The sequence below is a fragment of the Trichomycterus rosablanca genome, chromosome 15 (assembly GCF_030014385.1).
Source record: "Trichomycterus rosablanca isolate fTriRos1 chromosome 15, fTriRos1.hap1, whole genome shotgun sequence".
In the NCBI taxonomy this organism is placed as follows: domain Eukaryota; kingdom Metazoa; phylum Chordata; class Actinopteri; order Siluriformes; family Trichomycteridae; genus Trichomycterus; species Trichomycterus rosablanca.
The window spans coordinates 27,691,276-27,756,773 of record NC_086002.1 but is presented as its reverse complement, the minus strand read 5'-3'; the positions used below and the strand labels follow the sequence as shown (position 1 = coordinate 27,756,773).

General features: G+C 39.3%; 1 protein-coding gene, 7 non-coding genes and 1 pseudogene across 8 annotated transcripts; 8 read left to right on the top strand and 1 right to left on the bottom strand.

Moving 5' to 3' along the window:
* Positions 1-11,588: 11,588 nt before the first annotated feature.
* Positions 11,589-11,752, top strand: LOC134329681 (U1 spliceosomal RNA). The gene has a single exon (XR_010014905.1). It is a non-coding gene; the product is annotated as a U1 spliceosomal RNA (small nuclear RNA).
* A 3,235-nt stretch (positions 11,753-14,987) lies between these two features.
* LOC134329682 (U1 spliceosomal RNA) lies at positions 14,988-15,151 on the top strand. The gene has a single exon (XR_010014906.1). It is a non-coding gene; the product is annotated as a U1 spliceosomal RNA (small nuclear RNA).
* A 1,505-nt stretch (positions 15,152-16,656) lies between these two features.
* On the top strand, positions 16,657-16,820 carry LOC134329688 (U1 spliceosomal RNA). Its single transcript, XR_010014912.1, has one exon. It is a non-coding gene; the product is annotated as a U1 spliceosomal RNA (small nuclear RNA).
* Positions 16,821-19,590: 2,770 nt separating this feature from the next.
* On the top strand, positions 19,591-19,753 carry LOC134329696 (U1 spliceosomal RNA). The gene has a single exon (XR_010014920.1). It is a non-coding gene; the product is annotated as a U1 spliceosomal RNA (small nuclear RNA).
* A 5,619-nt stretch (positions 19,754-25,372) lies between these two features.
* On the top strand, positions 25,373-25,445 carry trnam-cau (transfer RNA methionine (anticodon CAU)). Its single transcript has one exon. It is a non-coding gene; the product is annotated as a tRNA-Met (tRNA).
* A 579-nt stretch (positions 25,446-26,024) lies between these two features.
* Positions 26,025-26,097, top strand: trnar-ccu (transfer RNA arginine (anticodon CCU)). Its single transcript has one exon. It is a non-coding gene; the product is annotated as a tRNA-Arg (tRNA).
* A 752-nt stretch (positions 26,098-26,849) lies between these two features.
* On the top strand, positions 26,850-26,968 carry LOC134329701 (5S ribosomal RNA). The gene has a single exon (XR_010014925.1). It is a non-coding gene; the product is annotated as a 5S ribosomal RNA (ribosomal RNA).
* An 11,934-nt stretch (positions 26,969-38,902) lies between these two features.
* On the bottom strand, positions 38,903-55,005 carry LOC134328454 (NLR family CARD domain-containing protein 3-like). Its single transcript, XM_063009548.1, has 11 exons — positions 54,971-55,005; positions 54,089-54,236; positions 48,502-48,590; positions 47,850-47,907; positions 46,788-46,992; positions 44,740-46,516; positions 42,602-42,775; positions 41,953-42,126; positions 40,498-40,671; positions 40,064-40,240; positions 38,903-39,796 (listed from the first exon to the last, which is right to left on the bottom strand). The coding sequence occupies exons 1-11, from the start codon at positions 55,003-55,005 to the stop codon at positions 39,790-39,792; spliced, it is 3,018 nt and encodes a 1,005-aa protein (XP_062865618.1). The 3' UTR covers positions 38,903-39,789.
* A 2,588-nt stretch (positions 55,006-57,593) lies between these two features.
* Positions 57,594-59,331, top strand: LOC134328453 (piggyBac transposable element-derived protein 4-like; annotated as a pseudogene).
* The last annotated feature ends 6,167 nt before the right edge of the window (positions 59,332-65,498 follow it).

Here is a 65,498-nt window from a genome sequence, read left to right as displayed (position 1 = left end):
AACATTTGTACTCAATTTACCTATTTAGCAGGACATTATATCATTTTCATGTAATAATTTTGTAGGAGTATAGAAGAATTGTGTAAAATGTCTACAAATTATATAAATTTAATGTATTTTTTACAATAATATAATGAAACTTGTATTTGTTTTTCGATTGAGTGTCATGACATTTATTTGTGGTCATAGAGTTCCAAGTGGTCAGCAAGATGTACTGCAAAGAAATATTTAAAAAATGTGTAATTTTTCTATATTTATAGCAAAATTATGTAATCAGTTAGGCACCGGACAAATGGTTAGGATTTGGACCATAATTAGGGTTAGGGTCCTAGATGGGAGGGGTAAGTTAGGATTAGGGCCCTGGATTAGAGGGATCGGTTAGGGTTAGCTTAGCCCTAGATGGAAGGGTTAGGTTAGGCTTAGGGCCCTAGATTAGGGGGATCGGTTAGGTTTAGGGCCCTATAGATGGAAGGGATAGGTTGGGGTTAGGGCCCTAGATTAGAGAGATCAGTTAGGGTTAGAGCCCTAGATGGAAGGGATGGGTTAGGATTTGGGCCCTAAATGGGAATGATAGGTTAGGGTTAGGGCCCTAAATAGAGGGGATGAGTTAGGGTTAGTGGAATATGTTGGGGTTAGGGCCCTACACAAACTTTATTTTTGAAACTATAAAATAAAATACAATTCTCAAAAGTCCAATTATGAAATTAACCAAAAGGATTTTTGGGGGGATCAAAAAGCGATAGAGGACTATAACACTACACACTATAAGTGCTTTAAGAAGTCCCCATATGGTCCCAGATCCCCAAATTACTCCCAAAAGAAAGGGCCCTGTAAATATAAATATTTACATTTTATTATTCATACCATTAGGATAAACTGTAAGGTTTTAATCCAGAAAAACTAGTTTCTTTTTCTTTGCTGAGTAGACCATGTTTTGTTTGTTTCCAATCCCATTATTTTCAAATTAGACGTCCCCACTTCCCCAAAATGTCTCACCAAATGAGTATGAAGATTTTTATTTTGAATATTCTACAAATGTTGTTTTAATCTTATTTGCATTGAATATTTAGTTTCCCCAACATCTTTTTTTCACAATGCATGCACACAATGACATATACTACATTTTGGGAATTTAAATTAATCTCCTGGGTAATTGGATAGCCCCACTCTTCCACCTTCAAAAACGTGGCCTGTAGGTAATGATTTACTCAACCAGATGGTGAACCTAGATCTGACCAAGAGATCTTTTAGATTTTTATTCTTCCTATAGGCAGACATCAGACGGTAGTTTTGCAATGGTAAGTGAATTGATCGGATAAACTTGAAATTTTTGTTTTAAATGTCTTGAGTTTTTGACTGTTCAGAATAGGTAGTGATAAGTAGGATCATATTTTGCATATCTAAATTTTTAATGACCGATGTTCCTGACCTTAATCCTCTAAGTGTCTCAAATTTAATGTTTTTAAGAAAGCATCTAGAATAACCACGAGTTCTTAGAGCTTCAGAAATGGGTTCCAGATGCCTCGTCGAAGTGCTCCCGCATAGAACAGACTCGATGAAAGCGAATCAACTGAGATTTGATAAGGCTTCTAAAGGTATGTTTTGGGTGATAGCTAGATTTGTGTAGGAGACAATGAGTATCAGTTGGTTTCAAAAATACTTCAGTCTGCAACTTTTTTGTCCCTCCTTTGTTTCTGTAAAAAGAACCGTTGTATCTAGAAATCAATAGTATTAGAATTTTAGTGCCTTAATTTTAATATGTTGGTGATGTAAATTAAGTCTAAAAATTGCTCAAACAGACTCATGTCATGAGACCAAATGCCAAAATGTCATCCAGATAGCGATAATAAAGTGTTGGTGAATATTTGCATTTTTCAAAAAGTGTTTCTTCCCATTCTGCCATATAGATATTCACATAAGCTGAAGCAATTTTTTTTACCCATTGCTGTACCTTGTATTTGTAAATAGAGTTTAGAATCAAACTCAAAATCATTTCTAATTTGATTAATTTCTAATAATTGTAAGATGGATTCACTTGGACGGGATGGGTCAGGATACTTTTCAAAACGTCTCACTGCCTGTAAGCCAATCTCAGTATTGATATTAGTGTATAAACTCTCACTATCTATAGTGAATAAGAACACTGTTGATGGAAAAATTTTATCTTTAATTTTTTCAGTAAAATTAGAAGTATCCTTAAGATAACTCAGATGAAGTTGCGATATGTGATTAAAAAAATAATCAATATATTGTGCAATGTTATAAGTTTCGCTGCCACAATCCGAAACAATCGGGCAGCGCTGAGGAACCTCAGAGGGAATCGTCCATTTACTTGGATCCTTATGAATTTTTGGAAGTAAGTAAAACTGTTTTAATCTAGGAGTATCTGGACCTATTAAATAATTCTTCTGTTGTTGATTAATGAAACCTTTCTCTCTGAACTCCTGAAGTATACCTACCAGCATAGAAATTGTACCCTGCAGTAATAATTGTTCTAAGGGCTTATAATGGTTAGTGTTATCTAATTGTCTTTTAGCTTCCAAAACATACTGCTGTTTATCCATAATTACTATATTAGAGCCTTTATCCGCTGGTTTAATAATGATGTCCCTCTTCTTTTGCAGTTCCTTAAGAGCCTTGCGTTCAAACAGGGTCAGATTGTCAGATCCGTCCTTATTATCAGAAGAGTTAAAAAATACATTTATGTTATCCTTAATTACATTACGAATCAATGAGCTGATTACATTTATTGAAGGGTCCCAATTTGATGCATTTGTAAATGGTATATGTACTTTATTTGGCTCATACTGAAAATAATCTAATATTTTCAATTTTCTATTATAAGTGTGGACGTCCCTCTGAAGCTCCCCAGGGTCACCTCTGTCCGGCACTGGAGCAAAAGTAAGGCCTTTATTTAAAAGCTGTACTTGTGCCTCAGTAAGATGGAATGTTTTTGACAGATTAATAATATTATTGATATTTTTCTGTACAGGTGCTAAGCACTTCACCGAGTTTAAAAGTTTAACTGGTCCAGCCAGAAGTCAAAAATCTGTACAGCTGTCTCTCTCATCCAATGGTCCGGATCCCTGGGGTTGACCCTGAACCTGAGAGGACTGAGGTCCTGCAGTGGATTGCCATGTCTCCAGATGTAGGCGTTTAGCACTTTTTTTTTGTTGAGAATCTGGTAACAAATCAGAAAAATGAATCAGGGGAGTATAAATAACTGCATTTGGAAATATTACTTCTGCTACCCTCCATAATTCCTGCAGCTGTTTTTTTTAGCTGTTTTGTCCACTTGTTGATCCTTGTTATTAATACCCAGTGATAGAATTACCTTTTGAGTCTGAGGGTTAGGGGTCAACTTCTGTAGGACTGTAGAGATGTGCAGAAAGTTTGCTCCCGGAAGGCTATCTACTTGAACCTCACTGTGGTCAAAATACGGAATACGAGCCAAATTGGGATCTCCTATAAAAAACTATAGGTTTGACTATTTCAATGTGCCATTCTGAAAAAATTGTATTTGTTCTAGGGTGTTTAGTTGGTGGGTAGAAAATGACATTTGGATTTTTAAAATCGCTCGTCATGCATTGAATTTCGTGTTGAATTTTTATTTCCTGATTCCACTTGATTCAATGGAGTCAACCGTGGCCAAGAGCGATTGAGGGAGGATTCAGAGTGGGCTTTCACAAGCTTTGTTTTGTTCTTTGCCCCTTTACTCTGTTCCAAAGGATGTTTTTGGACAGTCCCATCGGATGACTCCTGGAAAAACCTAGAAATACTGTCCTCCATATCTAATATACTTACATTACTTCGTACTGGTTTTATTAATTTTTCGTTGATGTATTTCTGCACACACCATTTTTGTCCCACAGAAGTTGGCCTCATTCTGTTCTACTGGATTATCCCTTGGTATTTTTGAAGAGGACTGCAAGACCTGTGGAAATACTGGAGATAATGGCAAATCATCAGTACGTTCCTGTGGAATCGATGAACCTGTGTCCTCTCTATGAGAGTCAACAGATTCAAGAGACTCTAACAATTGTTGCTTTGCTTTTTCTACTGTTCCCTCCCTTAGTTTATGTTTAAATCTATTGGTTATCCATCTCACTGCAATATCCCACTCTACCTGTTCAAAACTAGTGATCCCCTTCAAGAAATCCTCCATCACCACAGCATAATGTTCCTTTAAAATACACATATTGGTCATCATCCATTTACTAGTGCTATCCTTCACTTTTTGCTTAACAGTCGGGTTTGGACATGCAGGTTTAATAAACTGAGTAAATTTGTCCACCTGGGGGTTTGGATCAGTTTGAAATAACATTTGGACATTTGTTTGACTACGTTTGTTCTAGCTAAAATCTCTCTATGTGTAAATTTCTGCTCCTCCTGCTCCACCCCATTCAGCTCAAAATGTTCCAAAACAGTGAATCTATTTTTAAGAAAAACCAGGACTGCCTTTAATGTTTAAGCAGGAAAGAAAGCACATGAAACAAACAGCTTTCTTACCTTCCCAAACTCATATGACCACTTTCACTAGGCCTCATTCGAGAATCTGTATGGAGACCAGATGGAGACTCTAATCAAGCAGCTTGACTTTAGTTCTTTTTATCAAGGAAGGAAGATCTTCTGTGAGTACTCACTCTTTAAAAACAATCCCAGATGCAGTCTCTTAAAAGCCTTTACAGCAGAGATGATCAGTAAAAAGAGAAAAGAAAAGCAGTCCATTGTCATGTGCCAGCCATGAAAAAAAGTTATCCTTGTTCCCAACCGGTTGGAAGCAGCAACCCTTTATTAAAGATTCGCTCTAAAAAATATCTATAAAAACTTCACCATTTGTGGTTTATTATATCCTCTGTATCCTGACGTTTTGCAAAAGTTATTGCTTTATCAGAGGACTGTTGGCTTGTGATTCTGTGGTGCTCCTTTCTACTTTGAAGAGCATTTGGGGTGGAGCACTCTCACAAATGAAGGGCGGAGCAGATCCCTTTCATCCTATAAGGGCTTCCTATCACTTAGAGATCATCAATACATTATTGTCCAATTGTATAGTGAGAGAAAGGCAAAGGAAAAGAAAAGAAAAAAATAATAATGATAAAAAAGACTAAAAGAAAAACAACCAATAAACCAACAATATTTAACTCTAGGCAGAGCTGGACTGGGAACAAAATTATGCCCTGGACTTTTTTCTTGACCAGCCCACTACAAGCACATCGCACCACACATATAACCCCCCCCCCCCCCCCCCATCCTACTTCCTGTTCCCCATATGCACATTTCATGTCACAACAACTTCCCACACATATACCTTCTTAGAGGAGTAGTTTTCTGAGCAGACCACTTCTCTCTGCAAACCCATCAATGACAGTATCTGTGTCCAGTGACATCAAAATGTCTCTCTCTGTGGCCATAAGCATTAAAGACCCTGTGACAGCCTGCTCCTGAGCCTGTTCTTGATGAATTTCAGTGAATGTGCGTTCACATGCCACCTGAGTGATGGAAAGTGTGAGCAGAAACTTGTATGCCAGACCAAGAATATGGTAGGCATCTGTCAGCAAGTTAAATCTTCTCAGAACCTGGTAACAGCACAGTGGACAATTTTTGCAGGACGAACAGCTCTTGCTAACAATTTCAGCATTCACTCCTTCAACTCCTTCTTCAACTTCCTCTACTGTTCTGGACTTCATCCAAAGAGGACAATTTCAACCTATCCCACTGAGCAGCCAAAGATTTCAGTTCACTTTGTAAGTTCTCAACAGTGGCTTGGTTGTTAAAAGTAAGTAAACACTTGCTGAGTCTCTGTAGTGCAAATTCAGGAAGAGGAGCAGAAGTGACCTGTGAAAAGTTCCTGGGGTATAGAAGGGATAGGTCAGCATAAAGAGTTCCATGAGTGAGAAATCTTCTCTGGATTGTTTCAACTACTGTGTCCACCATTATGCAGAGTAACCTCATACTCTTTGTGTGGATCTCTCACTCTCTCATCACCAGCCATTTCTCCAGACATTTTCGTTCTCTTTCTTTCTCTCTTCTGTGGCAGTCCAGTCTCTGCTACCACTTCAGTCTCTTTGTCCTGCTCTTGTACTTTATCATTTGCCCACTAAACAAATCTGTCTGCAGCTGCTTTGACAGGCACAAAGTCTCTGGCCATACTCTGCAGGTTTTTCCTGTGTAGCCACAACAGTTCTGTGAGCTGACAAAATGTCTATCCCTTCTGTTTGCAGGTATTTTGACAATGGTGAGGTCTGCTCAAAAATCTGAGGTAAATTTAAGCAGTTAATGTTGTTTCATACCTTAGCAAGGCCTCAGTAAATGCGCTTGCTTTTACTCGAACAATAGTCTTCATACTGGCCTGATCTTAAATGGCAGACAATGTAAGAAGAATGTCAACATACAGACCCTTGTCAGGGTGTCCAAATGATCCATAGACCTTCTTAAGAGCATTGTGTTTAGCCCACCGCCGGGTCTCTCCAATTGGAAAAAGGTGCTTATGTCTCTTATCCTGGCTTTCTTTTTCCCACACATTCATTCTTAGGAATGATTCACGAAAAAAACACAGCAATGTCATCAAGAAGGGAAAACAGTGATCCTCCTGCAATGACTACTTGAGTGCTGTCAGCAAGAACCAAATTTAGTACATGAGCATAGCACCATACATGCACTTGTTTAGGAGACACAGAACACATTAAGGCAGAAAAACCTTTATATTGGCCTTGCATATTAGATGCACCATCGGTGGCATGTCCAATACACTTGCTCATGTCCAACTTCAGCTTTTCAAGTACTTCATGAAGCAGACTGACAAAATACTGTCCAATAGCTTCTTGGCACTTAACAACAGTTTCATTTACTGTGTCTGTGACATATCTCAGAATGACAGAACATTGGTCTTGAGAGGTGATGTTCTGTGTTGTGTCAATCTGAACAGAAAACATTCCAGCCTTCTGAACATCATTTGAAATGGATTCCTGAATAAGTTGCTGAACTGTTTCAATGACTTTATTGACAGTTGTTTTAGAAAGAAATGTAACCAGAGAACCTCTTCCCCTTCCTGACTTCCTGACTTCTTGCTTTTTTCAATACTGGCACTTAAATGTTCATTCAGGCAAATATCGTACTTTCCCAGGAGACAATATATATATATATATATATATATATATATATATATATATATATATATATACATATATATATATATATATATATATATATATATATATATATATATATATATATATATATATATATATCTGTTTAAAGTAGGAACTACTGCATTTACAGTGTAGAGATGTTTTTGTATAATTGTATATGTTATAAGTATAAGTATATGCTAAAGACAATAAAGTAAAACATAGTCTGTCATGCTGGTTTGCTCAGTTTGTTTCTTATTATCTCATATTTTATGTAGCAAAAAAAGGTTTGGAAATTGTGCATTTTAGTAGATGGACTTCAAAATATATGCAACTTATTAGCAGGCATTTCATTAATGTGTAAGTTACTCATACTTAATTAATGATTTATTAATATATACATATGTCATGACTTTACTTGGTGGGGCACATCATCATGAATTCATGCTGAATGTAGACAAATTTCATGATGCATAGATACATTAACTAATGATGTGTAAATGTGTAGTTAATTAATAAATGGATAGTTAATTTAAAAATTAAAATTTGAATCATGAAACAGTGCACCAAACCAAAATATCCAGTCAACAATGGATGGGCTATAGTCTCTAACTGTAGCATAACAGCAAGGTGGAGGTGCAAGGTACAGTAGATGTGGCTAATAAAAGGGCAGGTAAGTGTACACTACAACATCTCAGCAGTGCTGTTTTGTCAGAAACATTCATGTTGTTGCAACACACATTAACATGTTACTACCAGGATAGGCCACAGGTGTGCTCGGAATGGTCCACCATCCAAAAAATAGTTGGTCAGTGATGGGTTATGTATAACAGAAATGTCAATATTTTTTTACATGCATTTTCTAGCGTTATTCAGTGTTGTGTGTGAAACATAAAGGACAAGAAAACTGTGGAATACTGATTCCATTTACCTTCTCAAAAACAACAACTACAACTGTTGTTCAAGACTTGATAACTACAGGTATATAATTTGACCTATTTACATGTATATATAAAGGTGATATACATATAAACAGTGTCTCAGCGTATACAATTTATTGTGCATTACTGAAAGAATGTTAATTAATACAGTAAGTAATTATTTAGTTAACAGTATTAGTTAATAATATGTTAATAGTTAACAGATGGCTTTATTAATGGCTATTCATATGTCACTCATTAATTTGTTAATGTATACATGTCATTAATTCATCATTAATTCATGATGCACTAATGATTAGTTGATGTATTAACTAATTGTTAATAAACTGGTAGTTAATTGTTAGTATATGCTTAGTTACGGACACGTATTGTAAAGTGTTACCGAAAATCATGTGTCTCTATTAACGTTTTTATTTTTTGCACATATTTGAACAAAGCATAAATGAATAAACAGACTACTAGAAATGCTCCAAAAGTACTTGGAATGATTTTCTCCATGAATTTCCATTCGAATTGAAGACTTTTTTTGCCTTTTCCTGTAGAATTGCATTTTTTTAAAATCAGGTTGCATATCAGCGTTATGCATGGTGTGTGGAGAGACTCGACCAGCAGTCAACAGTGAAAACAAAGGTTGACATATTGTGCATGGCAGCCAATTGATTAATTTCTGACAATGAGGGACCGCATTCGCTTTCCCGTGATTTCTGTGGTAGCAAAGAAAGAGTTTATGACTGCAAGATGATTGGTTGCCGTTGGTTTGTTATTTTTTAGTGAAGTGTATCAAATGCTTTCCAAAGAAAATCATGTGTCTCTATTAACGTTTTTATTTTTTGCACATATTTGAACAAAGCATAAAAGAATAAACAGACTACTAGAAATGCTCCAAAAGTACTTGGAATGATTTTCTCCATGAATTTCCATTCGAATTGAAGACTTTTTTTGCCTTTTCCTGTAGAATTGCATTTTTGGAAATCACTTTGCATATCAGCGTTATGCATGGTGTGTTGAGAGACTCGACCAGCAGTCAACAGTGAAAACAAAGGTTGACATATTGTGCATGGCAGCCAATTGATTAATTTCTGACAATGAGGGACCGCATTCGCTTTCCCGTGATTTCTGTGGTAGCAAAGAAAGAGTTTATGACTGCAAGATGATTGGTTGCCGTTGGTTTGTTATTTTTTAGTGAAGTGTATCAAATGCTTTCCAAAGAAAATCATGTGTCTCTATTAACGTTTTTATTTTTTGCATATATTTGAACAAAGCATAGCAAAATAAACAGACTACTAGAAATGCTCCAAAAGTACTTGGAATGATTTTCTCTATGAATTTCCATTCAAATTGAAGACTTTTTTTTGCCTTTTCCTGTAGAATTGCCATTTTGGACATCACTTTGCACATCAGCGTTATGCATGGTGTGGTGAGAGACTCGACCAGCGGTCAACAGTGAGAGCAAAGGTTGACATATTGTGCATGGCAGCCAATTGATTAATTTCTGACAATGAGGGACCGCATTCGCTTTCCCGTGATTTCTGTGGTAGCAAAGAAAGAGTTTATGACTGCAAGATGATTGGTTGCCGTTGGTTTGTTATTTTTTAGTGAAGTGCGTCAAATGCTTTCCAAAGAAAATCATGTGTCTCTATTAACGTTTTTATTTTTTGCACACATTTGAACAAAGCATAAAAGAATAAACAGACTACTAGAAATGCTCCAAAAGTACTTGGAATGATTTTCTCCATGAATTTCCATTCGAATTGAAGACTTTTTTTGCCTTTTCCTGTAGAATTGCATTTTTGGAAATCACTTTGCATATCAGCGTTATGCATGGTGTGTTGAGAGACTCGACCAGCAGTCAACAGTGAAAACAAAGGTTGACATATTGTGCATGGCAGCCAATTGATAAATTTCTGACAATGAGGGACCGCATTCGCTTTCCCGTGATTTCTGTGGTAGCAAAGAAAGAGTTTATGACTGCAAGATGATTGGTTGCCGTTGGTTTGTTATTTTTTAGTGAAGTGTATCAAATGCTTTCCAAAGAAAATCATGTGTCTCTATTAACGTTTTTATTTTTTGCATATATTTGAACAAAGCATAGCAACATAAACAGACTACTAGAAATGCTCCAAAAGTACTTGGAATGATTTTCTCTATGAATTTCCATTCAAATTGAAGACTTTTTTTTGCCTTTTCCTGTAGAATTGCCATTTTGGACATCACTTTGCACATCAGCGTTATGCATGGTGTGGTGAGAGACTCGACTAGCGGTCAACAGTGAGAGCAAAGTTTGACATATTGTGCATGGCAGCCAATTGATTAACTTCTGACAATGAGGGACCGCATTCGCTTTCCCGTGATTTCTGTGGTAGCAAAGAAAGAGTTTATGACTGCAAGATGATTGGTTGCCGTTGGTTTGTTATTTTTTAGTGAAGTGTATCAAATGCTTTCCAAAGAAAATCATGTGTCTCTATTAACGTTTTTATTTTTTGCACATATTTGAACAAAGCATAAAAGAATAAACAGACTACTAGAAATGCTCCAAAAGTACTTGGAATGATTTTCTCTATGAATTTCTATTCAAATTGAAGACTTTTTTTGCCTTTTCCTGTAGAATTGCCATTTTGGAAATCACTTTGCATATCAGCGTTATGCATGGTGTGTTGAGAGACTCGACCAGCGGTCAACAGTGAGAACAAAGGTTGACATTTTGTGCATGGCAGCCAATTGATTAATTTCTGATAATGAGGGACCGCGTTCGCTTTCCCGTGATTTCTGTGGTTGCAAAGAAAGAGCTTGTAGATTTAAGCCGACCATATTCATTTAGTTTCTTGTTCTGAATGATTTTCATTCTGATTCGTTGTTCTTTTGCGAGCAGCTCCGAACGATAGGACGGATTCGTGGTGTTATTGCGTTGGAAACAAAGTGGCTGTCCAGAGCTATTTCATTTTCATTCATTTAGCAGACGCTCTTATCCAGAGCGACTTACAGAAGTGCTTCCATAGTAAACATTTCATTTCTCAAGTTTTAGTAAACAACAATCAAAGAACACAAATCTCCTGAAACCTGTTAAAACCAAAGTGTTTTTGGATAGGCAGCGTTTACATAAAAAGCTTGTTGATACAAACGTTAAAGAGACCGGTGTTTTAGATCAGCTTTAGCACTGGGCACATAATTAGCCGTTTGCACTATTTCTTAGGCTAATTTGACCGTTTCATGATTGAGCTATGCAAAACCTGTAAAAAGCATGTTTGTCAGGTAGATTTTTACAGTGTTTTTTTTTTTTCTTTTCTCTTTTTGTAAATGAATTTGAAATGATCATTTTTGCTTCGGTTTTGGTTGAACCAAGTTTTTCCTTTTTTTTTTTTTATTTCTGGCAAATGTCGGCGTGGTGGTTTTGATGTTGCAGAATAGCGGCGTTTGTGTTCGGTGAGGTTTGTGCTGGTGTGATGAGTAGACGAGTGGAGCTCACCGTGAGTTTGAACGGTGTGTGATTCGCTGTCTCTGTTCGGCGGTGCCTCTGGAACTCATACTTACCTGGCAGGGGCGAGACCATGATCAAGAAGGTGGTTCACCCAGGGCGAGGCTCAGCCATTGCACTCCGGTTGTGCTGACCGCTGCGAATTCCCCAAATGTGGGAATCTCGACTGCATAATTTCTGATAGTGGGGGACTGCGTTCGCGCTCTCCCCTGATTTCTGTGGTAATAAAGAAAGAGTTTATGACTGCAGAATGATTGTTTGCAATTGGTTAGTTATTTTTTTAGTGAAGTGCGTCAAATGCTTTCCAAAGAAAATCGTGTGTCTCTATTTACGTTTTTATTTTTTGCACATATTTGAACAAAGCATAAAAGAATAAACAGACTACTAGAAATGCTCCAAAAGTACTTGGAATGATTTTCTCCATGAATTTCCATTCGAATTGAAGACTTTTTTTGCCTTTTCCTGTAGAATTGCATTTTTGGAAATCACTTTGCATATCAGCGTTATGCATGGTGTGTTGAGAGACTCGACCAGCAGTCAACAGTGAAAACAAAGGTTGACATATTGTGCATGGCAGCCAATTGATTAATTTCTGACAATGAGGGACCGCATTCGCTTTCCCGTGATTTCTGTGGTAGCAAAGAAAGAGTTTATGACTGCAAGATGATTGGTTGCCGTTGGTTTGTTATTTTATAGTGAAGTGTATCAAATGCTTTCCAAAGAAAATCATGTGTCTCTATTAACGTTTTTATTTTTTGCATATATTTGAACAAAGCATAGCAAAATAAACAGACTACTAGAAATGCTCCAAAAGTACTTGGAATGATTTTCTCTATGAATTTCCATTCAAATTGAAGACTTTTTTTTGCCTTTTCCTGTAGAATTGCCATTTTGGACATCACTTTGCACATCAGCGTTATGCATGGTGTGGTGAGAGACTCGACTAGCGGTCAACAGTGAGAGCAAAGGTTGACATATTGTGCATGGCAGCCAATTGATTAACTTCTGACAATGAGGGACCGCATTCGCTTTCCCGTGATTTCTGTGGTAGCAAAGAAAGAGTTTATGACTGCAAGATGATTGGTTGCCGTTGGTTTGTTATTTTTTAGTGAAGTGTATCAAATGCTTTCCAAAGAAAATCATGTGTCTCTATTAACGTTTTTATTTTTTGCACATATTTGAACAAAGCATAAAAGAATAAACAGACTACTAGAAATGCTCCAAAAGTACTTGGAATGATTTTCTCTATGAATTTCTATTGAAATTGAAGACTTTTTTTGCCTTTTCCTGTAGAATTGCCATTTTGGAAATCACTTTGCATATCAGCGTTATGCATGGTGTGTTGAGAGACTCGACCAGCGGTCAACAGTGAGAACAAAGGTTGACATTTTGTGCATGGCAGCCAATTGATTAATTTCTGATAATGAGGGACCGCGTTCGCTTTCCCGTGATTTCTGTGGTAGCAAAGAAAGAGTTTATGACTGCAAGATGATTGGTTGCCGTTGGTTTGTTATTTTTTAGTGAAGTGTATCAAATGCTTTCCAAAGAAAATCATGTGTCTCTATTAACGTTTTTATTTTTTGCATATATTTGAACAAAGCATAGCAAAATAAACAGACTACTAGAAATGCTCCAAAAGTACTTGGAATGATTTTCTCTATGAATTTCCATTCAAATTGAAGACTTTTTTTTGCCTTTTCCTGTAGAATTGCCATTTTGGACATCACTTTGCACATCAGCGTTATGCATGGTGTGGTGAGAGACTCTACTAGCGGTCAACAGTGAGAGCAAAGGTTGACATTTTGTGCATGGCAGCCAATTGATTAACTTCTGACAATGAGGGACCGCATTCGCTTTCCCGTGATTTCTGTGGTAGCAAAGAAAGAGTTTATGACTGCAAGATGATTGGTTGCCGTTGGTTTGTTATTTTTTAGTGAAGTGTATCAAATGCTTTCCAAAGAAAATCATGTGTCTCTATTAACGTTTTTATTTTTTGCATATATTTGAACAAAGCATAGCAAAATAAACAGACTACTAGAAATGCTCCAAAAGTACTTGGAATGATTGTCTCCATGAATTTCCATTCGAATTGAAGACTTTTTTTGCCTTTTCCTGTAGAATTGCATTTTTGGAAATCACTTTGCATATCAGCGTTGTGCATGGTGTGTTGAGAAACTCGACCAGCAGTCAACAGTGAAAACAAAGGTTGACATATTGTGCATGGCAGCCAATTGATTAATTTCTGACAATGAGGGACCACATTCGCTTTCCCGTGATTTCTGTGGTAGCAAAGAAAAAGTTTATGACTGCAAGATGATTGGTTGCCGTTGGTTTGTTATTTTTTAGTGAAGTGTATCAAATGCTTTCCAAAGAAAATCATGTGCCTCTATTAACGTTTTTATTTTTTGCATATATTTGAACAAAGCATAGCAAAATAAACAGACTACTAGAAATGCTCCAAAAGTACTTGGAATGATTTTCTCTATGAATTTCCATTCAAATTGAAGACTTTTTTTTTGCCTTTTCCTGTAGAATTGCCATTTTGGAAATCACTTTGCATATCAGCGTTATGCATGATGTGTTGAGAGACTCGACCAGCGGTCAACAGTGAGAACAAAGGTTGACATTTTGTGCATGGCAGCCAATTGATTAATTTCTGATAATGAGGGACCGCGTTCGCTTTCCCGTGATTTCTGTGGTAGCAAAGAAAGAGCTTGTAGATTTAAGCCGACCATATTCATTTAGTTTCTTGTTCTGAATGATTTTCATTCTGATTCGTTGTTCTTTTGCGTGCTGCTCCGAACGATAGGACGGATTCGTGGTTTTATTGCGTTGGAAACAAAGTGGCTGTCCAGAGCTATTTCATTTTCATTCATTTAGCAGACGCTCTTATCCAGAGCGACTTACAGAAGTGCTTCCATAGTAAACATTTCATTTCTCAAGTTTTAGTAAACAACAATCAAAGAACACAAATTTCCTGAAACCTGTTAAAACCAAAGTGTTTTTGGATAGGCAGCGTTTACATAAAAAGCTTGTTGATACAAACGTTAAAGAGACCGGTGTTTTAGATCAGCTTTAGCACTGGGCACATAATTAGCCGTTTGCACTATTTCTTAGGCTAATTTGACCGTTTCATGATTGAGCTATGCAAAACCTGTAAAAAGCATGTTTGTCAGGTAGATTTTTACTGTGTTTTTTTTTTTCTTTTCTCTTTTTGTAAATGAATTTGAAATGATCATTTTTGCTTCGGTTTTGGTTGAACCAAGTTCTTCCTTTTTTTTTTTTTTATTTCTGGCAAATGTCGGCGTGGTGGTTTTGATGTTGCAGAATAGCGGCGTTTGTGTTCGGTGAGGTTTGTGCTGGTGTGATGAGTAGACGAGTGGAGCTCACCGTGAGTTTGAACGGTGTGTGATTCGCTGTCTCTGGTCGGCGGTGCCTCTAGAACTCATACTTACCTGGCAGGGGCGAGACCATGATCAAGAAGGTGGTTCACCCAGGGCGAGGCTCAGCCATTGCACTCCGGTTGTGCTGACCGCTGCGAATTCCCCAAATGTGGGAATCTCGACTGCATAATTTCTGATAGTGGGGGACTGCGTTCGCGCTCTCTCCTGAATTCTGTGGTAGTAAAGAAAGAGTTTATGACTGCAGAATGATTGTTTGCAATTGGTTAGTTATTTTTTTAGTGAAGTGCGTCAAATGCTTTCCAAAGAAAATCGTGTGTCTCTATTTACGTTTTTATTTTTTGCACATATTTGAACAAAGCATAAAAGAATAAACAGACTACTAGAAATGCTCCAAAAGTACTTGGAATGATTTTCTCCATGAATTTCCATTCGAATTGAAGACTTTTTTTGCCTTTTCCTGTAGAATTGCATTTTTGGAAATCACTTTGCATATCAGCGTTATGCATGGTGTGTTGAGAAACTGGACCAGCAGTCAACAGTGAAAACAAAGGTTGACATATTGTGCATGGCAGCCAATTGATTAATTTCTGACAATGAGGGACCGCATTCGCTTTCCCGTGATTTCTTTGGTAGCAAAGAAAGAGTTTATGACTGCAAGATGATTGGTTGCCGTTGGTTTGTTATTTTTTAGTGAAGTGTATCAAATGCCTTCCAAAGAAAATCATGTGTCTCTATTAACGTTTTTATTTTTTGCACATATTTGAACAAAGCATAAAAGAATAAACAGACTACTAGAAATGCTCCAAAAGTACTTGGAATGATTTTTTACGTTAATTGTCGTTCAAATTTAGGATCTTTTTTGCATTCTCCTGTAGAATTGCCATTTTGTGCACATCAGCGTTATGCATGGTGTGGTGAGAGACTCGACCAGCGGTCAACAGTGAGAACAAATGTTGACATATTGTGCATGGCAGCCAATTGATTAATTTCTGATAATGAGGGACCGCGTTCGCTTTCCCGTGACTTCTGTGGTAGCAAAGAAAGAGCCTGTAGATTTAAGCCGACCATTTTCATTTAGTTTCTTGTTCTTTGCATTGGAAAAAAAAAGTGGTTTTCCAGTTCAATTTCATTGTCATTCATTTAGCAGACGCTCTTATCCAGAGCGACTTACAGAAGTGCTTCCATAGTAAACATTTCATTTCTCAAGTTTTAGTAAACAACAGTCAAAGTACACAAATCTGCTGAAACCTGTTAAAAGCAAAGTGTTCTTGGATAGGCAGCGTTTACATAAAAAGCTTGATACAAACGTTAATGAGACCGGTGTTTTAGATCAGCTTTAGCACTGGGCACATAATTAGCCGTTTGCACTATTTCTTAGGCTAATTTGACCGTTTCATGATTGAGCTATGCAAAACCTGTAAAAAGCATGCTTGTCAGGTTGATTTTTACAGTGTTTTTTTTTTCTTTTTTCTTATTTGTCAATGAATTTGAAAGGATCATTTTTTGTTCTGCTTTGGTTGAACCAAGTTTTTTTTCTTTTTTCTTTTTTTTATTTTCGGTCAAATATCGGCGTGGTCGTTTTGATGTTGCAGAATAGCGGCGTTTGTGTTCGGTGAGGTTTGTGCTGGTGTGATGAGTAGACGAGTGGAGCTCACCGTGAGTTTGAACGGTGTGTGATTCGCTGTCTCTGTTCGGTGGTGCCTCTGGAACTCATACTTACCTGGCAGGAGCGAGACCATGATCAAGAAGGTGGTTCACCCAGGGTGAGGCTCAGCTATTGCACTCCGGTTGTGCTGACCGCTGCGAATTCCCCAAATGTGGGAATCTCGACTGCATAATTTCTGATAGTGGGGGACTGCGTTCGCGCTCTCTCCTGATTTCTGTGGTAGCAAAGAAAGAGTTTTAGACTGAAGGATAATTGTTTGCTATTGGTTTGTTATTTTTTAGTGAAGTGCATCAAATATTTTACAAAGAAAATCATGTGTCTCCATTTACGTTTTTATTTTTTGTCCAACTTGAACAAAGCATAAAAGAATAAACAGACTACTAGAAATGCTCCAAAAGTACTTGGAATGATTTTTTTACACGAATTTTCCTTCAAATTGAAGACCTTTTTTGCCTTTTCCTGTAGAATTGTCATTTTGGAAATCACTTTGCACATCAGCGTTATGCATGGTGTGTTAAGAGACTCGACCAGCAGTCAACAGTGAGAACAAATGTTGACACGTTGTGCGTTGCAGCCAGTTGATTAATTTCTGATAATGAGGGACCGCGTTCGCTTTCCCGTGATTTCTGTGGTAGCAAAGAAAAAGTTTATGACTGCAAGATGGTTGTTTGCTATTGGTTTGTTATTTTTTAGTGAAGTGCATCAAATACTTTCCAAAGAAAATCATGTGTCTCCATTTACGTTTTTATTTTTTGCACATATTTGAACAAAGCATAAAAGAATAAACAGACTACTAGAAATGCTCCAAAAGTACTTGGAATTATTTTTTACGTTAATTTTCGTTCAAATTTAAGACCTTTTTTACTTTCTCCTGTAGAATTGCCATTTTGGAAATCACTTTGCACATCAGCCTCATGCATGGTGTGTTAAGAGACTCCACCAGCGGTCAACAGTGAGAACAAAGGTTTACATGTTGTGCATGGCAGCCAATTGATTAATTAGTGTGATTGCCTAAAGGCAAGCACACTATTTAGTGTGATTGCCTAAAGGCAAGCACACTATTGATATTGTTATTTTCGTTTTCAACATATTATCACCATTCCCCCCGTTTTTCTCCGCGTTTCTTCGTCCGCAGTTTTCAAGATATCGACCCCGTTCCAGCGCCAAATCGTCCGGCCCATACGGGAATAGAGCGCTTGTATACAGCTTTTGGATTGAACCAACACTGTGCCCACAGTGCCCGTTTTAAGGTGCCCGTTTTGCCCCATTGACTCCCATTCATTTTGAAAAAAATTTCGAGCTATCAACGCCGTTCCAACTCTTGATCGACCGGGTCATTAATTAGCGCCCAAATCCAAAAAAACATTCGGATACGCCCATCCGTGTGGCATTTATGCCCGTTTTTGCCCGAATTTTTGGACAAAAATATTGACACCTTTGGCTTTCCACACAACGTCAACGTGATGACGTAGGCGACATGTTCAGGCCGTTCTGCGAGCAGAAAATGGCCGCCGTCAAAAAATCTGACTTATTTTGGTCTGTAACTAAAGTATTAGTGATTTTTAAGGTGAAAATGCTGCACAGAATGAAATTATAAGCCAGTTAGACTTTGCAGTGAGCATCATATCGTTCGCGTTACAACAGAAAAAAAGATATTTATATCCATTAGCTTTAAGGCTAACTAATGCATTAAAATCAATGGGAATGGCTAATATGCTAAAGTAGGGACCGAAGTGTGAGTGCACTGTGCCTGAAAGCTGTAAATGAGACACAGCCGATCATAGATTGCGCAATACCATGGCCCCTACAGTGATAATCACATGTAAATGAATGAGTACTGATTTGTAAGCAGTAGAAACGTGCAGAAATGCATTTTTTTACAGGTTTGGCTTTTCAAACACACCCAGAGTGAACTTGTGCTCACACCACAGCTTGTACAAAGATACAGTGGCCTGTCTGGGAGAAAGTATTCACTCCCCACACACTGCATCACTTCTAAACGCATGCGCACCCCCGACCTGCCACGCCCGTCCACCTGCCGCACCGCGATTGACGCCGTTCCGACTCTGACCCGTCTGGCCCGTCGATGCTGCTCCCGGCTTAGAAACGGCGTCGGGATACCTGAGCACGCCCGCCGACCGCCACACGGCAATCACACTCGCATTTTCTCCAGAAATGCACTCTCTAGTTTCTGGTAATGAGGGACCGCGGTCGCTTTCCCGTGATTTCTGTGGTAGCAAAGAAAGAGCTTATAGATTTAAGCCGACCATATTCATTTAGTTTCTTGTTCTGAATGATTTTCATTCTGATTCGTTGTTCTTTTGCGTGCAGCTCCGAACGATAAGACGGATTCGTGGTTTTATTGCGTTGGAAAAAAAGTGGCTGTCCAGAGCTATTTCATCTTCATTCATTTAGCAGATGCTCTTATCCAGAGCGACTTACAGAAGTGCTTCCATAGTAAACATTTCATTTCTCAAGTTTTAGTAAACAACAGTCAAAGAACACAAATCTGCTGAAACCTGTTAAAACCAAAGTGTTTTTGGATAGGCAGCGTTTACATAAAAGCTTGTTGATACAAACGTTAATGAGACCGGTGTTTTAGATCAGCTTTAGCACTGGGCACATAATTAGCCGTTTGCACTATTTCTTAGGTTAATTTGACCGTTTCGTGATTGAGCAATGCAAAACCTGTAAAAAGCATGTTTGTCAGGTAAATTTTTACAGTGTTTTTTTGTTTGTTTTTTTTGTAAATGAATTTGAAATGATCATTTTTTTGTTCTGCTTTGGTTGAACCAAGTTTTTTTTTTTTTTTTTTTTTTTCTTTTCGGTCAAATGTCGGCGTGGTCGTTTTGATGTTGCAGAATAGCGGCGTTTGTGTTCGGTGAGGTTTGTGCTGTTGTGATGAGTAGACGAGTGGAGTCACCGTGAGTTTGAACGGTGTGTGATTCGGTGTCTCTGTTCGGCGGTGCCTCTGGACCCCATACTTACCTGGCAGGAGCGAGACCATGATCAAGAAGGTGGTTCACCCAGGGCGAGGCTCAGCCATTGCACTCCGGTTGTGCTGACCGCTACGAATTCCCCAAATGTGGGAATCTCGACTGCATAATTTCTGATAGTGGGGGACTGCGTTCTGCTCTCTCCTGATTTCTGTGGTAGCAAAGAAAGAGTTTTTGACTGCAGGATGATTGTTTGCTATTGGTTTGTTATTTTTAGTGAAGTGCGTCAAATGCTTTCCAGAGAAATTCATGCGTCTCTATTTACGTTATTATTTTTTGCACATATTTGAACAAAGCATAAAAGAATAAACAGACTAGGCCTACTTTTATTTCATTTAATTATTTATACTCATTTCCTTAATAAGTTTGAGTCGCTTTCACGTGATAATGTTGATATAATAAGAATGATGTAAATATATTTATGTAGTGTAGTACTTTTTTTTTTTAAGTACTATAAGGTGAGTTTATTCAAAACTATTATCTTCTTCTTCTTTCGGCTTTTCCCTTTTCAGGGGTTGCCACAGCGAGTCATCCTCCTCCATCTCACTCTGTCCACTGCGTCCTCTGTCCTCACCCCAACTACTTCCATGTCCTCTCTAACTGCATCCATATACCTCCTCTTTGGTCTTCCTCTTTGTCTTTTTCCTGGCAGCTGCATATCTAACATCCTTCTACCAATATACCCACTGTCCCTCCTCTGGACATTTCCAAACCATCTCAGTCTGGCCTCTCTAACTTTATCTCCTAGTTGTTTAACCTGTGCTGTACCTCTGATTATCTCATTCCTAACCTTATCCATCCTTGTCACTCCCAAGGAGAACCTCAACATCTTCATTTCTGCCACTTCCAGTTCTTTCTCCTGTCTTTTTGTCAATGCCACTGTCTCCAAACCATACAACATAGCTGGTCTCACCACTGTCTTGTAAACTTTTCCTTTCACCTTTGCTGTCACCCTTTTGTCACAAATCACTCCTGAAACTTTTCTCCATCCACTCCATCCTGCCTGAACTCTCTTCTTGACCTCTTTACCACACTCCCCATTTTCCTGGACAGTCGACCCTAAGTACTTGAAGTCATTCACCTTTGTGACTTCTGCTCCTTGTAGCCTCACTGTTCCACCTGTCTCTCTCCCATTCACACACATGTACTCTGTCTTGCTACGGCTGACTTTCATTCCTCTTCTTTCAAGTGCATATCTCCACCTCTCCAAGTTATCTTCCACCTGTTCCCTGTTCTCACCACAGATCACAATATCATCTGCAAACATCATAGTCCATGGGGATTCCTGCCTGACCCCATCTGTTAGTCGGTCCATCACCAAAGCAAACAAGAAGGGGCTCAGAGCCGATCCTTGATGTAGTCCCACCTCCACCTTGAAGCTATCTGTGACTCCTACAGCACATCTCACCACTGTCCTGCTGTCCTCATACATGTCCTGTACCAGTCTGACATACTTCTCTACTACTCCAGATTTCCTCATACAACACCACAGCTCCTCCCTTGGCACTCTGTCATACGCTTTTTCTAAATCGACAGACACAATGAAGTTCTTTCTGACCCTCTCTGTACTTCTCCATCAGCATCCTCAAAACAAAGATGGCATCTGTGGTACTCTTTCTTGGCATGAAACCATACTGCTGCTCACAAATAGTTACCTCTTGTCTAAGTCTAGCTTCCACAACTCTCTCCCAGATGTTCATTGTGTGGCTCATCAACTTAATTCCCCTGTAGTTGTTACAACTCTGTACATCACCCTTGTTCTTAAAAATGGGCACCAGCACACTTCTCCTCCATTCCTCTGGCATTTTCTCACTCTCAACAATGCCATTGAATAATTGAGTCAAAAACCTCACTGTTATCTCACCTAGACATTTCCATACTTCCACTGGTATGTTATCAGGTCCAACTGCCTTCCCTTTCTTCATCCTCTTCAAAGCTTTCCGAACTTCATTCTCATTGATCTTTCCTACTTCCTGATCCACCGTTCCTATGACCTCTACTCTTCTTTCCCTTTCATTCTCTTCATTCATTAGCTCCTCAAAGTACTCCTTCCATCTTCCCATCACACTCTCCTCACTTGTTAGAACATTACCATTCCTATCTTTGACAAGTCTAACCTGCTGCACATCCTTTCCAGCCTGATTCCTCTGTCTGGCCAATCTATACAAGTCCTTCTCGCCTTCTTTAGTGTCCAACCTCTCATACAACTCCTCATATGCCTTCTGCTTTGCCTTTGCTACCTTTCTTTTTGCCTTACGTTTCATCTCCTTATATTCTTGTCTACTTTTGTCAGTCCTGTCAATGTCCCATTTCTTCTTGGCTAACCTCTTCCTTTGAATAGCTTCCTGCACTTCACTATTCCACCACCAGGTTTCCTTATCATCTTTTCTCTGTCCAGATGCCACACCAAGTACCTTCCTACCTGTCTCTCTAATCACTGTTGCTGTAATAGCCCAGTCATCTGGAAGCTGTTTCTTACCACCCAGAGCCTTTAACAGCTCCTCTCTGAACTCTTCACCACATTCCTCCTTCCTCAGCTTCCACCATTTGGTCTTCTTCTCTGATTTGACACTTTTTCTCTTTTTCACCACAACAGTCATTCTACACACCACCATCCGATGCTGTCTGGCCACGCTCTCCCCTGCCACTACCTTACAGTCCCCAATCTCTGTCAGGTTTCCTCTTCTACACAGAATGTAGTCTACTTGTGAACTCCTTCCTACACTCTTATAGGTCACCCTATGTTCCTCCCGTTTTTGGAAATAAGTGTCGACTACAGCCATTTCCATCCTCTTGGCAAAATCCACCACCATCTGTCCTTCCTGGTTCCTTTCCTTGACACCAAACCTACCCATCACTTCCTCATCTCCTCTGTTTCCTTCACCAACATGTCCATTTAGGTCTGCTCCTATCACCACTCTCTCCTCCCTGGGAATACTCTCTATCACTTCATCTAGATCCTTCCAGAACTTCTCTTTTTCCTCTTTCTCACAATCAACCTGCGGAGCATAACCACTGACAACATTCAACATCAGACCTTCTACCTCTACCTTCAGACCCATCACCCTATCTGACACTCTTTTCACCTCTACTACGTTCTTTGCTAACTCCTCTTTCAAGACCACCCCTACTCCATTTCTCTTTCTATCCACACCATGGTAAAACAGTTTAAACCCTGCTCCAATGCTGTAAGCCTTGCTGCCCTTCCACTTGGTCTCTTGAACACATAAAACATCTACCTTCCTTCTCTGCATCATGTCAGCCAGCTCTCTACCTTTGCCTGTCATTGTCCCCACATTTAGAGTTGCCAACCTCAGTCCTACACTCTTGACTTTCCTCCTCTCTTTCTGTCTCCTGACACGTTTCCCTCCTCGTGGTCTTCGACTAACAGTAGCACAATTTCCACCGGCACCCTGTTTGTCAACAGCACCAGTGGCGGTCGTTGTTAACCCGGGCCTCGACCGATCCGGTATGGTATCTCTTAGATGAACTCGCATGTTAGTTTTGGCAAGTGTTTTACGTCGGATGCCCTTCCTGACACAACCCTCACCATTTACCCGGGCTTGGGACCGGCACAAAAGATACACTGGCATGTGTTCCCTAGTGGCTGGTTTATGCATAGGTTGTACAAATATGAAAAAAAAAAAATTACATATTGTTTCTTTGTAAGTTATTATAAAACTCATATTGTGATTTTTATAATGAATTGATCACTTTTTAGCATTTTATTAGAGCAGAGAAGTTTTAAAGTCTGGGTTGGGGACAAGGCCCAAGTAGCAAAATATTGATGTTTAAATCATCATAAAAAATGAAAATCCTAATTATTTTGGTATGTAATTTTTTTAGTGATGCAATGAATGATCTTTTTAATACCTAAAATATTTCTTTTGTAATAAAGTATTTTTAACACAAATTTATAACTTAGGGAAGTAAAAGTTCCCCCCAATTGAAGAATCACCCATACATAAAAAGCTTGTTGATACAAACGTTAAATAGACGCTAATATCTGATAATGAGGGACCGCATTCGCTTTCCCTTGATTTCTGTGGTGGCAAAGCAAGAGCTTGTAAACTTGAGCCAGATCGTATTCATTTTGTTTCTTGTTCTGTATGATTTTCATTCTGATTCGTCATTTTTGATGTGCACCTCGGATCAGTAGAACGGATTTGTGGCGTTTTTGCGTTGGTAAAAAAGTGGTGGTCCAGAGCTATTTTTGGATAGGCAGCGTTTACATAAAAAGCTTGTTGATACAAACGTTAAAGAGACCGGTGTTTTACATCAGCTTCAGCACTGGGCACATAATTGAACTATTTCTTAGGCTAATTTGTCCGTTTCATGATTGAGCTATGTCAAACCTGTAAAGGGCATGCTTGTCAGGGTCATTGGCAAGTTTTCGAGCATGACACTCATCATTTATGACCACTGACTTCAGACATCAGCAGTAATTGGACATATTCTGTAATGTCGTGAATCGTACAGGTCACTGTGTTACTGTGCCTAATCTAAGTCTTTGAGGGACCAGTTTAGTTACTGAGCCTAATCTAAGTCTTTGAGGGACCAGTTTAGTTACTGAGCCTAATCTAAGCCTTTGAGGGACCAGTTTAGTTACTGAGCCTAATCTAAGTCTTTGAGGGACCAGTTTAGTTACTGAGCCTAATCTAGGCCTTTGAGGGACCAGTTTAGTTACTGAGCCTAATCTAAGCCTTTGAGGGACCAGTTTAGTTACTGAGCCTAATCTAAGTCTTTGAGGGACCAGTTTAGTTACTGAGCCTAATCTAGGCCTTTGAGGGACCAGTTTAGTTACTGAGCCTAATCTAAGTCTTTGATGTACCAGTTTAGTTACTGAGCCTAATCTAAGCCTTTGAGGGACCAGTTTAGTTACTGAGCCTAATCTAAGCCTTTGAGGGACCAGTTTAGTTACTGAGCCTAATCTAAGTCTTTGAGGGACCAGTTTAGTTACTGAGCCTAATCTAAGTCTTTGAGGGACCAGTTTAGTTACTGAGCCTAATCTAAGCCTTTGAGGGACCAGTTTAGTTACTGAGCCTAATCTAAGTCTTTGAGGGACCAGTTTACTTACTGAGCCTAATCTAAGCCTTTGAGGGACCAGTTTAGTTACTGAGCCTAATCTAAGCCTTTGAGGGACCAGTTTAGTTACTGAGCCTAATCTAAGTCTTTGAGGGACCAGTTTAGTTACTGAGCCTAATCTAAGCCTTTGAGGGACCAGTTTAGTTACTGAGCCTAATCTAAGTCTTTGAGGGACCAGTTTAGTTACTGAGCCTAATCTAAGTCTTTGAGGGACCAGTTTAGTTACTGAGCCTAATCTAAGTCTTTGAGGGACCAGTTTAGTTACTGAGCCTAATCTAAGCCTTTGAGGGACCAGATTAGTTACTGAGCCTAATCTAAGTCTTTGAAGGACCAGTTTAGTTACTGAGCCTAATCTAAGCCTTTGAGGGACCAGTTTAGTTACTGAGCCTAATCTAAGCCTTTGAGGGACCACTTTACTGAGCCTAATCTAAGCCTTTGAGGGACCAGTTTAGTTACTGAGCCTAATCTAGGCCTTTGAGGGACCAGTTTAGTTACTGAGCCTAATCTAGGCCTTTGAGGGACCAGTTAATAATGGATAATGAACATACACTTACAGTCAGAAGGGTGTGAGTTTGATTCTCATCCAGTTTTTGATGCTTACATTTAGATTCTGCTTTTCAATATTGTGCCAAAACTACAACTACAAAAACTGCCAGATTCAGTCTAGACAAGTTGTTGTCAGCCTCGTTAGCGCAGTAGGTAGCGCGTCAGTCTCATAATCTGAAGGTCGTGAGTTCGATCCTCACACGGGGCAAGGCAGTTGAGGGACCAGTTTAGTTGCAACCCATTTAGCAGACTAGTTTCATGTCATTTAATGACTTTCATCAGCACTGTATATAGAACAGGTAGTGACCATACATCTACAGTCAGAAGGGTGTGAGTTTTATTCTCATCTCGTTCTTGATGCTTACATTTAGATTCTGCTTTTCAGTATTGTGCCTAAACTTCAGCCAATGAAACGGTCGGATTCCGACGTCTCCACATGTTTTTGTCTACTCATGTTGCTGTCAGGTTTGTTAGCGCAGTAGGTAGCGCGTCAGTCTCATAAAACGAAAATTGTGAGTTCGATCTTCACACGGGGCAAGGCCTTTGAGGGACCAGTTTAGTTACTGTGCCTAATCTAAGCCCAGTTCGCAGACTGGTTTCATGTCATTTTGTGACTTTCATCAGCACTGTAAATAGAACAGGTAGTGAACATACACTTACAGTCAGAAGAGTGTGAGTTTGTTTCTCATCCAGTTCTTGATGCTTACATTTAGATTCTGCTTTTCAATAGTGTGCCTAAACTTCAGCCAATGAAACGGTCAGATTCAGTCTCCACATGCCTTTGTCAGCCTCTTTAGCGCAGTAGGTAGCGTGTCAGTCTCCTAAACTGAAGGTCATGAATTCGATCCTCACACGGGGCAAGGCCTTTGAGGGACCAGTTTAGTTACAGACTGGTTTTATGTCATTTAGTGACTTTCATCAGCACTGTAAATAGAACAGGTGGTGAAAATACAGTCAGAAGGGTGTGAGTTTTATTCCTTTTAGAAAATAAGGAATATTTCAGGGATATATTTTAGGGAAAATAAGGAATATCCCAATAGAAAGCGTGCAGCACAGCATTTTTATTTCTTTCTGGATCAATAAAGTATCTATCTATCTATGGAGGACGAAAAATGACATAAGTATAAATAAATAAATGCACAAATAAATAATGCAAGAAATAAATAAAAAACTAATATATACATTTTCATCATGAAAAAGGACATATTTAAATAAATGGCTTGAATCTATTTCTATATTTCCATACATCAGATTTTATTTGGGCTGTTTCTGTATTTCTACATTTATTTATTTATTTCTACATTTATTTATTTCTGTATTTATACATTTCTGCATTTATTTATTTCTGTATTTCTGTGTCTGTATGTTAATAAGGTAGGCGGGTCCTATCCTCACTCTACAGCAGGATTGGTTAGCGAGTTGCAATCGTGTCGACTCTGCTACTACTCCTGCCTTGGCCCTACAGCGGCTGCGTTCCAGGCAACAAGCAACAAGTTGTCGATGTTCATTCATTTTAAGCAGTCCTGTGTTACTGATGGCCGCCCGCCAACTTCACATTCTCTCAGAGACAGAGGAAGTGAACATTGGATGTCCATCCCACATTTTGCCTCTCGCTTACGGCCACACCACCCTGAGAACGCCCGATCTCGTCCGATCTCGGAAGCTAAGCAGGGTCGGGCCTGGTTAGTACTTGGGTGGGAGACCGCCTGGGAATACCAGGTGCTGGAAGCTTTTCCTCACACATCTTTACTTCAACCTCCTGCCTAAGGAGCCGAAACTTTTCCTTTTTTCTTCATCATCAAAGCAATACATGAAGAAAAAGGCCAGCTGACACTTTCATTCTGAGTAGAGTAAAACACTTATCCATCCTGGCTGTACAAAAGGAAATTATTTTGTCAATATAACTTTAAAAAGCTTAACGAATAACTTTATTTTCCTGCTTTAAAAATGTAAACTTTTCCCTGAATTGCATTTATTAATAACTGTACTGAAAAACCAAATTAGGATCTTTAGCATTTTAGTGACTTTAAAAATGAAGTTCAAAATTATGTCCAGACATCATCCCCATCTAGTGGTGCTAGAAATAAGTTACATCTTGTAGACGTGGTATAGACTTGTGACATTATTGTTATTATTTATTTATTATTATTTATTTATTTTTGTTATTTATTTATTTATTTATTATTACTGTATTTTAAATTATTTGTTGTTGTGTCTGTTTACATAAAAGTCTCAAGTGGAGGACCAAAGCAATTCATTCATTTATAGACGGTGGTGTTTATGCTTTTATATTTTAACCTGTAAACAGTTTTCAAAAAAGAAATGATTTAAATATCAACAAACACGACAACAAATAATTAAAAACATAACAATAATAAAAAATAAGCGAACAATACACTGCTCACAAAAATGAGGGGATATTTCAAAATGAATATGATGCAATTAAAAAAAAGAAACATTCGATTTTTTTTAAAAACACGAACATCAAAAAAGCAATCACACACCGTTCACACTCACGGTGACTCCACTCCTCTACTCATCACACCAGCACAAACCTCACCGAACACAAACTACACAAAAAAACCGCTATTCTGCAACATCAAAACCACCACGCCGACATTTGCCTGAAAAAAAAAAACATCTGATTCAACCAAAACAGAGGAAAAAAATGATCATTTCAAATTGATCTACAAAGAAGAAAAAGAACCACTGTAAAAATCCACCTGATAAGCATGTTCTTTACAGGTTTAGCATAGCTCAATCATGAAACGATCAAATTAGCCTAAGAAATTGCCCAGTAGCTAATTATGTGCCCAGTGCTGAAGCTGATCTAAAACACCGGTCTGATCTAAAACACCGGTCTGATCTAAAACACCGTTCTCTTTAACGTTTGTATCAACAAGCTTTTTATGTAAACGCTGCCTATCCAGAAATAGCTCTGGACGACCACTTTTTTACCCCACGCAAAAAAACCACGAATCCGTCCTATCGTTCGGAGCTGCACGCAAAAGAACAACGAATCAGAATGAAAATCATTCAGAACAAGAAACTAAATGAATATTTTCGGCTTAAATCTACAAGCTCTTTCTTTGCTACCACAGAAATCAGGGGAAAGCGAACGCAGTCCCTCATTATCAGAAATTAATCAACTGGCTGTCATGCACAACATGTCAACTTTTGTTCTCACTGTTGACCGCTGGTCGAGTCTCTCACCACACCATGCATAACACTGATGTGAAAAGTGATGACCAAAATGGCAATTCTACAGGAGAAGGCAAAAAAGGTCTTAAATTTGAATGGAAATTAATGTAAAAAATCATTCCAAGTATTTTGGAGCATTTGTAGTCTGTTTATTCTTTTATGCTTTGTTCAAATTGTGCAAAAAAAAAAAAAAAACGTAAATAGAGACACATGATTTTCTTTAGAAAACATTGATACACTTCACTAAAAAACAACAAACCTAATGCATTCATTCTGCAGTCATAAACTCAGTTGGATCAGAGATCAGTTGGACAAATTCGTGGTGTTATTTCGTGGGGACAAAAGTGGTCGTCCAGAGCTATTTTTGGATAGGCAGCGTTTACGGGTGATTCTTCAATTGTGGGCTCTTTTGACCGTCTTAACTTTTGAAAAATAAAATTAGGAATAATTTAGTTTTAATTATGTCAAGATAATGCTAGAGAGCAAAGATGATGGCTACAAATGAGTTTATATAGAATTTTAATATTTCATATTTATTTGCGAAGTGGCATAGCAAAATGTCATTATGTATTGGTAATGACAATTTTTACTTTTTTAAAGAAAAAAACTAGATAGGCCATGGATTTGCTAAAGCTAGTCAACAGCTAGTACAATATGCACTTTAAATACAAATAAATAATGTGTAAATTTCTTTTTTTTTTTTTTTTGGTAAAGAACTGCCATACTGATGTAAATGGTAATGACGCTGAATAAATATACTCTATGATCAGGAGGAATAAATTACTCACATTTCCAGACATTAAAATGTTAATCTTCTCTCATGGCTGGCATGTGCTTCCTTGCAAGTCTTTGTTTCCATGGTTACAACATAAACAAGTGTTACCTTCAAATGATTCCCTACAGAAACCGTACACTGTTGCGGTAATGACGATAACGCTGGGGACAGTAATATATTGCTCAAAAATATGCATAGGTTGTACAAATATGAAAAAGAAAAATTACATATTGTTTCTTTGTAAGTTATTATAAAACTCATATTGTGATTTTTATAATGAATTGATCACTTTTTAGCATTTTATTAGAGCAGGGAAGTTTTAATGTCTGGGTTGGGAACAAAAATATTGATGTTTAAATCATCGTCAAAATGAAAATCATAATTATTTTGGTATGTAATTTTTTTAGTGATGCAATGAATGATCTTTTTAATACCTAAAATATTTGTTTTGTAATAAAGTATTTTTAACACAAATTTTAACTTAGGGAAGTAAAAGTTCCCCCAATTGAAGAATCACCCTTACATGAAAAGCTTGTTGATCAGTGGCGGCTGGTGCTAAAAAATTTGAGGGGGGCGCAAACAAAACAACAAATTAAAAACAAAACAATAAAAAAACAAGCCTTTAAAAGTAGCACTATCTGAACATGAATTTTGCCCTCCTTTCCTTCTGTCTTGCAAATTTCTCAATGACATTATGGTTAAAGTCTCTTCTCCATTGACAACATGGCCAATGCATTCAGCCTGTCCTGGGTCATAGAGTTTCTCAAAAAAGTTTTAATTCTTTTCAAGGTTGAGAAGCACCTTTCAGCTTCTGCGGTGGTCATGGGTGTGGTGATGAGGATCTTCAGGAGAGTGACAGTCTCTGAAAATACTTCAAGATTATTTTCCATAAACAGCTGGAATAGGCCCACAGCACCACAACAGGCTTTGAACTCTTCCTTGCTGTAGATAAGACTAAGCTCTGTCTTCAGCTTACCTTGATTGAGCACTGGATAGGCTTTTAAGGTGTTGCTCAGTGCATCTTCAGGAAATGCTGTCTTGTATTGTTCAAACCTGTCCCCTGCAAGAGTGTGGCACTAACAAGGTGGTTTGTGAAGGAAAAGTGCTCACTGGTGTGTCCCAGTATGATATCACAGACCTAGAGAAGGATAAACATGGAAATTATGAAGTGATCATAATTTATTTATTTCACACATTGTGACTTCCACAACTCACCTCTGCAGCAATCCTTTCATGGTCTTTTACACTGAGTGTCCGACGCTTCTTTACTGGCTGACCGCTACCTTCACTGCTTTGTGCAACCATGGAATGGAGAGAATTTCTGCAAAGGAAAAAAATTACAATAACAATAATAATAACAATAATACTAATAAACAAAGGAGGAAAATGCACAACTATTACCTGATCTTTTGAATGTCCTGCTGGAACTGCTGAATGCTCTCCTTGATATAAACTGAATCTATGACTTTCTTCTGGAGTTTGGAATAGAGGAGGTCCACATGAGGCATGACATGGTGGAAAAGCTGCAGAAAGAACTTAAAATCCTGATCCTCCAGTAGCATGGCAAATGCACCTGCCTCTCTGACAGTAATGGGGTCAAAGTCACCAGAGTCTCGTATGCTTTCAAAACAGTGAATGAGGTCCTCTCTGTGTTCAAACACAGTATTGATGGTACGGCTGTGAAAGTTCCATCTGATATTGCTGGATGCTGGTAGTCTGTGTGCCACAACTTTATCAAGAATACTTGTGTGCTTGGGTGATCTGGAAAAAAAGCTGGCAAATCCACCAAGGTTAGAAAAAAAAATTCTTACTTTGGTTATGTGAGAAGTGGCCTGCTGCATTATCAGATTGAGCTGATGTGAGTAGCAGTGGATGTAGTGTGCATTTGGGTACATGTCTTGTATCTTCTTCTGAACACCTGCAGTGGCACCCCTCATCACGCTGGCTCCATCATATGCCTGGCAGATTTTTTAGCATCAATATAGCGTAGTACAAGAACAAGCTGGCACTGCGTGGCAATATCCATTGTCTTATCTGCCTGGATTGAAAGAAAATCGCTGCCCTGGGCTTCTTTGATTATATGTTCCTTCAGAACAGACAACATACAGTCCAGTAGCTCATTCTGCACAGTTTTTGAAGTTCCCTTAAACACAGTGGCATTCTCAATGTGCTCTTTCAGCACTCCATCAAGAGAAGCAACAAAATCCACCAACCATCGAAAAATTATTCCGGGATTGTCTGAGCTCTTACTTTCATCATGGCCACGCAAGGCCAGCTCAAAGGCTCCACAAAATTTCACACAGTCTATTATTCTAGACAGGATGTGCCGATTTTTTGTCACCTCTTCATTGTGCCTTCTAACAGCAATCCTGTAACCTTCATCTAGCTGTTGAGCAATGCTAAGTTTCCCCAAAAAACTTAGCTTCATAGCATTGTCTAGATGGCTGCGGCTGTTTTCGTGCCGTTTGCATTTTTCTGAAAGATGTTTTAAATCTCGTACCCCAGTCGTTATCCACAACGCCTCCGTGCCAGGACTTTGAAATAGCAAACAGGGAAAGCAGTAAAAGGCATTACTTACGTCGCATCCAGCTAGCCAACTCCGTTTGTCATAACAAGAGCTGGAAAAGGCTTGGGTGTAGGCTCGTCCTCGATCACTTGCCTGTTGCTGAATTTGTAAATTGGGACGATCCGGTCCAAGCTCCTTTATCCTTTTTTTTTGTTCCAGTGAATGCTTTGTGAAAGCGTTTTTTTTGTAAAGACAATACTGAATTTTCTTTCATTATGGAAGAAATGCTGCTCCAATCTGCAACTAATTGTTTAACGTGAACCAATCTGATAAACGATTGATCAGTTAATGAGTCGACTCGGGGATTGTCCAATCACACGGCGTTTAAAAAAAATAAGCCAATAGTGACACACTTCTAATAAGAGTGGGTGTATCCGGGACGCAGCTCTCTGCGCCCCTGTGGAAAATGTAAAACAACCAATTAAAGAGCAGCCTCAGACCACGTGTTTGCCAAAAGTTTGTGTACGCACACAGACACTCATTATACCGGTGCCCCGCGCATGGGAAGTGTGCACAATGTAAACAATTAAAAATATTTATTTATTTAAAAAATGCTATCATGACCATTAGATAAACAGTTAATTAGACAATTAGACAAACCGACTAATTAATTTCATAACTATTTTGCAGAATGTAATTTACTTATTTTAACATCTTAATAATTTTAAGGGGGGCGGCGCCCCTGCGCCCCGTATTGACCAGCCGCCACTGCTAGGGTTATTAACAAACTATTTAACTGTAATGCGTTACATTACTTCATTACAGAAAAAAGTAATCACGTTACTGTAATGCATTACTTTGAACCACGTTACCCCCAACACTGAAGATGACTATGAACTAGTCATAGTTAAACTGTAAACTTTAAAAGGACTAAAATTCTCAAAACTGAATTTCACAGTTCAACAATATCATGTTTACATTTGAACTGTAAACTTCACAGTCAATATCATTTAACAGTGGAAAAGGTGACCATAAACTTGACACTAACATGAAAGTTCACAGTTGTATTCATGGTTCAACTGTAAAACTTTACAATACATTTTCTTGTGAGTAGTTACTGTTAAGAGCTCCTCCTGAGCTGCTGTTCTCTGTGGCCTCTCCTCTGGTGGTTTTGGCGACATCTAGCGGTGGCTGAAGGTACTTCTCCTCCCATTCCAGCCAATAGATCTCTACCCTGCCTAATTTGACTCACCTGGCCCTAATTACCTGAGGGTCTCACCACCCATCCGGAGCCTTACCATGGTGAGTTGGATAAATGCCGGGGTTTCCAGAACCAGTGCGGCCTGGTCTTTAGCCAGCGACCCACCACCTTCTCCAACGACGCTAGCAAGATAGCCTATTTGATTGGACTCCTCAGGGGAAGAGCCCTAACTTGGGCCGAGGCCGCCCAGTCATCTGTGGGTCCACATGTGGGTTCTTATGAAGACTTCCTCTGTCGGTTTCAAGCGGTGTTCGATCACCCGAATCATGCCGGAGATACGGCCAGTCGTCTTTTGGGGCTACACCAGGGCTCCCGGTCTGTTGCTGATTATGCCGTTGGGTTCTGGACGCTTGCGGCTGATGCCGGCTGGAATGACGCCGCCCTCCGGGGAGCTTTCCGCCGTGGCCTAGAAGAGCGTCTTAAAGATGAGTTGGCAGCCCGGGATGAGCCTTCTAGTCTTCAGGGTCTCATTGACCTGGCTATTCGTCTGGACGGCCGGCTCCGGGAGCGCCGCCGGGAGCGGTCGTCACGTCCTGCTCTGACCCCGAGGCCAGTTCTTCCTAGATCCTCCCTTCATGAAACGCCTGTTCCGTTTCCAGCCTCCCCCACCGCTGAGGGTGCCGAACCCATGCAGCTTGGACGAGCCCGGCTCGCCCCAGAGGAACGTCTGAGAAGATTGCGTTCGGGCGAATGCCTCTATTGTGGCCAAACCGGGCACCTTCTCGCTTCGTGCCCCATACGCCCAAAAGGGGCAGCTCGCCAGTAGGAGTGGGGATTCTGACGAGCTCAAGAACCACAACCCCACCTCTTCGTCCTCGCCTCCAGGTCCCTGCTACCCTATGCTTCCCCGGGAATCCAGTGTCCCTCCTTGCACTCGTCGACTCCGGATCGGAGGACAATCTTATCAATGAAAGTCTTGCCACCCAAAAAGGGTGTGTCTTGGAGGTTCTCGACACCCCTGTAACCGCTTTTGCTCTGGATGGGCGCATGCTCGCTCGCATTACTCACCGTACGGCCCCGGTAACCCTAGTCCTTTCGGGCAATCATCGCGAGTCCATCCGTTTCTCGGTAGTCAAGACTCCCAAGTCCCCTCTGGTTTTGGGATTCCCATGGCTCTCAACACATAATCCTCAACTTGATTGGCAGCAGGGTAAGATCACTGCTTGGAGCGATCTCTGCCACTCCCGGTGTTTACAGTCAGCAGTCCATCCTTCTAGCCCTCGTACTGACCCCCCTCCTTTCATCGATGATGTTGACCTCTCCCAGGTCCCCTCCAAGTATCATGATCTTCGGGAAGTATTTAGTAAGGACCGAGCTCGATCTCTTCCTCCCCACCGGCCCTACGACTGCGCTATCGATCTCCTCCCCGGAGCCGCACTTCCCACCAGCCGTCTTTACCACCTGTCTCGTCCAGAGCGTGAAGCCATGGAGAATTACATCTCTGAGTGTCTCGAAACTGGTCTCATCCGTCCTTCCTCCTCTCCCCTCGGTGCAGGGTTCTTTTTTGTGGAGAAAAAGGATAAGTCATTGAGGCCTTGCATAGACTATCGGGCGCTGAACCAGATCACGGTCAGGAACAAGTATCCCCTTCCGCTTTCGTCCTCTGTTTTCGAGTCTCTGCAGGGTGCTGCCATTTTTAGTAAACTTGACCTCCGCAACGCCTACCACCTGGTGCGTATTCGGGAAGGTAATGAGTGGAAGACGGCCTTTAACACCCCCCTCGGGGTATTTCGAATACTTGGTGATGCCCTTTGGGCTGACCAACGCCCCCGCAGTCTTCCACGTCCTACGCGATTTCCTGTACCGTTTCGTGTTTGTTTATTTGGACGACATATTGATTTTTTCCCGGTCCCCTGAGCAGCACGTCATTCACGTCTGGTGGGTCCTGTCTCGCCTGTTGGAGAACAGGTCATTCATCAAGGCTGAGAAATGCGAGTTCCACACGAATTCCATCGCCTTCCTCGGCTTTGTCATCCAGCCAGGACGAATTAGGGCTGACCCCGAAAAGATCCGTACCGTTACTGAGTGGCCTGTTCCTTCCTGCCGTAAGGCTTTGCAATGCTTCCTAGGATTCGCAAACATTTATAGGAGGTTCATCCGCGACTACAGCAGGGTAGCGGCCCCCCTAACTCGCTTGACCTCCACCAAAGTCCCCTTCTCCTGGCCCCTGGAAGCTCAGGCCGCCTTTGACCGTCTCAAGGTTCTGTTCACCTCTGCTCCCGTTCTTTCTCAACCAGATCCCTCGAAGCAATTCCTTGTGGAGGTTGACCCCTCTTCTTGTGGAGTTGGAGCGGTCCTTTCCCAACGCTCTAGTCCGGACAACAAGTTTCATCCCTGTGCATTCTTCTCCAATCGGCTCACCCCCTCGGAGGTTAATTACGATGTAGGTAATCGCGAGCTCCTGGCAGTCAAACTCGCCCTGGAAGAGTGGAGGCACTGGCTGGAGGGAGCAAGACAGCCTTTTGTGGTCTGGACGGATCATAAAAATCTTTCTTATGTCCAGACAGCAAAACGGCTGAACTCCCGCCAAGCCAGATGGGCTCTATTCTTTAGTCGTTTCGACTTTACCCTGACTTACCGCCCAGGCTCCCGCAACACCAAACCTGACGCGCTCTCGCGCCAGTTCATTTCCGAGGACACTCCACCCTCCGACGACTCCATCTTGCCTCCCAAATGCGTCCTAGCCGGTGTCACCTGGGATATCCAGGAAGCTATTAAAGAAGCCCTAGAACAGGAACCCGACCCTGGAGATGGGCCTTCCAACCGCCTGTTTGTCCCGACTGCTGTATGACCGGCTGTCCTCAGATGGGGCCACTGCTCCAATTTCGCCAGCCATCCTGGAGCTAATCGCACTGAGTCCCTCCTTAAGCGTCATTTCTGGTGGCCTTCCCTGGAAGCAGACACCAGGCAGTTTGTGGCTGCCTGCACCACCTGCGCCCGCAGTAAGTCCTCCCATACACCCCCCGCGGGTCTGCTCCAGCCTCTTTCTGTCCCTGGACGTCCCTGGTCTCACATCGCCCTGGATTTCATCACTGGCCTTCCGGAGTCTCAGGGAATGACGACCATTTTGACGGTAGTGGACCGTTTCTCCAAGGCGGTTCGGCTGGTAGCCTTACCCAAGCTCCCTTCAGCCCTTGAAATGGCTCAGCTCTTATTTGACCAGGTCTTCAAGATCCACGATATTCCCCCTGGACATTGTATCCGACCGGGGTCCTCAATTCGTGTCCCAGGTCTGGCGCGCTTTTTGTAAAGCCCTGGGAGCCACAGTCAGCCTCTCGTCCGGTTTCCACCCCCAATCCAACGGGCAAGCGGAAAGAGCTAACCAGGAGGTGGAAGCCGCCGTGCGTTGTATGTCGGCCAACAGCTCCTCCCTCTGGAGCACCCACCTCGCCTGGGCCGAATATGCCCATAATACCCTCACCTGCTCTGCCACCGGCCGGTCCCCGTTTGAGGCCTCCCTTGGCTACCAGCCACCACTATTCTCTGAACAAGAGGCAGAGGTGGCAGTTCCCTCAGTTGAGCACCACTTACGGCGCTGCAGGAAGATCTGGAGGTCCGTACGAGCTATCCTGCTTAAGTCCCAGACCGTCACCCAGCGTTCGGCCAACCGCCACAGAAAACCCAGTCCACAGTATCTCCCGGGCCAGTCTGTTTGGTTGTCCTCCAGAAACATACCCCTACACTCTGAGTCCAGGAAGCTGGCGCCTCGTTTTATTGGACCTTATACCGTCCAAAGGATCATTAACCCCACTGCTGTCCGGCTCAAGTTGCCCAAACATATGCGGATTCATCCTACTTTCCACGTCTCGCAGTTGAAACCGGTCAAACAGTCCAATCTCTCATCACCCTTCCTCCTGTGGTTACTGTCAGCCTCCAAGCCCCAAGCGCCGCATCAAGTACCCTTACTTTCGCCCTCATTCCCTGGTTCTCTGTCTGGACTGTGGTTCTAAATAAACCGTTTAAACTCTGCTTCTGTGTCTGTGGTTGTGTTTGCATTGTGGTTCCTAATCCAAACTTATTTAACAGTTACACATTGTACAGACTAAATGATATTAAATTTAGATTGTGTGACTTATTACTTATCACTGCCATGTATTTACATATTTCACATTTAGTTTAATGCTCTGTATCACAGTTTAAATACTATTAAATTAGATTTATAAATGTTACATAGATGCTGAAATACAGTAGTGTTCAAAAAAATAGCAGTGGTTTTTAAAAAGTGAATAAAGCACAAAATCAATATAATAACTTTTATCTCCATGAATGCAAATGCACTGAAAATACTACACTTTCAATTCTAAATCAAAACATTAACAAAATTTAGCCAGTTTGTGTTAATCCTTTACATAAAGTTAAGAAAAATGTATATTAGGCTGTTCAAAATAATAGCAGTGCCAGCATTTTTCTTTAAAAACTCAAAAAATGTATCTATAAACTGAAAAAAAATGTTTGAGGTTTCACTTTACTTTAAATTACTGAACTAATATTTAGTGGCATAACAATTGTTTCCGAGATCTGTGTTGCATGGAGTCAACCAACTTCTGGCACCTCTGAACAGGTATTCCAGTCCAGGATGATTAGACTATATGCCACAGTTCTTCTGCAATTTTGGGTTTTGCCTCAAAAAAACGCGCTTCAGATATCAGCCCACAAGTTCTCTATGGGATTGAAGTCAGGGGATTGGGCTGGCCACTCTATTACCTCAATCTTGTTTGTCTGTAACCAAGATGTTTTGGGTCATTGTCATGTTGAAACACCCATTTAAGGACATTTCTTCTTCGACATAGGGCAACATGATCTCCCCAAGTATTCTGATATATTTAAACTGATCCATGATCCCTCGTATGTGATAAACAGGTGTAACACCATGGTATGAAAAACATCCCCATATCATCATTTTGTACCACCATGCTTTACTGTCTTCACAGTGTACTTTGGCTTGAATTCAGTGCTCGGGGGTCGTCTGACATACTGTCTACGGCCACTAGACCCAAAAAAAACAATTTTGCTTTCACCAGTCCACAAAATGTTGAGCCATTTCTCTTTGGACCAGTCAATGTGTTCCTTGGCAAATATTAACCCATTCAGGACATTTCTTTTTCTTAACAACGGGACTTTGCAAAGAGTTCTTGCTGGTAAATTGGCTTCACTTAATCATCTTCTGTACTCACTGGTAACTTCAGATGTTCCTTGATCTTTCTGGAGGTGATCACTGGCTGAACCTTTGCCATTTTGGCTATTCTTCGATCCATTCTTCCTTCTGCGTCTTTCAGGTTTTGGTTGTCACTTCAAGGCATTTGAGATCATTTTCGCTGATCAGCCTATAATTTGCTGCACTTCTCTGTATGTTTTTCCCTCTACAATCAACTTTTTAATCAAAGTACGCTGTTCATCAGAACAATGTCTGGAACAACCCATTTTACCCAGTATTCAAAAGAAAATGTGCTATAACCAAGCTGTGCAACATTTGCCACCCTCCTACATTAAATAAGGGCCAAAATTGACACCCGTTCCTCTGAATGAATGACTTCACCAACTGAAATCCTCACTGCTATTATTTTGAACAAGCCACTTTTAATCAATGCCTCGATTACTCAGAATGAGCGGCATGCATGTCCTAATTGTTGGGTTTGTTTTGTTTTCATTACTCTACTACACTTTCAAGTAAATTTTTTGCTATGTAGAAATAGCATTTCAACTAAAAACAGTGATTTATCAAGTTAATGGTGTTGGACTGCTATTTTTTTGAACACCGCTGTATATGTCAAATCCAAAGGCTGTGTATCGCTATTAAAACCTCATCACACTATTTACTGTTTTAATAAAATGTGGTTTAAATGTTGTTTGTGGGTAATGATTGTCAAATATTCATACACCTTTTATTTAATACATCATTCTTGTTTGATTTTAAAAAGGTCAATCATTAGATTCAGCAGTTATTGAATAGCAAATGAATGGTTTTTGCTGCCAGTGATCAATTTTGAGACGATCCCTAACTTCACACAAACAGCAAACATTGAATATCCAGCGTCAAATGATCCTGATCTCGGTGCATATAAGTCTAAAATGTGAATCTACTCCTCAGCAATAATATTACTTTTACAGATGGACAAGTTACTTGTGCCATTGACAAAAAAAAAAACACATCTAGTATAAATCTGGCTTCATACTTTACAGGAAGTAACATGAAACATAAATCCAGCTTTAGAAGTATTTATGCACATGAAATATCTCCAAAGTGGTTTAACAATAAAAGGTCCGTTAAACCGTTTCTGGTTGTGAAGTTTTAATGATATTTGTCTGACAGTCTGTATTTACATAAATGAGCGGTTTAAAAAGTGCTGAGAAACGGCAGAGTAAACGATCCGCGTTTACGAGTTTGAGTACACTTGAGTAATCCTCCTCATGTTCTTCTCCAGGCAGAATCTCAACATCTCTAGTAGCTTTAAACTTCTTCATTACAGGCCAGCTAATAAATCAAGCTAATGCAGGCTTTTCTAAAACAACCCTCATAGACCCTCACTCTGTTTTAGAGGTATCAGTAACCTGATGGACTCATCAATCTCATTACTTCAGTACTGATGTATAGAAGAAGAAGATGAAGGTCCATCAGCACTTCAGTATGGGTCTAAGGGTGTTGATCTTGTACAGGAAATTATGTCATAAGAGGAGCACACAGTTATACAGAAAGCATGTTTACAGATTTGAACAGTAAGAAGCTAAACCATGTAGAATCCCAGTGTGAAGAGTAGATGGTGTTTATCTTCACTGCTCTTTATCTTCTTACAATTCAATGTGTATTAGAATCAGAAGCTGTAGAAAAAATCAGACACGATCAGATGTTTCAGTCACCTTTCAGACTCAACTCAACCAGTACAAAAACCAGCACACACACACACACCAGCTGGAACAATGATAGAACATTTTACATGATTCATTGTTCACTGAAGAACCCTGATACAGATGAAGTTCTGCTAATAAGCAGTTCTGATTCCACAATAAGACAGACATACCACTGCATGTGTGTGTAATGTTTGAATGTGTATGTAATGCGTGTGTGTTTAAGCAACAGTAAGTTACCTTAGTTTCTTCAGGTTACATTGTGGATCCATTTGTAGATCTTTGAGCAGTTTTACTCCTGATTCTTCTGGATGATTGTTGTTCAGTCGCAGTTCTCTCAGACATGATGATGGATTTGATTTCAGAGCTGAAGCCAGAGCAGTAAAACCTTCATCTGTAATACTGCAGCTCCTCAACCTGCAGAAGAAAATCATTTAATAGAAATCATACATCATCTTCTCCCACCTCTTCCTCCATCTCCATTCAGATCCACAACCAGATAACATCACTGAGAAATCTTCAACATGTTAAACTCTTCTATTATATTAATGATAAAGTGTAAATAGTAGTAAAGATAGTAAATAGATAGTAAAATATCAAACTCCTACACACATCAATAACAGTTTCTGTATGAATGATCTTCTGTATCTACAGTGTGAATGTGAAGATCTTACCCCAGTATCTCCAGTTTACAGTGTGGATTCTCCAGTCCAGTAGAGAGCAGCTTCACTCCTGAATCCTTCAGTTCATTTTTATCCAGGTTCAGATCTTTCAGACTGGTGGAGTTTGAACTGAGAACTGAGGACAGAACTTCACAACTTTTCTCTGTTAGATCACAATTCCACAACCTGGAGAGAAATAATCAGATCAATCAGAGAAATGAAAGATGTCACCCTACACCAGTATGTGGAATCCAAGTAGCAGATCTGATAATATTACCCAGACTGCAGTGTAGATGAAAGTGAAAGCAGTTGAATTGATGATGCTGAATCAGCAACATGAGAGTAAAATGTGATTTCAGACTTAAAGTGGATTCCACATTTTTTCAGAGGTTTTTAGAGATCAAATGTGAAAGCTTCAGTAGATCAAACTATGACATCTACACACTCAAAACCAAAAACCCTCCTAAACACCAACCAATGGAACCTGGGATTTCAGTTCAAGTTTAATTAATGGTGCTTACGGTGGTGCAGCTAGTACTGCATCATGTGTAGTTAATGTGATGTGAACACTGAGTTTTGATGTAAACATGTTTTCCATTATGGCTGAACAATTCATTAAGGGTGAATATTACATAATAATCTTCAATTTGTATGTTCATTTTAACTGTAACACTTTTAAACAGCTACAATTAACACAAATATTAAAATGAATATATAAGCTTGACAGCCTCTATATTTTTTATCTTCCCACACAAACTACATGAACACGATCGATTCAGGTGAACAAGTTTGATCACAGCGAAACCTTCTGCCCGACATGCATTTAAAAGCAGCATCTGTCCCGGGTGTCTTTCCAACTTGTGCCTCTTTTTCCCCACTACGCCCCTGACCAGGATGAACTGGTTAGTGTTTGTTTGTTTGTTTATTAGGATTTTTAACATCATGGTTTACACATCTAACTGAACCACAATAACTGATGATTTCTGGTTAAAATCTCTCAGTCTCAGGATCCTGAACCAGCAGTAGATGTTTTCTGGTGCTCACGCTGCTGTGGAATTGATCACAGATGAATATAAACAGGTTACTAGCTTGTTGCTAAAGAACGTTGCTGTCGCATCTGTAAATATCACCAAATATAAAGCTAATCCTCACAAAGTAATTATATTCCTGTATAGAGAAACACTGAGAACACGAAAATAGCAGTTATGAGTTATTTTGTAATCACATTTTTCTTCATCCATGATAAATTCCTACAGCGAGTTCAACACCAGAAACTCAATTGCTGCTAGTTTAGATCTAATCTCAGGTAAATTAGTGAGCTACAGAAAAGAAACAATCATGACAGGATGTGATGAAGACTCCAAAGAGTCCCAAACAAACCATCTACCAAGGTTCTGCTTTTATTAAAATGATGCTTTAAAGTGAAACAGATCTTCTGTATCTACAGTGTGAAAGTGATGATCTTACTCCAGTATCTCCAGTTTACAGTGTGGATTCTCCAGTCCAGCAGAGAGCAGCTTCACCCCTGAATCCTTCAGTTTATTGTTATCCAGGTCCAGATGTTTCAGACTGGAGGAGTTTGAACTGAGAACTGAGGACAGAACTTCACAACTTTTCTCTGTTAGATTACAACCAGCCAACCTGGAGAGAAATAACAGATCAGTATTTTCTTTTTATTAATTACAAACACAAAACTGCAGTTTCAGCTCTTTATAATGTATAAAATGTTCACTCTATACTGTAGAGTCTAATATGGAGAAACACTTTACATTGTTTTATTTATTTATTTGTCAATCATTAATTTATTTAATAATTCTGAATCTTTCCACTGTTCACTGTATTTCAAACAACCAAATATATGTAATATTAAATAATTATTTTTTTTTTAAATGCCAGTTTACACTAACTGTGGCTCTGTGTTTGTGCATGAATTATAACAAAATAATTTTACTCCTGTAAAGAAAAGAAAGTAAAAGAAACCATCCTGCTAAGATGTGATGAGGTATGATGACTCTGAAGAGTTCTAAACAACGTCCACTTAATTCATTTTCTAGTTTAAATGATGCTTTTAATTAGAACAGATCTTCTGTATCTAGTGTGAAAGTGATGATCTTACCCCAGTATCTCCAGTTTACAGTGTGGATTCTCCAGTCCAGCAGAGAGCAGCTTCACTCCTGAATCCTTCAGTTTATTGTTATCCAGGTCCAGATGTTTCAGACTGGAGGAGTTTAAACTGAGAACTGAGGACAGAACTTCACAACTTTCCTCTGTTAGATTACAAACCCTCAAACTGGAGAGAAATAATCAGATCAGACTACATTGCAGATAAAAGTGAAAGCAGTTGAATTCATGAATCAACCAATAGCAGGACTGCTCTACTGTACTGATTTACAAAGAGGCGGAGCTTCACATCTCTACACAGTCCAAAATAGTGGAAGCTCTAACTATAGCCATGTAGCGACTGAGAATTAATACAATATTACTAACAGATTATAAATGACAACTTGATTTCCATCTCCATCCTAAAACATAGATGAGAGTGACTGTGTGTGTGTGTGTGTCAAAAGTGTATGTTCCTACGTCCTTGCAAGTGTTTTCAAGTAGCACTGGATCCACCATGGTCCTGATCAGTATGAAGTGGTTCAATCGTTTTATCTAAATTAAATTTACATTCTATAATTACTCACTATTTTTGTAAAAGTTTCACTCTCACTGCTATATTTCTGCACAGCACGACTGAACTAATAATTATCAGGAAGCTCTACATAGAAACTGCTGTCACTAACATTCAGGGTTAGAGGTACAAATAATTCTGCTCCTGCTTTCAGGTGAAATTCTACATTCTGTATAAAACTAGTGCACGAGTCTAAACATGTAAGCTAATTGGGTAGCACTGTCGCCTCACAGCAAGAAGGTCCTGGGTTCAATCCCCAGGTGGGTTGGCCCGGGTCCTTTCTGTGTGGAGTTTGCATGTTCTCCCCGTGTCTGCGTGGGTTTCCTCCGGGTGCTCCGGTTTCCTCCCACAGTCCAAAGACATGCAAGTGAGGTAAATTGGAGATGCCAAATTGTCCAGGACTGTGTTCGATATAACCTTGAGAAGTGATAAGCCTTGTGTGGTAAGTAACTACCGTTCCTGTCATGAATGTAACTGAAGTGTAAAACATGACGTTAAAATCCTAATAAACAAACAAAAACATGTAATTTACACGTAAACTGTAAACATGTAAAATGTAAACTGAGCTCTGTTTATTCCACGTCTGATTTATGATACTGTCCTATAGCAAAATGATCTAATTATTATTACAGTGTTTTCATCAGAGTAAAATTCATTCTTCTGAAAATAGAATTACACATCAGTCAGATCAATTCCCTCCATGCTAACATCCTCAGACCTCAGCAAAAGTAAACTAGTGTACTATACTGCTGCACCACCTGAGCGCACTGATCATGCTAACATAAGTGTCTTTATTTAAAAAGATTGTTTATTATTAATGTATTTCTCTCTTTATTACTGAACTTTATTACACCGTTTAGTCCTGATATTTTTGGAGCTCTGTGGTTGATAATTTTCACCATTTCACATCACATTTTATACTCAGTATAATTAGCAGAGTGCAAGTTAGTAGGTGGTGCAGAAACAGTTAACATTATTATTTAGGTTATTAGGGATGTAACGATGCACCACAACACAGTTAAAAATCGATTCAAATGTGTAACGATTCAAAACGGTTTACATGTGAAATGAATCAATATTCACTATAAACAGCAGAGGGCACTGGCGTTATTCTTCTCGCCTGGTTGACGTCACTACAGGATTGCCAGATTTGGGAATTTGCCAGCCAAATTTATTTATGTGAGGATACTTTCTTTATTTGTATTATTCATTTATTTATTTAATGTGGGATTTATTTCATTAAAGTTTTTTTTTACACAAAAAGGGAAATGTGCAGCATTGTTTTGCATAGTTTGTACCTACCTGAAAATTATTTTTAAAAAAAGAAATAATAAAAGGAAACTTTGTCATAATTTGTCTTCAATTTCATTTTGTTTAAAAAATCATATTGTGAACACAGTATCGTGAATTGCATCACATCGTGGGTAGAGTGTATCGTTACATCCCTACTCAGTATAATTAGCAGAGTGCAAGATCAGACAGCCACACTGTAGTTTTGCACCATCTCAGTTTTATACATTTAACTATTAGTGTTTCTGTGAGAAACTTATGAATCAAATGTTTATCAATAAATGACTCACTCAGCTCTTCTTGATTCTTTCACCACAGGCAGGAGCTTCAGAAGACATTCATGTGATGGATAATACGTCCTCAAATCAAACTCATCCAGCTCCTGATCTGAGTTCAGCAACACAAACACCAGAGCCGACCACTGAGCAGAGGAGAGTCCATCGTGATAAACATAACCTTTTCTGTTCAGGTATTTCTGGACTTCCTGCACTAGAGAATCATTGTTCAGTTCATTCAGACAGTGGAACAGATTGATGGATTTCTCTGGAGAGGGATTCTCACTGATCTTCTCCTTGATGTACCTGACTATTTCCTCTTTGTTGTAAGAGCTACTTCCTGTTTGTGACAGTAGGCCTCGTAAGAGAGTCTGATTGGACTCCAGTGAGAGACCCAGAAGGAAGCGGAGGAAAAGATCCAGGTGTCCATTCTTACTCTGTAAGGCCTTGTCCACTGCACTCTTTAGAAAGTCAGACATATTTGTATAATTTCTAAAGATGTTAAAGAATCTAGTGTTTTGCATCACCAGCACATTTCTGTTTTTGTTGATGAAGGTGAGAAATACATATAAAGCAGCCAGAAACTCCTGAACACTCAGGTGCACAAAGCTGAAGACCTGACCCAGGTGCAGTCCAGCCTCTTTTTTGAAGATTTGGGTGCAGACTCCTGAGTATACAGATGTGTTTTTGACATCGATGCCACACTCTGTCAGGTCTTCTTCATAGAAGATCAGGTTTCCTTTCTCCAGCTGTTGGAAGGCCAGTTCCCCCAGTGCCAGTATTGATTCTCTGGTCTGGTGTGGATCAGGGTCAGATTTCCCATGGTACTTTTGTTCCTTGTGTTTTATCTGAAAGATCAGAAAGTAAGTGAACATCTGAGTCAGAGTTTTGGGGATCTCTTTCCCCTCGGCTTTATCCAGAATTCTTTCTAGAACAGAGGCTGAGATCCAGCAGAAAACTGGAATGTGACACATGATGTAGAGGCTTCTTGATGACTTTATGTGAGTGATGATTTTACTAGCCAGGTTCTCATCAGTGACCCTCTTCCTGAAGTACTCCTCTTTCTGAGGGTCACTGAACCCTCGTACCTCTGTTACCTGGTCTACACACCCAGTAGGGATCTGATTGGCTGCTCCTGGTCTAGTGGTGATCCAGAGGTGAGCAGAGGAAAGCAGGTTTCCCTTGATGAGGTTTGTCATCAGCACATCCATTTTTACTGACTTTGTTACGTTACACAATCGCTCATTATTTTGAAAATCTAGAGGAAGTCGACACTCATCCAGACCATCAAAGATGAACAAAACTTTATAAGCATAACAGTCTAATGATGAAAGACCTTTGATTTCTGGGAAAAACTGATGAAGAAGTTCCATCAGACTAAGATTTTCCTGCTTCATCAAGTTCAGCTCTCTAAAAGGAAGTGGAAGTATGAAGATGACGTCCTGATTTGCTTTTTCTTCAGCCCAGTCCAGAATGAACTTCTGCACTGAGACTGTTTTTCCAATTCCAGCGATTCCTTTAGTCAGCACAGTTCTGTTGGACGTGTCTTTAAAGAGGTCGTTGCATTTGATGGGTTTCTCCTGTGTTGCTGGTCTCCTGGATGCCGCTTCAATCTGTCTGACCTCATGTTCATTATTGACGTCTCCACTCCAACCCTCTGTGATGTAGAGCTCTGTGTAGATCTCATTCAGAAGTGCTGAGCTTCCATGCTGGGAGATTCCTTCACTGATTCTTTTAAATTTCTCTCTCAGATTTGATTTGAGTTTTTTCTGATACACGGAGACTAATAGTTCTAATAAACAGAAGATTATGATCAATATTTTAATGTATGATGAATAAACACAGTATATAATTTAATATTGTATAAATATAAATAATAAAATATAAACTTCTATGATTATAATTAGCTTATTTGTAGAGATGTAGTGACCAATATCATAGTTAGAATTCTCATCTAATATCAAGTACCTGGTGCTCATAAAATGTTATATAATAGAATCTAATGACCAATTAAAAGCCTAGATGATTCTAGAACCACCAGAAGAAGTATTTAAGTCTCTTACTACTCTGCAGGGCGTTAGCGAGGTCTGTCTGGTTCATGATCTTCAGAACATTCAGTGTGATCTTTAGCGCCCCCTCTCTGAAACTACTCATATCTTTCACATCCTTCATCTCCTGCTCAGAGCAAGCTGGGTAATCTTCATGCAGTAGCTTTTTGAACTTGTGTAGCTCATTTTTTAACATGCTGATGACGTTGAGCTCCAGTTCCTGTTAATGTATTTAGAGGAAGAGTATGACCATATATTTTATTGAAAGTTGTTATTGTGATAACTGTAAGCTAATTGAAGCAAAGTGTAATAACACGTGTGTTTGCCACATTGTTTTATTTTTCTCTGAATTTTAAGTTCAGTAAATTAATTGTGACAGTAATTGTGTATTAAAATGTGCAAGTTTTAAACTGGAATTTCACCTCTGCGCAAACCAGTCACAACCATGAAAATGTGAAAGGTTGTATGTTTAATACTCCTAATTAGTCCCAATAACCAAAAAAGAACATTCAGGACTGTAGGAAGCAGAACAACATCTAGAATCAACATAAGCAAAAGATCAACAAAGAATCCCTCTCTGATAGGTACTGACTACATTGCCCAGAGTTCTGCAGACCCTCACGTGACAGTCACCTGTCCTTCTTCAGCCAATCGACCCTCACGTTCATCGTCACCGGAGTTTTGATTCGGAACACCTGTAACTGATTCACTGAATCCTATTTAAACTCTGTGAATTGTTTGGCATGTTGTGAAGTATTGCCGTTGTTTTTGTGTGCGTACCAAGCGTTTTGACTTATATTGATCGTCTTTACCGTGTATGACCCATTTTGCCTTTCGATTATTGTATTTGCTTGTGATTTTTGGTTTGTTGTCTGTTTATTGATATTCCGGTTTTGTATTCTGCCTGTTCATTTGACTTCGTGTTCATTTTGAATTGCCCTTCTGTTAATAACTTCCACTGTAGTAATTTCCGCGTGTGTCTGGTCCGTGTCTGTCGCATGACACGCTCACAGTTTTCATTTAACCAACGGCAAACTACATTAGCATCATTATTATTACACACACATACATACAAACCTTAAATATGGATTCCAACTGATCTCTGTAAGTAACATTTAATTTCTTCTTTTGTAATCTGTAAAAAGACAAATAAGCAATTGTGCAGCATTTCAGTTTTAATTATACAACACCAGTAAATTTAAAGAACAGTACTAAACACTAGCATGTTCCAACATGCTGTTTAATGGATTTAATCAGGAGGAACTGAAAGTAAAAGCAATACAACATAAGATTATACTGACCTCAGATCAGTAAAGCATCCTCCAGCTTTAAAGTTATGTGTAGGATCCATTGACCGGTCGCTCTTCATGGAGACACAGCTGGGTTCAGGTGAATCTGGTCTTGTACCCTCCATCACACTTGGGTACAAGCAAAACCAAACATAAATTAACTATATAAACAAGCACAAGGGAATGTTTCAGTTCAAAGAAACACTACCAAGGACATGGTACAGTAATCAATTAGCCTAACTAGCAGCTAGTTTTGTTTGTTTATTAGGATTTTAACATCATAATTTACACTGTTGGATCTTCTTGCTGTGAGGCGACAGTGCCGCCCGCTAGTTTAGTTATACAGAACAGAACTAAGTAATTGATTAGATGAGTGAGTTAATTGAGTTTTATCAGGAGGAACTGAAAGTACAAACATTAGAACATGAGATTATACTGACCTCAGATCAGTAGAACATCCTCCATCTTTAAATTGAAGTGGCGGTCCCATTGACTGGTCGCTCTTCATGGAGACACAGCTGGGTTCAGGTGAATCTGGTCTCGTTCCCTCCATCACACTGGGGTACAGGTAAAACCAAACATAAATAAATAAAAAAAGCACAGAGGCACCTGGATTTCTTACAGAGTGTACACAATATCAGAAGTAGAAAAAATATTTATTTGAAGGAGCAAATTCTAACCTTTCTCCGGTAATGTTTGAATGTTTGATGTAATCCTTCCATACATGTGTATTATTTTATATAATAATAAACTGTTACATTTTTATTTTATTGTTTCTGTTATTTTGTCCACCGCCTGCATGTATATATATATATATATATATATATATATATATATATATATATATATACAGTGTATCACAAAAGTGAGTACACCCCTCACATTTCTGCAAATATTTCATTATATATTTTCATGGGACAACACTATAGACATGAAACTTGGATATAACTTAGAGTAGTCAGTGTACAGCTTGTATAGCAGTGTAGATTTACTGTCTTCTGAAAATAACTCAACACACAGCCATTAATGTCTAAATAGCTGGCAACATAAGTGAGTACACCCCACAGTGAACATGTCCAAATTGTGCCCAAATGTGTCGTTGTCCCTCCCTGGTGGCATGTGTCAAGGTCCCAGGTGTAGAGAAATAGAATTGTTGCTCTCCACAAAGATGGCCTGGGCTATAAGAAGATTGCTAACACCCTGAAACTGAGCTACAGCATGGTGGCCAAGGTCATACAGCGGTTTTCCAGGACAGGTTCCACTCGGAACAGGCTTCGCCAGGGTCGACCAAAGAAGTTGAGTCCACGTGTTCGGCGTCATATCCAGAGGTTGGCTTTAAAAAATAGACACATGAGTGCTGCCAGCATTGCTGCAGAGGTTGAAGACGTGGGAGGTCAGCCTGTCAGTGCTCAGACCATACGCCGCACACTGCATCAACTCAGTCTGCATGGTCGTCATCCCAGAAGGAAGCTGACGCACAAGAAAGCCAGCAAACAGTTTGCTGAAAACAAGCAGTCCAAGAACATGGATTACTGGAATGCCCTGTGGTCTGACGAGACCAAGATAAACTTGTTTGGCTCAGATGGTGTCCAGCATGTGTGGCGGCGCCCTGGTGAGTATCAAGACAACTGTATCTTGCAATGGTAGTCAAGCATGGTGGTGGTAGCATCATGGTCTTGGGCTGCATGAGTGTTGCTGGCACTGGGGAGCTGCAGTTCATTGAGGGAAACATGAATTCCAACATGTACTGTGACATTCTGAAACAGAGCATGATCCCCTCCCTTCGAAAACTGGGCCTCATGGCAGTTTTCCAACAGGATAACGACCCCAAACACAACCTCCAAGATGACAACTGCCTTGCTGAGGAAGCTGAAGGTAAAGGTGATGGACTAAACCCAATTGAGCACCTGTGGCGCATCCTCAAGTGGAAGGTGGAGGAGTTCAAGGTGTCTAACATCCACCAGCTCCGTGATGTCATCATGGAGGAGTGGAAGAGGATTCCAGTAGCAACCTGTGCAGCTCTGGTGAATTCCATGCCCAGGAGGGTTAAGGCAGTGCTGGATAATAATGGTGGTCACACAAAATATTGACACTTTGGGCACAATTTGGACATGTTCACTGTGGGGTGTACTCACTTATGTTGCCAGCCATTTAGACATTAATGGCTGTGTGTTGAGTTATTTTCAGAAGACAGTAAATCTACACTGCTATACAAGTTGTACACTGACTACTCTAAGTTATATCCAAGTTTTATTTCTATAGTGTTGTCCCATGAAAAGATATAATAAAATATTTGCAGAAATGTGAGGGGTGTACTCACTTTTGTGATACACTGTATATATATATATATATATATATACGAGCGCGCTGACGTCACAACATCTGTGTAAAGCTACATTTTAGTAACCAGACGAAAACAAAGAAGCAGTTTTCAGAAATCTCTTCATCCTGTTTTCATTTATCGTGTGTTTGCGAGTTCGTGTAAATTAGAGAAAAACACAGAAGAGAAAAAAGTGTAAAAAATATTCGTGTTGGTATGGACAGAGTCTAAATAACGATGTTAAATGTGACATGAAACACAAATTATTAACATTCACATAGTTTTACATTTAGATACTCACCGCGATTATCTCGAAAACACCTTTACCTTTCTCTGCTCAACACTAAATGATCTCACTTTCACTTTAACCGAATAGAGTTCTATGCCGCATTCAACTGCTCCTCAAAATCTCTCACTTTCTGAGTTCAAAGTCGCGAGTACAATGGGAATGTAAACCGGAGGCGATTTTAATTTTTTTTAACAGTTAGACAAACAAAATTAGACAGTAATCAAAATTATATTTTTCTTCTGTGTGAATGATAAGACTTAACAGTCTTCATGCGTTACTACTAAAGAAAAGAAATACAATCGTATTCAATTCAAACAACAATTTGTCTACCTGTGAATGCTGCACTATTTTCTTACCACAGCCCAAACGCAGGGATTCTCATTCCGCTACGAGTTCTGTCAGAATATCTATTTTTAACTTCCTGCAAAATGTTAAGTTGACAGTAATTGTGTGTTAAATACGTGCAGTAAATATGTGCAAAATAAGAAACGTTAAGATCTATGTAAAATATTTAATTTACATAATCAGTTTCAGAATTATCAGACCTTTTTAATTAAAACTGCAGTGTTTGATATGAATACTGTCTCGGTTACGCATAACCATATTTTACTCTGTCTGTACTTCACAACAACCATACAACTACACTACACCCATACTTCAGTGAAAACATACTTCACTACAAGCATAATTTAGTACAACTATATTCACATGAACTGTTTTGCAGATTAACAAATACTATTTTTTACAAGCAATCCAGGAAGAACAAAACAGCTCTGATAGATCAGACTATGCAGACTAAGATCAGCAAGCTGTGTTAGCAATCTAATAAAAAACAACTATTATGCAGTATGACATGCTTGATAAAGTGTTGGTAAATATACTTAAATTAATTTAACACAACTCATTTATTTTAGTTTTTTGCAAGTCACAACATTCATATTTATATTATTTTTAATAATCACTTTATTAATTAAAAGGAAAAAAGTGATCCACTAATACAAGACAAATAGCAAGTTATATTTATATATACACTATATTGCCAGAAGTATTCGCTCGCCTGCCTTCACACACATATGAACTTGAGTGACGTCCCATTCTTAATCCATAGGGTTTAATATTATGTCGGCCCATCCTTTGCAGCTATAACAGCTTCAACTCTTCTGGAAAGGCTTTCCACAAGGTGTGTTCATGGGAATTGTGTGTGTTCATGGGAATTTTTGAACGTTCTTCCAGAAGCTCATTTGTGAGGTCAGACACTGATGTTGGACAAGAAGGCCTGGCTCACAGTCTCCGCTCTAATTCATCTCAAAGGTGTTCTGTCGGGTTGAGGCCAGTCAAGTTCTTCCACACCAAACTCACTCATCCATGTCTTTATAGAACAGGGGTGGGCAATTAAATTTTCCAAGGGGCCACATAAGAAACTGTAACTGTTGTGGAGGGCCGGACCAATAAGGTGAACTTAATTCTGCTCAATATTAATTTAATCTCTTTATAAAAAGCAGTAAATTGTAAAAGTCCTTGTTGCTTTTGCAGTTTAGTTAGTGAAGCTTCAGGTGTGATGCTCCGCATCATTCATGTTGTTGTATTTCTCTGTTTAGTACCGTAACAGCGATTTAGAGCCTAAATTGTGATCCTTAAACAGCATTACATCTGACTTCAGTAAATAAATACTTCAGAAGTTCATGTTTTGTTAAAAACTTGACCATCAATCACACTCAGTTCTGTTTGCCGACATATTACGGTTAAGCCCGATACACTCGCACACACGTAAATCGAAACTTGCGGAAATTTAAAGACACAGCGCTCCCGTCAAAACAGTCATGTTATATTGCATGTGCGATGTACTGTACATTTATTTACGTCTGATTTTTAATTGAACGGACCTCATCCGCATCCGTTATAATACCACTGACAGTCGACTGTGGAATATTTAGTAGCAAGGAAATTTCACGACTGGACTTGTTGCACAGGTGGCATCCTATTACACTACCATGCTGGAATTCACTGAGCTCCTTAGAGCAACCCATTCTTTTACTAATGTTTGTAGAGGCAGTCTGCATGCCTAGGTGCTTGGTTTTATACACCTGTGGCCATAAAAGTGATTGGAACACCTGAATTCAATTTTTTGGATGGGTGAGTGAATACTTTTGGCAATATAGTGTATGTAGGTCCTTTCTTTGATGCCACTGAGAACTCAACATCCATTTTTCTTGAAAACAAGGCAAAATGTCTACCCATATGACTATAGCAAATACTTACACTCTCGGTCGAAGCAGTCCTGAGTCTAAGTGGCTAAATTTATTACAACAGCATGACATTTTTTCATGCAGTGCTGTCTGTCTGCTCGAACAGCACGCACATCCTGCCTTGCCCAAAGGGACTGGGATTTCTCTGGGTTTCCCTGAATCTTTTGACACTATTATGTATGGTGGATGGTTTAAAAACACATGTTTAATACAAGCGATTTCATTACCAATTACCAATTTGCCTGCTTTGTGTGTAATTTATCAGAAAGGTTTATCTTTTTTTTGCATTTTCTTCCCATTTTTCCTCCTGATTTAGCACATCCAATTTGTCTTCCGCTGCTGACAAATTTGCATCTAAGGAGAGCACGTCGTTGCCCACGCCTTCTTTACACGTGTACAGCCCTCCTCTTCTCATCTGCGCAAATTTTAGACCATACAAAAATACAATCAAGTTGGTATGAAACACATTTGAAGGTAGAACTGGACAAAAAGGTATGTAAGTGATATTCAGTGTTTTATGAAGGTAAATTTTTTTGATTTGTTGTAAATTAATTATCATAATCAATAATCCCATTATATACTGAAATTTGTATTTTTCATGTTTCTTAATTGTTTTTATAAGAATCCTGTTCCTCTAGGTGAAACGATTAACCAGTGCTGTATGGATTACAGTTAACACCACGTCCTGAAACCTGTAGTGTTAACAGTAATCCATACAGTACTGGCTAATCTGTAGTCTGTGGATTTAGAATTTTACTTAATATGATGATATGATAAGACTTCCTTACAGTGTGTCACAAATTCAGCCCCTCTGTTCCTTGAATCACTCCTGGAGAGTGCCTATGTGCCACGCCCCTCTCTCCGCCCATTTTATGATTGGTCTCCAGCTAATTACACACAGCTGAACTTGTTTAATCTGGTTTGCCTGTAAGTTTAGCCTGTTTAGCTCTGTTTAGCCTTTGTTTGTTCCTTTCTTAGTGTAAATGTTCATGCTTTGTTTTGGCTTCTGTTTTGGCTTCACAGTTACTAAGTTATGTTCATAGTAAATTAGTCTAAGTTAAAGTGTGCGGGTCACCTCTACTGGACTTCTGAAACGGTGCTATTGGCCAAAGCAATATTTTCAGTACTATGATCCAGATTTGGTGGTGCTGGTGGTTCTTCACGAGTCATACTGCAAATCTTCTCAAGGGAGGAAAGTCAACATCAAGCTCCATACTCCGCGTTGTAGAGCTGATCTGGGCAGAGGAGAGGTAGAACTGCTCCGTCTGCTGAGACCAGTCAAAAGCTCCAATGTGAGGTAACCTTGCTGACTCCAGAGGACTGCTCCAAGAGGAAGACTCAATTCTTGTTATTCTCCATCAAAGGACTTGGTTTTGCCGTTTCTTTTAACAACATATCTCTATTATTGATTGATATCAAACATTGCAATTAGGCCCGTTTCCTGATTCTCACCAAAGTGTTTCAGTTATAAGTCTTAGTATTGATTTAGCATTTACACCTTTATTTTACTTTTCTTATTGTTCAATTGTTTATTCCCCTCTTAATAACTGTTTTATGCTAGGATTTAAACTTTAATAAACATTATAATTCTTTTTCTAACCTTTTTCTAACCAGGAGCGAAAAATTGTTGACTCAAAGAACTTTACCCCTACAGAGCAGGACTGATTTACCCTTAATTTGGTTTTTCTGAAATTTACCAAAACTTAAATAAGAATAAACTAAATTCCAGTGTTGTCCATGATTTATTTAAAAAGTTATTAATTATATAATTAACGGCTAACACCTTTTTCCCAAAGCTTAATACTACACATAGGTCGTTTGTCTCGACTTGTTCTAACCTTGTCTTTTGTAATCCTGTCATGTCTTGTTATAATTAAATACTGTTATACATCTCTGCGTGTGTCCCCACACCCTCTTGTCTCGTCATAACCCATACCATTACACAGTTATTAAAACTATTTGTTTAATCAATGTATTAAAGCAAAACAAAAAGATTTGACACAGATCAGTAATAATTTTCATCATTATTTTAACTGAGAAATAAATTTACTCACCTCATGACTTTCCTCAGCTTCTCGGAGAGATTCATTTTAGCGCTTAAGCTTCTTCCTACAGATTGAAGCTTTTAAGCTGCTCACGTAGAGAAACACTGAAGCACAACAGAATTCTTCTTTATGAAGTGTAGATTCATAACATTCACACTACATCTGTACATTCAGTTTCTTACTGTGATTTTCTCCTGAACAACTTTATTTTCCTCTTTTCAGTAAACAGCACTGCAACTTTCTCTTTCACTCAAACCGGATTGTACTGGTTTATTCTGCAGAGAAGGAGGAGGGCGGAGCTACAGTATAGGTACACACCTGAATGAAAGTTATTCAAGTTTTTACACCAAATGCCCTTTCCTGACCCTCCTTATTTATCTGGGATAGGGTAAGACATAGTCAGTTATGTCTGTGCTGACACTCAACTGACTTACAGCACCGTGGAGATTATCTTAGTCACAGCCTTGTGTAGCACAAAATCTAGTGGCTTTTGCTTTTTAATGTGGCAAGGTTATGTATGTAATTGCACAGGCATTATAGATGTTATGTCAGCAGGTCAGGTGACACCATTTTTATGAATATAAATAAATAAGTTGTTGCCACTACTTAGTAGGTAAAATACAGTGTTTACATCATGTTAATGAGTTTACAGTCAGCGGTCTAGTAACTGGAGGGTCCCTGTTTCAAGCACAACCACTGTAAGGTTGTGACTGTTGGGCCCTTGGGCAAGGCCCTAAACCCTCAATTGCTTAGATGGTATTCATCACAAGTTTGTAAGATGCTTTAGATAAGAGCACAGTATTTGACCCACCAACAGTTCACTTAGCCCTGTTATTAGAATCTAACATTAGTGATTAACCTTTTAGAAACATTACAATTTCATATACAGTGGGGCAAAAAAAGTATTTAGTCAGCCACTGATTGAGCAAGTTCTCCTACTTAGAAAGATGAGAGAGGTCTGTAATTTTCATCATAGGTACACTTCAACTATGACAGACAAAATGAGAAAAAAAATCCAGGAAATCACATTGTAGGATTTTTAAAGAATTTATTTGTAAATTATGGTGGAAAATAAGTATTTGGTCATTAACAAAAGTTCAACTCAATACTTTGTAACATAACCTTTGTTGGCAATGACAGAGGTCAAACGTTTCCTGTAAGTCTTCACCAGGTTTGCACACACTGTAGCTGGTATTTTGGCCCATTCCTCCATGCAGATCTCCTCTAGAGCAGTGATGTTTTGGGGCTGTCGCTGGGCAACACGGACTTTCAACTCCCTCCACAAATTTTCTATGGGGTTGAGGTATGGAGACTGGCTAGGCCACTCCAGGACCTTGAAATGCTTTTCATGGAGCCACTCCTTTGTTTCCCGAGGGGTGTGTTTGGGATCATTGTCGTGCTGGAAGACCCAGCCACGTTCCATCTTCAATGCTCTCACTGATGGCTTAAAATCTCACGATACATGGCCCCGTTCATTCTTCCCTTAACACGGATCAGTCGTCCTGTCCCCTTTGCAGAAAAACAGCCCCAAAGCATGATGTTTCCACCCCCATGCTTCACAGTAGGTATGGTGTTCTTGGGATGCAACTCAGCATTCTTCTTCCTCCAAACACGACGAGTTGAGTTTTTACCAAAAAGTTCCATTTTGGTTTCATCTGACCACATGATATTCTCCCAATCCTCTTCTGGATCATCCATATGCTCTCTGGCAAACTTCAGACGGGCCTGGACATGTACTGGCTTAAGCAGGGGGGCACGCCTGGCACTGCAGGATTTGAGTCTCTCTCGGCGTAGTGTGTTACTGATGGTAGCCTTTGTTACTTTGGTCCCAGCTCTCTGCAGGTCATTCATCAGGTCCCTCTGTGTAGTTCTGGGATTTTTGCTCACCGTTCTCATGATCATTTTGACCCCATGGGATGAGATCTTGCGTGGGGCCCCAGATCGAGGTAGATTATCAATGGTCTTGTATGTCTTCCATTTTCTTACAATTGCTCCCACAGTTGATTTATTCACACCAACCTGGGCAATAGGCAACTATTGTAGATTCACTCTTCCCAGCCTGGTGCAGGTCTACAGTTTTCTTCCTGGTGTCCTTCGACAGCTCTTTGGTCTTGGCCATGGTTGAGTTTGGAGTCTGACTGTTTGAGGCTGTGGACAGGTGTCTTTTATACAGATAACGAGGTCAAACAGGTGCCATTAATACAGGTAACGAGTGGAGGACAGAAGAGCTTCTTAACCCTTGTATTATGTTAAGGGTCAATTTGACCCATTTCAATTTTTGAGTTGACCAAAGTGCAGGTTATCCTTACTTTTTTTCCAAGATATTTTATGAGTTTTTCTCATCTAGGGTCATGAACTGCTGTGTAAAATCTGGACACTTTGATGTGTCGTGGAGTGTCTGCACAGAGTTTGTATACAAAGATGATGTTGTGGGTCATTTTGACCCAGACAAAAACAAGCTGTTTAAATCCAAAATAAACATGTCTCTTTGATATTTTTTATTTTGACTGCCTCTGAATAGCCATTCAGAACCAGGTGTGTGTGTGTGTGTGTGTGTGTGTGTGGAAGAGGGACTTAATCTCCTCTGTCATTGTCACTGTTTCCATGCCCTTTCTTTGAGAAATACACCAAAATGAGCTCCAAACAATTTACAGCTGAAGAAGTTTTATCGCAGCTTATGAACTGGGATAGTGATGTAGAGGAAGAGATTTCAGAGTCGGAGGATCCTTCAGAGCCAGAGGACAATGCTATTGATGATCCAGATTGTCAATTTTCCCACAATGAGGAAGATTCAGAGGACGAGTCTGCCGGTGTCCCTTCATCAGATGAAAACCAAGACACGCAACAATCGTCATCCACAGAGGGGACATGGACATCTAAAGATGGTAAAATAAAATGGTCAACATCACCACACCAAAGCCGAGGCAGATTGTCATCTTCTAATGTCATCAAAATGACGCCTGGTCCGACAAGATTTGCTGTCACAAGAATTGATGATATTGAATCAGCATTTCAGCTCTTCATATCCCCACCCATAGAAAAGATAATCCTCGACATGACCAACTTGGAGGGGAGGCGTGTCTTTCAAGAAAAATGGAAGCCACTGGATCCAACTGACTTGCATGCTTACATTGGAATTCTGGTATTAGCTGGAGTATACAGGTCAAAGGGTGAAGCAACTGCAAGTTTATGGAATGAAGAGAATGGAAGGCCAATATTCCGAGCAACAATGTCTTTGGAGATGTTTCACATGATCTCTCGTGTGATCCGATTTGACAATCGTGACACCAGAGCTGGTCGTCGCGAGAGAGACAAACTTGCAGCGATCAGAGATGTTTGGGATAAATGGGTCGAAATCCTGCCTTTATTGTATAATCCTGGCCCCCATGTTACTGTGGATGAGCGCCTCGTACCATTCAGAGGACGCTGTCCTTTCCGACAGTATATGCCAAACAAGCCTGCGAAATATGGCATTAAAATATGGGCAGCCTGTGATGCAAAATCCAGTTATGCATGGAACCTGCAAGTATATACTGGAAAGTCACCTGGAGGAGCACCTGAAAAGAATCAGGGAATGTGTGTGGTATTGGAGATGACTGAAGGGCTGCAAGGTCATAACATCACATGTGACAACTTCTTTACATCCTACCGTCTTGGAGATGAACTTCAGGAAAGAAAGCTGACTATGTTGGGAACAGTCAGAAAAAATAAGCCAGAACTTCCCAGTGAGATTCTGAAGATGCAAGGAAGACCTCTGCATTCCTCAAAATTTGTTTTCACAGAGAAAACAACACTTGTTTCTTACTGCCCAAAGAGAAACAAGAATGTTCTTGTGATGAGCACAATGCACAAAGATGCATCTCTGAGCACGAGAGAGGACATGAAGCCACAAATGATCCTGGATTACAACTCCACCAAAGGAGGAGTTGACAATCTTGACAAAGTCATAGCAACATATAGCTGCCAGCGCAAGACTGCCCGTTGGCCCTTGGTGGTTTTCTACAACATTGTGGACGTGTCTGCTTACTGTGCTGTGGATTGAGATCAACCAGCAGTGGAATGCCAGCAAACTGTACCGACGTCGACTTTTCCTGGAAGAACTAGGCAAAGCACTCGTCACTCCCAAGATCCAGAACCGGGCCAGGCCAGCTCGATCCCCAGCAGCTGCAACTGTCATCGCAAAAGTCCAGGGCAGGGCATCTGACCAACCAACAATGGATCCTTTGGATATAGGTGCAAAGAAACGCAAAAGATGTCAAGTCTGTCCCTCCCGAGATGACAGTAAAACAAGTACCTGCTGTGTGAGGTGTAAGAAATACATCTGCAGAAAGCACACAGTCACATTCTGTCCATCATGTGGGGAACACTGAAAATGTTGAACATTGAAAACCCAAAAAAAGGGTTCGTGAAGAGGGAAAAATTTAAATCAGTTCTTTTCCGTTTGTGTCTTCTTAAATTGAAATTGAGTTATTTAATATAGAGTTAAAATTATATATCTCTTCTTCTCGTTTCTTCTAAATGTTTGTATAATTTAAAATAAAGTTCTTATTGGTTTAACTTCATTTTTGACTGTGTTGAGTGGATTTACACAATACGGGTAAAAATGACCCGCAACATAATCAATGTATTTTTTTCTCACCATAATACAAGGGTTAAAGAAGAAGTTACAGGTCTGTGAGAGCCAGAAATCTTGCTTGTTGGGGACCAAATACTTATTTTCCACCATAATTTACAAATAAATTCTTTAAAAATCCTACAATGTGATTTCCTGGTTTTTTTTTTTCTCATTTTGTCTCTCATAGTTGAAGTGTACCTATGATGAAAATTACAGACCTCTCTCATCTTTCTAATTAGGAGAACTTGCACAATCAGTGGCTGACTAAATACTTTTTGGCCCCACTGTATTCTTACAGGGTGTTCCAGGTGATCAGGCATCTAAACAGACAAAATTGTCTGAGGGGAGCGGATAACCAAAGCACTGTGACAGACTGGAGCCCTGGCCATGCCCTTGTTATTCCTACCTTGGAGTCTCTCTGCCACTCTGTGCTGAAGTGTTGGCCTGTGATACTTTTAACCTTAAACACCGTTTTGCTTATGTCCATTTTCCAAATCATCTGAAAGTATTTTTTTTTCATTATGCTTACACTAATCTTAAGCCACTATTGATGACCATTAAGCATGTAATTTTCTTTTTCCCTTATTAATAACCTGTGAAAATGTGGATTAAACAGTCACATTGATTGACTTGGACAGTTGTTCACCTTCTGACTCAGTTAGTGCACTACCCTATTAACATGGTTTAAAGAAACTCCAGTACCCCACACAAACCTCAGTCCCACTGAGCAGTTTTGGAATTAACTGGAACTGGATCAATCAAGGTATTCTTGACTAATCTAGCCATACAAATTTAACAAGCTGTACATTTGTTATACATAAAAAGGCTACATATATATTTTACATTTTAATGAGTTTTGGATTAATATTCAACCCCAAATCAGAAAAAAGTTGGGACAGTATGGAAAATACAATTAATAAAAACACAGAGTTTCTTACATTTACTTTGACTTTAATTGTATTGCAGACAAGATGAACCTCAGATATTCATCTTTTATCTGCTCAACTTCATTTCATTTATTAATAAACATCCATTCCTGCATTTCAGGTCTACAACACGTTCCAAAAAAGTTGGGACAGTAAAGCATTACCACTTTGTAATTTTGCCATTCCTTTTCACCTCAATTAAAGGACGCTTTGGCGTAGTTGTAGCATTTTTTGTTTCAACATTCTCCACACATTCTCTATCGGAAGTGCAGTCCAGTACCAGTACCCTCTTCTTCCACAGCCATTCCTTTGTAATGTGTGCAGCATGTGGTTTTGTATTGTCTTGTTGAAAAATTCATGGACAGCCCTGGAACAGCCAAGGGCATTGACACAGACCCATACCATGACAGACCCTGGCTTTTGGACTTGTTGCTGATAACAGTCTGGGTGGTTCTTTTCGTCTTTGGTCCGGAGCACACAGCATCCATTTTTTCCAAAAAAGACCTGGAAAGCTGATTCATCTGACCACAATAGGCGTTTCCACTGTGTGATGGTCCATCCTAGATGCCTCAGAGCCCAGATAAGTCAACGCTGCTTCTGGACATGGTTAACATAAGGCTTCTTTTTTGTACAGTAAAGTTTTAAGTGGCATTTGTGCATGTAACTCTGTATTGCAGTGCTTGACAAAGATTTGCCAAAGTAATTCCTTGCCCATGTGGTTACATCAGCTATTGCTGAGTGGTGGTTCTTGATGCAGTGCCGTCTGAGGGATCAAAGATCACAGGCGTTCAGCTTAAGCTTGCGCCCCTGACCTTTACGCACTGAAATTCCTCCCGATTTATTGAATGGTTTAATGATATTATTAGAGGGAGAAATATGTAAATCCCTTCCAATCTTTCTTTGAGGTACATTGTTTTTGAACATTTCAATCATTTTCTCACACATTTGTTGATAAACTGGAGATCCTCTGGCCATCTTTGCTCATCAAAGACTCAGCCTTTCCTGGCTTTTGTACTAAACCATGAATACAATTACCTGTTTACATCACCTGTTTAAAATCACATCATTATTGAGTTTTTTTTCCCCTCATTACTAGCCCTAAATTGCCCCGTTCCAACTTTTTTCTGGACTGTGTTGCAGGCCTGAAATGCAAGAATGGTTGAGCAGATAAAACATAAAAATATCCTGAGTTCAAACTCTCTGCAATCAAATAAAAGTGAAAGTAAATGTAAGGAACACTGCATTTTTATTTTATTTGCATTTTCCATACTGTCCCAACTTTTTCGGATTTGGGGTTGTATTATTTTGATTGTCTTAAATGTAAATATATTATTTGGGAAATTGTGTTTTTACAAACTCTTTAATAATATTTTATTAAAATAAAAAGAATACTGTTGACTAATAATTCTCTGTTGTGCTTACTTTATTTTTTGATTCTACCAAGTAATCAGGCCTCTTTTGTCCTGTCACATTCACTTGTGTTATAAGTTACCAATACTTAGAAATGACATGTTACCTGTATATGCTGTTTGAAGTAGGAACAACTGAATCAAATTGAGTAAATAAGACTATGATTCAAGTAGACTTCAATAGTAGACATTAACTATAACTTGAAAATAAGAGTTATATTTACTTAACTTTTTCAAGGCAACCAATTTCAGGAAACGTTTTCATACCTTTTCATATTTTCATAACTAGTTTTCATAACTTACTAAAAACATTTTGAGAACATCAAGAAAACTGGGCAGAATAATGTAAATGGTAAAGGAACGTTAAGAGGACATCATTTTGAATGTTCTTAGAACATCCCAAGACAACGTTCCTAGAATGTTAAATTATTGTTGTAAATGAGGTTTAGATGATGTTCTATGAATGTTTTCATAACAAACAAAAAAAAAACGTTCTGAAAACATTAAGAAAATTGGTCAGGATAACGTTGAGGGAACATTCCAATGCAACAATCTCACAACCGAAATGGAAAGTTTGGGAAACGTTCTTAAAACGTAATTTTGTTAGCTGGGATTAGTGTTACATTAGCAATATATAGAAATAGAGACATGTTTTCACCAATGTACCAACAGAACAGGAAAATGTTGATATTCTTGTTATAGCAGTACCCAGAATTTCAGACTTTTTGTTAAAATGTATCAACATATCTGAGTGAAATGTTGATATTCCCAAAACAACTGAACAAAGAATTTGAGAGTGCGATAATTAATAATAGTAAATATTGTTGTAGTAGCACTATGGGGATGTTTTTTGTTTTTTTTTACCAATGTACCAACAGAACTGAGGAAAATGTTGATATTCCATTATAGCTGAAACCACAATTTCAGTAAGAGAACAATGCTAAGTGTAGTTATTGTTATTTTAGCTGTATGGAGACTTTTTGTCAAAATGTACCAACATAACAGATTAAAATGTTGATATTTCCAATACATCTAAACACAGAATATCAATTTACAAACCATGCTAAGTGTAATTAGTAATATATCATTGATTTTTTTTAACCAATGTACCAACATACTAGAGGAAAATGTTGATATTTCCAAAATAGCTAATCAGAGTATTTCAGTTAGCAAATCAATGCTAATAGTAATGATTGTTATATTAGCAATATGAAAAGTGTACCACCATACCTGAGGGAAACGCTGATATTCTTTTAATAAATTAAACCATTGTTTAAAAACATTTTGTGTTTATTTGGTCTTTATTATTAAAATTTGTTTTGTGCTCTGATACATACCAGTGTGACATGCAAAAATAGAGAACATTTGTAAATAAGGTAAATATTTTTTCACATCACTGCATTACTACAGGAAGATAAAAGTAATTAAGAATACATGCTCCACACAAAATATTCCCCCAAAATAATTGAACAGTAGTTTCAGTCATTAAAAGTAACATGAACACAAGGTTTATTCAAAATCTCACTCATATTGTATTAGTGTTATTATTATTGTGATTATAACAGTCAGTAACAGAACTGCTACACTTAATGTCCCTTTTCTCAAATATCAGTATCATCATCTTCTATATTTAACATCATTAATTTGAATCACCACTTTGTTTCTTGCCATTTTGATCTATTGTAGTTTATTGGTTTAATTAGTTAATTGGTTAGAATGTACATTAAATAAAAGTGTTTTATAATTTTTCATATAAAAGAGTGTATTATGTATCAACCACCTCAGGAACCTCTACTGTTTGATATCTATTTAGGTCTGTTCTGACCATACAACAAGGTCCCTTGGAGAGTTCCAGGGTGAGACTCATACAGAAGAGACTTTCTTCAGCCATGTAGGAAGACGTTCTGACCTCACTAACGTCTGTAATTTCCCAGCCTAACTCCTTTAAAATTCTCTGGCCATTCCAGACAGAATCTCAGCATCTCCAGTAGCTTTAAACTTCATCATTACAGGCCAGATAGTGAACAGCATGCTAATCAGAACCTGTAGAAGAGCTCAGACATGATCAGATGTTTTAGTCACCTATCAGACTCGACACAATCATAACCAGTATAAACACCAGCACATATACACACACACACACACCAGATTGAACAATGATAGTGCTTTTCCAGCAAAAGAACCCTGGTTCTTAAACCGGTTCTGTTCAGGTTTCTTTGAACTTTCCTTTGAACCTCTGTTTTGTAGAGAACTGACTCGCTTTTCCACCAGTTTTTGGGAACCAAGCCTGAGTCATCAATGGTGGGCGTTACACAACGAAAGTAAAGTGTAGTAATGTGATGGCGGAGCGTGTAGATTACCTATGAGCATTTGTGCTGTTGTTTGTTTTTATGCAAAAAGCATCAATCAACTATTGGTAATAAGAAGACGTAAAAGGCGACCTTTGCAGAAGCCATTGTTGCTTTAGTTCATTGTCGTGAAAAGCGTTCTGTGCCTCACTCTCACTGCGACCCTCGGTGCAAAAAGCCAATTTGCTCAGCGCTCGGCTTAAGCAATAAAACATCACTAAAGTTCCACGACATGAACGTTCATCTGTGTGAAATAACCATCAAACCCATTCTAAAAGTGTCCACACATACAGTGGGGAAAATAAGTATTTGATACACTGCCGATTTTGCAAGTTTTCCCACCTACAAAGAATGGAGAGGCCTGTAATTTTCATCGTAGGGACGCTTCAACTGTGAGAGACAGAATCTAAAAAAAAATTCAGATAATCACATTGTATGATCTTAAAATTTTTAATTTGCATTTTATTGCATGAAATAAGTATTTGATACAATGGAAAAACTGAACTTAATATTTGGTACAGAAACCTTTACTGAGGTCAAACGTTTCCTGTAGTTCTTGACCAAGTTTACACACACTTGTTGTTGCCTTCTCACCAAGCTGCTTGCCTATTGTCCAGTAGCCCATCCCAGCCTTGTGTCTTGTGTCTACAATTTTGTCCCTGGTGTCCTTAGACAGCTCTTTGGTCTTGGCCATGGTGGAGAGGTTGGAGTGTGATTGATTGAGTGTGTCTTTTATACAGGCAACGAGTTCAAACAGGTGCAATGAATACAGGTAATGAGTGCAGAATAGGAGGGCTTCTTAAAGAAAAACTAACAGGTCTGTGAGAGCCAGAATTCTTGCTGGTTGGTAGGTGATCAAATACTTATTTCATGCAATAAAATGCAAATTAATTATTTAAAAATCATACAATGTGGATTTTTTTTTTAGATTCTGTCTCTCACAGTTGAAGTGTAGCTATGATAAAACTTACAGGCCTCTCCATTCTTTGTAGCAGGGAAAACTTGCAAAATGAGCAGTGTATCAAATACTTATTTTCCTCACTCTATATAAAAAAGCATGATGGCATCTGAAAGGTTCAGTTCAGGAAAAACACCACAAGAACATGACACAGTAATCAGACAGCTAGCTTAACTAGCAGCTGGTATGACGGCGGTGTGAGGCGGAACCTCAGGGTTTTAGAACCAATGTGCAACGGTACACAACAAGAGAGCAGAGCCGGTATACAGTTCAAAAGTGCA

Coding starts and splice junctions, on each gene's coding strand:
- LOC134328454 (XM_063009548.1), bottom strand. CDS start 55,005: ATGAATCTCTCCGAGAAGCTGAGGAAAGTCATGAG. Junction 48,591..54,088: donor CTCCCTTGAGAAGATTTGCA/GTATGACTCGTG, acceptor AGACCAGATTCA/CCTGAACCCAGCTGTGTCTC. Junction 40,672..41,952: donor TGTAAACTGGAGATACTGGA/GTAAGATCATCA, acceptor ATTTCTCTCCAG/GTTGTGGAATTGTGATCTAA.